The 72,089-nt window shown below is 43.5% G+C and overlaps 1 protein-coding gene across 4 annotated transcripts; it reads left to right on the forward strand.

The window, feature by feature from the left end:
* Positions 1-13,709: 13,709 nt before the first annotated feature.
* Positions 13,710-36,551, forward strand: BTNL9 (butyrophilin like 9). 4 transcript variants are annotated; one of them, XM_024993795.2, is made up of 12 exons: positions 13,710-13,900; positions 15,487-15,598; positions 19,323-19,457; positions 21,987-22,334; positions 23,858-24,139; positions 29,572-29,700; positions 29,899-29,931; positions 30,223-30,243; positions 31,363-31,383; positions 31,619-31,645; positions 34,494-34,520; positions 35,624-36,551. In XM_024993795.2, the coding sequence occupies exons 3-12, from the start codon at positions 19,349-19,351 to the stop codon at positions 36,238-36,240; spliced, it is 1,614 nt and encodes a 537-aa protein (XP_024849563.1). In that variant the 5' UTR covers positions 13,710-13,900; positions 15,487-15,598; positions 19,323-19,348; the 3' UTR covers positions 36,241-36,551. The 4 variants fall into 4 exon arrangements, with proteins under 4 accessions (XP_024849563.1, XP_024849564.1, XP_024849565.1 ...); NM_001103345.1 differs by lacking the exon at positions 15,487-15,598 and having other exon boundaries at positions 13,761-13,900; XM_024993796.2 differs by lacking the exons at positions 15,487-15,598; positions 31,619-31,645.
* The last annotated feature ends 35,538 nt before the right edge of the window (positions 36,552-72,089 follow it).

A 72,089-nucleotide genomic window follows, 5' to 3' on the forward strand; every position in this document is an offset into this window, starting at 1 on the left:
TCATGCGAAGAGTTGACTCATTGGAAAAGACTCTGCTGCTGGGAGGGATTGGGGGCAGGAGGAGAAGGGGATGACAGAGGATGAGATGGCTGGATGGCATCACTGACTCGATGGACGTGAGTCTGGGTGAACTCTGGGAGTTGGTGATGGACAGGGAGGCCTGGCATGCTGCAATTCATGGGGTCGCAAAGAGTCGGACACGACTGAGCAACTGAACTGAACTGATGCTTAATAATGAATGTCAATATTTTATCTTATAAATAATCTATTTAATGAATATCTGTTAATTTAATTTGGCATAAGTCTAAGGTTGCAAGTTACAATAGAGATTTTGGAAACTACTTTTAAGTAAGCATTTTATAAAATGTAATTATAGTTGAAATAAAACTTGTCAGAATAATAACTCAACTGGTTAAAATAACATTTATAGTTTATATAATCTTCTACATCTAATAAGTAGGTCTTCTACATCTAATAAGCTTATTTGATTAGTCAACTCAAGTATAATAAAAATGTATGATTATTACATTTAAATCTAACAATTAAGAAGACATACTTTTAAGAAATTAAACTTATTGTATAATATCAAACTAGTCTTATTTATCAAAGATTTACCTAAATCAAGTGAACTTGATAAATATTTCTAAATTTCTGGGAGTTTTAGAAGTATTTAATTTCTGTAAGCACTCATTTTTATCTAAGCCAATTCAAATAGACTTTCTTTAAAGGATCTTATAATATTAAGTTGGTAATACCATCTGTTAATACAATCTGTAGAGGCCAGGGGAGGCGGCCGGGAGGAGCAACCCCATGTCCAAGGAGCGGTGGCTGAGCAGGCGCAGGAGGGCCTAGAGGAGCTATTCCACGATCAAGGTCAGGAGGGGCAGCAGTGAGGAGATACCCCTCGTCCAAGGTAAGGAACAGCGGCTGTGCTTTGCTGGAGCAGCTGTGAAGAGATACCCCACGTCCAAGGTAAGAGAAACCCAAGTAAGACGGTAGGTGTTGCAAGAGGGCATCAGAGGGCACACACTGAAACCATAATCACAGAAAACTAGTCAATCTAATCACACTAGGACCACAGCCTTGTCTAACTCAATGAAACTAAGCCATGCCCTTGGGGCCACCCAAGATGGGCGGGTCATGGTGGAGAGGTCTGACAGAATGTGGTCCACTGGAGAAGGGAATGGCAAACCACTTTGGTATTCTTGCCTCGAGAACCCCATGAACAGTATGAAAAGGCAAAATGATAGGATACTGAAAGAGGAACTCCCCAGGTCAGTAGGTGCCCAATATGCTACTGGAGATCAGTGGAGAAATAACTCCAGAAAGAATGAAGGGATGAAGCCAAAGCAAAAACAATACCCAGCTGTGGATGTGACTGGTGATAGAAGCAAGGTCCAATGCTGTAAAGAGCAATATTGCATAGGAACCTGGAATGTCAGGTCCATGAATCAAGGCAAATTGGAAGTGGTCAAACAGGAGATGGCAAGAGTGAACGTTGACATTCTAGGAATCAGCAAACTAAAGTGGACTGGAATGGGTGCATTTAACTCAGATGACCATTATATCTACTACTGCAGGCAGGAATCCCTTAGAAGAAATGGAGTAGCCATCATGGTCAACAAAAGAGTCCGAAATGCAGTACTTGGATGCAATCTCAAAAACGACAGAATGATCTCTGTTCGTTTCCAAGGCAAACCATTCAATATCACAGTAATCCAAGTCTATGCCCCAACCAGTAACGCTGAAGAAGCTGAAGTTAAACAGTTCTATGAAGACCTACAAGACCTTTTAACAACTAACACCCAAAAAAGATGTCCTTTTCATTATAGGGGACTGGAATGCAAAAGTAGGAAGTCAAGAAACACCTGGAGTAACAGGCAAATTTGGCCTTGGAATACGGAATGAAGCAGGGCAAAGACTAATAGAGTTTTGCCAAGAAAATACACTGGTCATAGCAAAGACCCTCTTCCAACAACACAAGAGAAGACTGTACACATGGACATCACCAGATGGTCAACACCAAAATCAGATTGATTATATACTTTGCAGCCAAAGATGGAGAAGCTCTATACAGTCAGCAAAAACAAGACCAGGAGCTGACTGTGGCTCAGATCATGAACTCCTTATTGCCAAATTCAGACTGAAATTGAAGAAAGTAGAGAAAACCACTAGACCATTCAGGTATGACCTAAATCAAATCCCTTATGATTGTACAGTGGAAGTGAGAAATAGATTTAAGGGACTAGATCTGATAGAGAGTGCTTGATGAACTATGGATGGAGGTTTGTGACATTGTACAGGAGACAGGGATCAAGACCATCCCCATGGAAAAGAAATGCAAAAAAGCAAAATGGCTGTCTGAGGAGGCCTTAAAAATAGCTGTGAAAAGAAGAGAAGCGAAAGGCAAAGGAGAAAAGGAAAGATATAAGCATCTGAATGCAGAGTTCCAAAAAATAGCAAGAAGAGATAAGAAAGCCTTCCTCAGTGATCAATGCAAAGAAATAGAGGAAAACAACAGAATGGGAAAGACTAGAGATCTCTTCAAGAAAATTAGAGATACCAAGGGAACATTTCATGCAAAGATGGGCTCTATAAAGGACAGAAATGGGATGGACCTAACAGAAGCAGAAGATATTAAGAAAAGGTGGCAGGAATACACAGAAGAACTATACAAAAAAGCTCTTCATGACCAAGATAATCACAATGGTGTGATCACTGACCTAGAGCCAGACATCCTGGAATGTGAAGTCAAGTGGGCCTTAGCCAGCTTCACTACAAACAAAGCTAGTGGAGGTGATGGAATTCCAGTTGAGCTATTTCAAATCCTGAACGATGATGCTGTGAAAGTGCTGCACTCAATATGCCAGCAAATTTGGAAAACTCAGCAGTGGCCACAGGACTGGAAAAGGTCAGTTTTCATGCCAATCCCAAAGAAAGGCAATGCCAAAGAATGCTCAAACTACCGCACAACTGCACTCATCTCACGCGCTAGTAAATAATGCTCAAAATTCTCCAAGCCAGGCTTCAGCTATATGTGAACTGTGAACTTCCAGATGTTCAAACTGGTTTTAGAAAAGGGAGAGGAACCAGAGATCAAATTGCGAACATCTGCTGGATCATTGAAAAAGCAAGCGAGTTCCAGAAAAACATCTATTTCTGCTTTATCGACTCTGCCAAGCCTTTGACTGTGTGGATCACAGTAAACTGTGGAAAATTCTGAAAGAGATCAGAATATCAGACCACCTGACCTGCCTCTTGAGAAACCTGTATGCAGATCAGGAAGCAACAGTTAGAACTGGACATGGAACCACAGACTGGTTCCAAATAGGAAAAGGAGTATGTCAAGGCTGTATACTGTCACCCTGCTTATTTAACTTGTATGCAGAGTGCATCATGAGAAACGCTGGGCTGGAAGAAGCACAAGCTGGAATCAAGATTGCTGGGAGAAATATCAATAACCTCAGATATGCAGATGACACCACCCTTATGGCAGAAAGGGAAGAGGAATTAAAAAGCCTCTTGATTAAAGTGAAAGTGGAGAGTGAAAAAGTTGGCGTAAAGCTCAACATTCAGAAAACGAAGATCATGGCATCTGGTCCCATCACTTCATGGGAAATAGATGGGGAAACAGTGGAAACAGTGTCAGACTTTATTTTTTTGGGCTCCAAAATCGCTGCAGATGGTGATTGCAGCCATGAAGTTAAAAGACGCTTACTCCTTAGAAGGAAAGTTATGACCAACTTAAGATAGCATATTGAAAAGCAGAGACATTACTTTGCCACCAAAGTCTGTCTAGTCAAGGCTATGGTTTTTCCAGTGGTCATGTATGGATGTGAGAGTTGGACTGTGAAGAAAGCTGAGCACCGAAGAATTGATACTTTTGAACTGTGGTGTTGGAGCAGACTCCTGAGAGTCCCTTGGACTGCAAGGAGATCCAACCAGTCCATTCTGAAGGAGGTCAGCCCTGGGATTTCTTTGGAAGGAATGATGCTAAAGCTGAAACTCCAGTACTTTGGCCACCTCATGCAAAGTGTTGACTCATTGGAAAAGACTCTGCTGCTGGGAGGGATTGGGGGCAGGAGGAGAAGGGGACGACAGAGGATGAGATGGCTGGATGGCATCACTGACTCGATGGACGTGAGTCTCAGTGAACTCCGGGGGTTGGTGATGGACAGGGAGGCCTGGTTTCTTGTGATTCATGGGATCGCAAAGAGTCGGACACGACTGAGAGACTGAACTGAACTGAACTGAACTGAATACCATCTGCAGGGAGGAAAATACCACGTATACACAACATTCATGCATAAATATACAGACAGATGCAAATAGGAATCTTATGGCTTCCATTCTAAAATTTTAGCTGTGAGTCAGGCATGACAATGATATAAAATTCAGAATTTTATGTTAGAGTTGGTGCTGCTCACTTTATATTTTTATCAGAACTGTGTTCATGGCAGATGGAACACGTTAAAGTTACCTGCTCAATATGGGGACTAAAACGTTTTGCCATATTTCTCAAGGGAGACTTTTAAGATTTTATTTTGCCCTGATATATAATCTTGCAGAGGCTGTGGGCTAAATTTGGAGTGAGGGACTGAGGAGACAGTAAATAGCAATCTGGCTATGTTCAAATCCTGTATAAATGGATAAAATATTTGGTTTGTTCCAATTAGTTCTTTTTACTTTTTCAGCCTCAGGTAGCTTTTTGGGTCCGTGGTCTCTTGAGAACCTCTGGTAGGGGAGCAGGGCCTAAAGTTTGACACACCACAGGAAAGTGAGAGGCTGGAGTGGGAAGGAAAGGTCTAGTGGGTGAAGGGAGGAATACAGGAGGTAGGAGTTTGAATGGAAACCAATCAAAAGATTTAAAGGAGCCAAAAGGAAAACTTAAGGTGATAGAAGGATGGAGGAGTAAAGGGGAAAGGAAAGGATACATCTCAGATGAGATGGTTTGGGGGGGATATTAAGTTTCCCAAAGAAGCCACTGAATTTCAAATTGTCTTTAGTAAAGTCAGTCCACAGGAAAGGACATGAACAGAATGAATGTCACTGTGGTGAAGCATATAGGCTGCGAGAGCTTGAAAAGATGGAATTTCAGCTGGCTGAAAATCTCCCAAGTTCTTAACTGGTGGTTCATTTCAGTTCAGTTCAGTCGCTCAGTCGTGTCCGACTCTTTGCGACCCCATGAATTGCAGCATGCCAGGCCTCCCTGTCCATCACCAACTCCCAGAGTTTACTCAAACTCATGTTCATCGAGTCAGTGATGCCATCCAGCCATCTCATCCTCTGTCGTCCCCTTCTCCTCCTGCCCCCAATCCCTCCCAGCATCAGAGTCTTTTCCAATGAGTCAACTCTTTGCATGAGGTGGCCAAAGTACTGGAGTTTCAGCTTTAGCATCAGTCCTTCCAAAGAACACCCAGGGCTGATCTCCTTTAGAATGGACTGGTTGGATCTCCTTGCAGTCCAAGGGACTCTCAAGAGTCTGCTCCAACACCACAGTTCAAAAGCATCAATTCTTCAGCACTCAGCTTTCTTTACAGTCCAACTCTCACATCCATGCATGACCACTGGAAAAAACAAGCCTTGACTAGACGAATCTTTGTTGACAAAGTAATGTCTCTGCTTTTGAATATGCTATGTAGGTTGGTCATAACTTTCCTTCCAAGGAGTAAGCGTCTTTTAATTTCATGGCTGCAATCACCATCTGCAGTGATTTTGGAGCCCCTCAAAATAAAGTCTGACACTGTTTCTACTGTTTCCCCATCTATTCCCCAAGAAGTGATGGGACCAGATGCCATAATCTTCATTTTCTGAATGTTGAGCTTTAGGCCAACTTTTTCACTCTCCTCTTTAGTTTTCAAACAAAGAAACCTGCTTTAACCCAGGCTTCCCGTCTTATAAACAGAGAAGTCTGGGACTCTAACCTGATCTCTTTTGACTGGGATTCTGACTCAGCTTGTAAAGTATATTCAGAATCTTAAGTCAAAATTTATCATTATCAGCTTCGACAGACTTCTTTTTTTTTTTGAGCACTGGATCAGGAGTTGGACTCACCAATGGATTCCCAATCAGTAAGTCAGGAGTGAAGACAAAGACTTCAAAACTGTGCACCTGGGGTCCTGAGTGAGTGGTCCAGTAGTCAAATGATGTACCTGATTCTTTCCAAGTTGTGACACCAGATAATTGTCAAAGATAAAACTGGGTCCTAGCTAAGATGATAAACAGGTTTTATTGATTAATACATTATTGAAATAGGGAAGAGTCCAGGGTAAACTGAGTTCAACTATGACTTGAGCAGAGGTGACTGGGTGTTTGAAAGGGAGGATGAGGGAGTAGGCAGTGAGGTAAGCAGGGGATTAAGCAGAGTCAGTGTACCCAAGACATGGAAGCAACCTAAATGTCTATTGACAGATGAATGGATAAAGAAGATGTGGTACATGTATATAATAGAATACTACTCAGCCATTAAAAAGAATGAAATGATGACATCTGTAGCAGCGTGGATGGACCTAGAGATTATCAACTAAGTGAAGTAAGCCAGACAAAGAAAGGCAAATATCATGATATCACTTACATGTGGAATCTAAAAAAAAGATACAAATGAGCCTATTTACAAATAAAAACAGACTCACAGACTTAGAGAATGAGCTTTTGGTTACCAGTGAGGAAAGATGAGGGTGGGGATAGATTGGGAGTTTGGGACTGAAATATATACACTGCTATATTTAAAATATATAACCAACAAGGACCTACTGAATAGCACTGGGAATTCAGTTCAACATTCTATAGTAACCTAAATATGAAAAGAATTTGAAAAAGAATAGATATGTGTATGTTGTTGTTGTTTAGTTACTGAGTTGTGTCTCATTCTTGGGACCTCATGGACTGTAGCCCACCAGGCTCCTTTGTCCATGGGATTTCCCAGGCAAGAATACTGGAGTGGGTTGCCATTTCCTTTTCTAGGGGATCTTCCCGACCCAGGGATTAAACCTGCTTCTCCTGCATTGGCAGGCAGTTCTTTACCACTGGGCCACCAGGGAAGCCCAGATACATGTATATGCAAAATGGAATCACTGCTGTATACTTGAAATGAACACAACATTGTTAATCAACTATACTCCAATATAAAATAAAAATGTAAATAAAGAAAAATGGAAATTTACAAGAATTTACACTTGTGGAAACTGGCTTCTACCCTTCTGTACAGACTAGGAGACCAGGATACTATCTTCAAGTGTTGACTGGCAGTAAACTGTTTTTTTAGCCTTGAGTTTTTTCAGGCAGGAGCTGTAACAGGGGCTAGGTCATCCCAGGGACACAGCCTTGAGTTGTTAGAAATGATGCTCAAGTTTGTTCAAGGCTCTTAGGTTGGGTGTTAGATGGAATCATTTGTGCTGGGAGACTACAAGGTTGAAGACTAGTTAAGAATAGGGCTCAGCAGAACCTGAGTTTGGTCAAGGAGTCTGTCAGAATTTCATATGAATAAGAGAAAAGTTAATGCTCACGTAGTGTGGTAGTCAGATTTGAAATATGAGTGCTAATGAACATCTTGCCCCCCTAAATCCTAATTGCTTTTCTTAATAGATATGGAAAGCAAAACAGCCAAACACCGAGGTCATAGATATAACTGCAGGCCACAGGAGCTGTTAGTCAAGCCCAGGATGGTGTCAGAGTCAAACCACTGCAGACCTAGGCAAGTGGAAGCTTAGGGACCTTGTCTCCTGGAGGCATCCTTCTGAACTTTCTCACCTTAGGACGGTGATTAGGATCAGGTCGTAGGGCTTAAATCAAGCCAGACTGATGCACTGTGCCTAGCAATACAGACATGGTTCTTGAAGAACTTCAAGAAGAGGAGGCAGGACTTGTTTTGAAATATGGACTGAGTTCAGGGGACCAGAGGAATCAGAGGATCTAGGAACACTTTGGTGAGTGGCAGAGGTGAGGGTTGGTTCTCTATGGGTTCCAAAGGGAGTAGGAAATATAAAGCCAAGAACTGAGAAGGCTATGGGGGTGGGTTGGGTTAAGAGATTGTTATCTAGAAACAAAATGGTCAGCTCAGGGGACAGTGTTGAAGGAGAGGTCAAAAATGCATCCCTTAGGAGGAAAGGAGAGAGAGAGAGAGAGCCAGAGAGAAGCCTGTTACACACACGCACACCCCCACACTCTTCACACATAAAGGTATTTTTGTGTGTGTGTGTGTGTGTGTGTGTGTGTGTGTGTAGTAAAAAAAGTGATGGGGTTGGAGAGACATTGATTTTGTAAACTTCTATGTGGTTTATTCTCTATTTATTTGGCCAATAAACTGAGTCGCTCACAGGTAAAACCTAACTTCATACCCCAGATTTGGTTGGAACTAAGAAGTTCCTTTGTATATTGAAGTAATTCAGGCTCATGTTTAAAGATTAAAATTGAACAAACAAACAAAAAAACAATACTTTAACCTCCCTCCCTTCTTCATCCTTTCCCTTGTCATCCCAGTCTTGTTGCCAGAAGGAGAACTCAGTGACTTTGGGGTTTGGTTTGCCTGTAGTTACTTCCTTATGTGTAAATTTTATCACCAGTCCCTGTCTGTTGCCCCTCTGGTCAGAGGGCTCATGATTAAGTCATTTATACTACGCTCTACCTCCTCACCACTCTTCCCCCATGACTGTTACAGGCTCATTTTCTCCCATATATATATGTACATCTACATTTTTGAACAATCATTTTTCAACTAAGGAAGTGAAAGAAGATCTTCAGGAATGAAGGAGATCAGAGAAATTATTCTATCAAAGGACATTTATGGAAATAAAATACTGGAGGGTATTTCAAGCAAAATGAACCCAAGGAAAGATAAAGTAGATGAGATATGTAACATAAGGAAGAGTGGTGTGCAGCAAAATTGCCAAAAGTAATGAGTGTTATTTTAACTGTGGCTAATGTAGTGATTTTTAATGTAATTTTTAGAAAATAGTTCTTAACATAGAAGAAGGACAAAATGTATTTAAAAACATCTGAAACGAAACTTCCAGATTATTTCAATTAACCTTGGGAGTTTGGAGGGGGATGAGTAGAAAGAAAGGGAAGAGAAGTAAAAACATGTTCAATATTTTGTCTCATTGAGAAGTGACCAGCACTTCTAGACACACTGAGGAAAAAAAAATACTCTCTTACATTTTTAAGAGTAATTACAAATAGAAATAGGTTACAGAACTTTAAAACCACTAGAGGGAGCACAAAGAAAGAAAATTGTACAACCCGACTGTTAGGAAACAAATATGCAAGAAGAAATTGTTTCATGGGAACATAAAATAACAAGACAAGAGTAAAAATCAAAGCAAATCAGTAAGCACAATAAATGTGACAAATTAAGTTCTCCTATTAAAATAAAGAGATTTTGTCATGTGGGAAATATTTTACCCATTGTTTGTGTTCTAACTTTATTTATAGTATCATTCATCTTCAGTTCAGTTCAGTTCAGTTGCTCAGTCGTGTCCGACTCTTTGCGACCCCATGAATCGCAGCACGCCAGGCCTCCCTGTCCATCACCAGCTCCCGGAGTTCACCCAGACTCACGTCCATCAAGTCAGTGATGCCATCCAGCCATCTCATCCTCTGTCATCCCCTTCTCCTCCTGCCCCCAATCCCTCCCAGCAGCAGAGTCTTTTCCAATGAGTCAACTCTTCGCATGAGGTGGCCAGAGTACTGGAGTTTTCAGCTTTAGCATCATTCCTTCCAAAGAAATCCCAGGGCTGACCTCCTTCAGAATGAACTGGTTGGACCTCCTTGCAGTCCAAGAGACTCTCAAGAGTCTTCTCCAACACCACAGTTCAAAAGCATCAATTCTTTGGTGCTCAGCCTTCTTCACAGTCCAACTCTCACATCCATACATGACCACAGGAAAAACCATAGCCTTGACTAGATGAACCTTTGTTGGCAAAGTAATGTCTCTGCTTTTGAACATGCTATCTAGGTTGGTCATAACTTTCCTTCCAAGGAGTAAGCGTTTTTTAATTTCATGGCTGAAGTCACCATCTGCAGTGATTTTGGAGCCCCCCCAAATAAATCTGACACTGTTTCCACAGTTTCCCCATCTATTTCCCATGAAGTGATGGGACCGGATGCCATGATCTTCATTTTCTGAATGTTGAGCTTTAAGCCAACTTTTTCACTCTTCTCTTTCACTTTCATCAACAGTAGTGAAATAAAGTATATATGCTCCAATCAATAATGAATCCTTGGTTGCACAAGTGTTTCCATATGACCCTGAAAGGATATGTTGCCACATTTTATGCCTTATTTAGAAATTTTAAATATTTTAAAAAATGGTTTCCATCTAACATAACAAACAGATACTATTTGTATGTCCAAGGAGCCAGGAGAGAGTGTAGATGACACAGTGGAATCCACCTTATGCCGGGGAAGGAAGCACTGGTTTGACGCCCATGAGCGTGGAGCATCCTTAAATAACAGCCTAATCACTTTTTTCTATTAAAATCTCTTCATGTAACTCAATCTCTGTCAAATCCTATTTAAAAAAGGATTTGACAGGCTGCTTAAAAAAAAAACATAATCGAAGCACACTGGTCAAAGCGTGCCCTCTTTTCCCTTTATGTGAACCCTTTATGTGTTCTCAACAGGGCCCGCATTAGCTGATGGCTTCTTTACAACCAATTCTTACTCTCCATGATTCTGCTCATTATAAGAGGATATTGGCTAATTCTTTACTAGACAGGGATTCCTTTAAGGCTGGAGTGTCCAATGAGGATGCCTTTGGGCCACACTCCTAAAGTCACTCCAGAAATGCCTGTTGACCTTGGAGAATTCAGGGTGGTTGAGTAGTGGAAGGGTGTGTGAGGCCCTTGTAGCCCTTTATGTCCCCCAGGACCTAGCTTAAAATGAATGCCTGAGCTGGTAGTGTGTTTCTCCTTCTCTCTCAACACAAGTGTGCACGTCACCATTTGTGTGACAAAAGCACAATGGTAGGCGCCCTGCCAGCTGACAAGCACAGGACTTTCAATCTAAGTTTCTTGGAAAACAACAAAAGAAGGTATGTAATAGGAGAGTTCAGGGAGCCATGCTATGGGCTGGGGGAAGGTTGCTGAGAAATTAGCAAATCTTTCTGCCTCTGAGCAGTGCAGAGCAAAACCCATCTCCTTTAATAACTGTCTTCTCTTCTGTGGATCAGGTCATGTGATTGGCTAGCATCTTTTGTGAGGAAGAATTACTGCTGGTACCCAAGGGTCAAGGAGACCTGGCTGCTGAAAAGCAGGAGCCAGAATTGTAGAGGGAAAAAAAAAAAAAAATAGTTACATAAAGACATTTGTAAATGTGGCCCCATGAGACATTTATACAAGTTTAAACTATATGAGGCAACTTAAAAAATGAGAAGAAAGTATGTATACAGAGGTAAGAGGAAATTCATTCATGAAGGCATTGGAAGAAGAAATTTTGAGCAGAAACTTGGGGAAAGAGATTAGCAGAGAGAAGAGGTGGGTGGGATGCTGGGAGAAAATGCATGGGGGCGGAGGTAACCACCATGGGTGCTTGGCTGGTAGAGATTAGGGGCCAAGAATAAACAGAAAGAAGACTGGAAAAGCTAGAATGAACAGTGAGAGGTAGGGAGAAAGAGGACACAAGTTCCTCCATGGACTCTGAAGATGAGGGAAAGCTGTATATATTTTCAAACTCAGTATAGAAGGGGACTTCCCCTCTCCCCTACATTTACATCTGTTCTCACAAGTTTATCTTAAGCTGTTCTTATTGCCATTTCTTCTGCTGTCTTTCCTTTTTTTTTTTTTTTTTGCAGAAGAATTAACCGATCTACTTGTGAATTTGGCATGACTTTTTGTTCCATCTTCCCATGTTGTATGTGAGAATGGCCTTTATGCTGGGGGTGTTCTCAGGCTCCCCCACCCATGAATCCTCTCAGACAACCTCATGGCGAGGTTGGTATACACCAAGGAGAATTGGCCAAAGTGACCCAATGGAATAGCTGTAAAGATGAGTTCCTCACTGACCAAAGGCAGCTGAGTTCAGTTCAGTCACTCAGTCGTGTCTGACTCTTTGCAACCCCATGGACTGCAGCATGCCAGGCTTCCCTGTCCATCACCTGGAGCTTGCTCAGACAAATGCAGCTGAGGCTCCTTCCCTTTTCACTTGCAGCTCCCCAGGAGTCCAGAGCTCATCCTCTTTTTAAACACAGGCATGTATGCATTTCTTGAGGCTTTGGAATGAGATGCTCAGGTGCAGCTGGTAGGAGGGGGCACAGGGTCCTGTCCCTGCTGGAGGACGCACCCGGAAGTGCAGGAAGTGGCAGCTGGGGGTCTCCATCCCACTGTGTCCAGCTGTGCTGTGTCCAGAAGTCACAGAAGTGAACTCTGTATGCTGCCTTTGGATTCCTGCTGTGACATTCTCACCTCTCCCCAGGTGGTGTGTAGGACCTCAGGGAAAGACCAATAAAAATCTCAGGATTAACCTTTCCAAATAGTCCCTCAAACAATCACCATTTTTCTTCCCATCCTGAATCACTTCAGGTCCTTTGAATGTCCGATTGACTCTTGGCTGCCAACTAGGACAATATTCCACTTCCTTCTGTAGAATAAAAGGTCCTTTGCAATTTGGTCCCATCTATTTTTCTTTCCAGGACTGCCTTCAACTGGTGATTTTTGTAAACTCTCATGGCAAGCCCATAACCTATTCCTGCCCCATACATGCTAACAGCCTCCCTCCACTCAGTGCTTTTACCCTTCCCTTTGTCTCCATCATTTCCCTGATCCTGTTCTTTATTCAATGTCAATTTTAGGTTAAATCTGTCCCTGGGCCCTCCTCTGTCTCCCCAACCCTCCGGGACTGGGACCCACCATTTGAGCTCACTATTCAGCTCCCTTTGCTGTCCTGGGATGTCTCTATGGGGTGCATGCACCAGCCTGCCTCAATATGGAGCATCACCATCAGGTTGGGGCTCTGAAGTTCATTGTTTTCATTTCCATCCACTAACCCAGAACCCCAGCATCTACACAGGCCCCTCCCTAAACATCAGGCATTTCTTTCTGGGAGTCCTCCATGTGCTTGAATTCCCCTGTACCACAGCTCTGACTTGTCCCCTAGGAATGATGTCAGGGTGGGGGTAATAGCTGGTTAGGCTGGCACCTTGGTCCATTGTGCTTCATTCCCACTAACACCAAAGTGGCACAGTGGCATATGGAAAAATGGGGTAAGGGTGGGATAGTCATTGTTTCTCCTCTTTCTGAGCTTTGCTCCATTAGAGGAGTCCCAGCACAACACCCTGCTGCATTTCCAAGTTGTATGTGAACAGCTATTGCAGGTTTTACTCATGGCTAAGTTCCAAGATTATTTTTCTTACTGTCCTTAACCCTGTGGAGGTAAGAGTTGAGCACCAGAGTTAAGAGTTGAGCACCAGACCTTTCCTAATCCTCAGTGGATATTCCTGTCCAGTCTCTATATGTTTTGCTATGATGGTGAAGAGAAAGGGGCAGGCATGGCCATCCTGCCTCCCTGGAACCCCAGAGATCCTGGGCAGCCAGCTGGAGCGTCTTCTCCCTGCTCTGAGCTTCTGTAGTTTGCAGTCCCTACAAAACTCCCAGATACCTTTACCCTACTTCTAAGACCTTAGTGGGGGCACTTTCCATGGAAATTCAATTCAGGCAGGATGTGACAGAGACTTCCTCGTTTTGTTCTATCTATCTTGGTTTTTATAACAAGGGGCTGAGCAAGCAGCATGTATCTTAATGTGGAAGGTGAGTGAATAATTCTGTCACAGAAGAGCTGGTCCCCTTCTATTGTGTCAGCTCGTGTCTACAGGACCTTAGCATCTGGAGCCAGAATACTTCGTGATTGTCTGCCTTGCAGGGAACTTGAGATCACCTGTCATTTTGGACCCTTTGCTGCTATCTGCCAGGTATGTGACTCAATCCTGTCTAAACCTCCACCTTTCAGAAATGGGACACAGAAGATGAGGGCTGAGGAGATAGCACAGCATGGGTTGGTACCATCTTATCAGCTGAACCTGGCTGCAGGATAAGGATGTCAGTGTGACTGAGGGGAGATGCCTGTTCTGGCAGTTCCACCTGAATAGGAAGGATTCAGACACATCCCATTTCACCCTCAAGCCATATGAAACCTCATTGAAGATCTCTCCTTGGGGCAATTCATCTCCCTTAGAGACCAGGGGTGTAAATACTCTTGTGGACCTATTGAAATAAAACCAAAGCAAGCCAGGGAGCATTAACTAACAGTTTGCGGAGGGCAAAGCATTGCCGTGGGTGCTGAAAGAGGACAGGGTGCAAATGTGCCAAAGTCCTACCCCTGGGGGCTTAAGGCTTAGGACACAGGGAATGAGAGAGGGGCAAAGCACACACACCCCAAGCCTACAAAACAGCAAAAGCAAAGTAAAATAATATTCAAAGAGAAACTCAAGAGTTGAAGGACTGGAAATCAAGAAAACATAAATGTTGTTCAGGAGTTGGACATGCAGGAGGAGAAAACTGGAGTGAAGTTGGAGTGTGGCCAGGGAAAAAATGAGAAGGAACACAGAAAGAAGAGGAAAGATAAACTTGGGTGGAGGGTAGCAGCATTTCTTTGGCATTGGTGTGCACGACCCTTATATCTCCCTGTGTCTTCAAAGGCTCCCTGGAGAGCAGGGAGCATGTTCCCCACCAGCAGAGCTTAACTCTAACCTGGGACCCCCTTTTGGGCCATCCTTCCCCTCCCTGGGTCTTCCATCTTCCTCAAATCTGCAACGTGTCCAGTCTCTCACCTTTCCCCAGCAAAACCTCACCATCAGAAAAGGAAGCTAAAATCCATTTCCACTGTGATGTGAATAGCTGAGATCAGAAGGGGTTTCCTCTCAGAGGGGTAAGGATCAGAGTGTTTCAACTGCTGAGGGAGGTTGGAAAAGGCAAACTTCTGGCAGCAAATGGGGAGGAATATGCTCTTTAGAACAGGAAGGGAGCATTCAGTTCAGTTCAGTTCAGTCGCTCAGTTGTATCCAACTCTTTGAGACCCCATGAATCGCAGCACGCCAGGCCTCCCTGTCCATCACCAACTCCTGGAGTTCACCCAGACTCACGTCCATAGAGTCAGTGATGCCGTCCAACCATCTCATCCTCTGTCGTCCCCTTCTCCTCTTGCCCCCAATCCCTCCCAGCATCAGAGTCTTTTCCAATGAGTCAACTCTTTGCATGAGGTGGCCAAAGTACTGGAGTTTCAGCTTTAGCATCATTCCCTCCAAAGAAATCCCAGGGCTGATCTCCTTCAGAATGGACTGGTTGGATCTCCTTGCAGTCCAAGGGACTCTCAAGAGTCTTCTCCAACACCACAGTTCAAAAGCATCAATTCTTCGGCACTCAGCTTTCTTCACAGTCCAACTCACATCCATACATGACCACTGGAAAAGCTATAGCCTTGACTAGATGAACCTTTGTTGGCAAAGTAATGTCTCTGCTTTTCAATATGCTATCTCAGCCCCTCTATTTTCCCTTCAAGAATTCACCAGACGGCTTCCCTCCAATTAAAGGCTTTAAAATCAGCTCCTTCGTGTTGGAAGCAAAAGTACTATGGAGCATGACCTCCTGCTGGAGAAGACGCTGTTGACAAGGTCTGAGGGAAACACTCATTTTAAGCTGTTTTATCACAAGTGGATTTGTTTATATGCATTTATTGGTTGGTTAGTCTTGCGGCTGACATCTGGGGACTCAAGCCACTTCTTCAATTGCCGTGACATGCTGTCAGGGCGAGTGCTGCAGTCTGTGACGAGGTGGTCCCTAACAGGGGTCGTGAATTGGGGGACAGGAGAACTGAGGTGCCCTTGACACGACACTGCTGGTGAGGAAGCTGTGTCCAGAGAAGTGCAGAGCTTGGGAGGAACTCCCCCAACTCTACCACCTTCCAGCCATGTGTGCAGGGCAAGTCACTTAGCCTCTCTTTGCTTCAGTTTCCTTGTCTGTACCTTGGTCCTATAATAATAGTAATAATACTTCTGATATAGGAAAGTTCTGGGTAGATAGTAAGCACTCAATTCATATTAGTTTTTATTATTGTGGACATATGCATGTATGTATGTGTGTTTATGACCTCTTCCACCTGCAGCCTCAGTGACTGAAATCGCAAGAGTGTATCACAACAGAGAACTGCAGTCCTGATAGTAATTCCAGGGTCTTGAACACACAGACTGACTGATAGATGGCAGCTTCCTCCTTCCCCAGGAATATGGGACCTTGAATACTGATCCTGCTGTGAGGTGCCCCTTCCCCCAGCTGCAGGCCCATCTAATGCCCTGTTGCTGCCTTGGGAACACTTAAGTTGTTCCTAGCACAAGTCTTGACTAATTCCTCACAGTCTGGCCAGTCCATATGGATCCATAAACACCCTCTGAGCTCCTCTTGTTTTGGAAGGCCTTAGCTGGTGCTGATGTATCCTTAGAGCTTCACACTCATAGGGCTCTGTGTCCTTTGCTCCCAGTTGGTGGGCCTGTCGCAGACACATTCCTGCTGTCAGCCAAAAGGGTGAAAGGCTAGACTGCCCAGCCTGAGCCTGGGCTCTGGCCCAGGGCCTCTGTTCTGCTGGTTATTGTGTGATCATATTCTAATAGCTGCTGGCTATCAAAACAGCCAGGCCCCCTTGAAAGGGGACTCCAGTCTCCTTCCTTAGGGGCCCCTTTTGATGCATGAATGAAGCCTCCCCAACTTAGCCTCTGCTTTCCATGAGGCAAGGCCCCTGACCCACTGACTCAAAGGCCATTGCCCCTCCCTCTGACAGTGGTCCTGTCAGCCCAGGTCCTTCCAGCACAGAGGTCATTCATGTTGCCTGCCTTCCATCAACTTACCTCCACACTTCCTCAGACCATCTTTTGCTACATGACCAACAGTTTTAAAGTCTTTCACATACTGTTAGCTTTTTTTTTCATTGTCAACTATTTTATTCTAAGGATTTTGACAGTTTAGGTAAATTAATCAAGTGAAAGAGAAGGAAAAAAAAATATGACTACCTGAATAGTTGCAGAAAAATAATTTACTAAAAGCTAATACGTTTTTCTCTCAGCTTTATGAAGTATGATTGACAAATAAAAATGGTATGTATTATTTATTTTTTTAAACATATTTATTTACTTGGCTGTGTTGGGTCTTAGTTGCGGCATACAGGATCTCTAGTTGTGGCACGTGAACTCTTAGTGGCAGCGTGTGGGCTCTAGTCCCCTGACCAGGGATTGAACCTGGGCCCCCTGCATTGGCAGTGGGAAATCCTATATATAGGATCACCAGGGAAGCCCCCCAAATTGTATATATTTGTACCATATGATATCTTGATAAACACATTCATTGTGAAATAATAATCACAACCAAACTAATTAACATATCTACCATCTCACATAGTTATCTTTTTTGTTTGTTGTGAGAACACTAAAACTTTAATCTTAGCAAAATTTAAGTATACAATACAGTATTATTAACTATGATCCCATTCTATACGTTAGATCTTCAGAACTTATGCATCTTGTAACTGAAAGCTTGTACCGTTTGACCAACGTGTACCACATTCCCCCATCCTCTTCCCCTGCTAACCGTCATTCAACTCTTGCAATTCAACTTTTTTTACTGTAAGCTTTCATATGTAGGATGGATACACAAAGTCTTACTGTATAGCATAGAGAACTATATTCAATATCCTATGATAAACCATAATGAAAATATTTTTAAAAAAGAAAGTGGATCGAACTTGGGTCTCCTGCATTTCAGGCAGATTCTTTACCGTCTGAGCCACCAGGGAAGTCTCTATAACCCAAACTGTGTGTGTGTTAGTCACTCATTTGTGTCCGACTCTGTGATCTCAGGGACTGTAGCCCACGAGGCTTCTCTGTCCTTGGAATTCTCCAGGCAAGAATACTGGTGTGGGTAGCCATTCCTTTCTCCAGGGGATCTTCCCAACCCAGGGATCAAACCCAGGTCTCCTACATTGCAGGCAGATTCTTTACCATTTGAACAACCAGGGAAGCCCAACACAAACCATAATGGAAATAAATATTAAAAAAAAGAATAAATCACTTTACTGTACAGCAGTAATTAAGACATTGTAAATCAACCACACAATAAAAAAAGAACTAAAGTCCTTCATGTAAACCCTGCTGGTGATATTACCGATGGTGTGGCTGGGGCTCTGTAGCCACAGGACCCCAGGAACGGGTGCCATCTCACAGGTCTGTGGGAAAAGGCAAACCAAATAGTAGAGTGGGGTGGCAGACAGAGGGAGAGGGGAGACTGGGGAAGCTGGAGAGTAGAAACTGCCATGGGCCTTTCTGCTCTGGGATGCTATGATGGAGTGAAAGGAGAGGGATGTAGCCTCTAGAAGAAGATGGGGAGAAGAAAGCAGTTGGAGGCAGAGGGAGGAGCTTATTTTTCTTTAAAGAGCATCCATCTCACTTTGAAGGCTTAACAACCCTCTGAGCTGGATTGGTTTCTTCTATTGTTCAAGTGAAAAAATTAACGTTCAACAAGTTACATAGTCTGCATAAAGTCCCACAACTAAATAGAGGAGAAATGTGGGGAGGCTTGTATATTTCCCAAGATGAATTGGCTGCCCAGGCTCACTGATTCTCATATTACATTACCACAGCTCCTCAAGGGGCATCAGGAGTGAAGAGGGAACAGCCCTTGCTTGCACTGGGGCTGGGTCTCTGGGGCCACAGATGGGTTTGGGGAGGGATCGATGAGACAGCCCCATCACTGTGGTCTTAAAGATGTTATTAACTCAGTGACAGTCATCAACTGACCTCCTGGGAACTCCACCTGAGGTCTCAGGGCTGGAAAAAGGTGTCCTAGGTGTGGCTGGAGTTAAAAGGCAGCCAGGCGTGCATGCCACTTAGGAAAGTGCGCTGTGTTTGTTCCTCTGTTTTGTGGACCTGATGTTCCAGGTCAAAGGGAATCAGGAACAGGTTTGGGCAGAGAAAAGGAAAACGCATCTGGGAGTTCTTATAGATTTCCCTTTGTTTGGGCCAAGTCACTGAAACCTAACTCAGCTCCCACACAATGCCTGGCTCTATTCCTGGCCCTAAACAATGTGAAGCTCAGAAGCTGCTTCCTCTGGGACCCTTTGGCCCTGTCCTGTTAAAGGACTGTGAGTCCAAGCAAGGGTCAACCCCACCACAAGCAATGCTGCCTGTTAAAATTAGAAGCAACTCTCACATCTGGCTATGACTGAAAGAAGCCAGGCCCTGGAGCTTGCAAGTCCCCCCCAAAAAAAGACTTGAGGCAATAACAGATGTCAGGCTTGATACATGGAGTTCTAACTCTACTGCATCACTCCAGGATGTCTTTATCCCTCTGCAGATGGCCCCCACTTCTGTGGAAAAGTGATGGATTTCTCAGTCTTCCTGAACTCCTACCAGCGAGGACGTCTGCCCAGCAGTCTCTTCTTCCTCACTCACCTGCTCCTTCTCCTCCAGCCCAGGGTGCTGTGCTCAGGTAACATGTCTAAACTATATCCCAGACAGCCAGGACCTCAGCGAGCACATCAGCTTCTGCCCACCCCTTCTGCAGGTTATTCCAGGACTGAGATTTTGCAGCCTTTTACTAGGCTGTCTCAGGGGCTACAAAATAAGCCCTCCATCCCAGTTATTAAAGAGTCACTGACCCTGAGCACTATCTAGCCCCACAGTGCTTCTCCACCATCCCTTCAGGGCCCCCCTATCCCCAACAACTCCACAGCTCACAAACATGGCAGAAGGCATAGTGGGAGGGTGCCAGGAAAGTCTTATTGATCTATACTTAGGCTGAACCAGTTGGAAAATATTTTTAACTCCTCTGCTGCGATATAAGCCATAGCTTTTGAAGAACACAAAGGATCCTGGTCATACCATCTCTCATGAAAGAAGCAACTAACAGAGAATGTAAACTGATTATGCAAATAGAATTCCCCAACTCCCTGAGCTGAAAACCAGGGATGCTGAAGTGATTGACAAAGAACAGCCCAAATCCTTAGTCTGTTCAAGGACGGTGAACAGACATGATATACATGACTGTCCAGCTGTGTGACCAGAGCTGCAAGAGAAATGTACCCAAAGATCTGGGATCACAGCTAAGAGACCAATTTGTTTTTTCCAGAAAGCCAAGAAGGGCCATGACAAGAGGTACTGTATGAGTAGAACCTTGCAAGAGACAGTCTGAGGCAGGGTACGCCCAGGAAAAGAGCCAGGCATCAGGCATGGGAGCAGTGACAGCTGGAGAGAACCTGAAGAGGGAAGCTGGTAGGAGCGGTGTCAAGGCTATACCCAATAGGCAACAAGGGGTCTCATATGGAGAGAAGAAAGGTGCTCCCATGCTATATGGGCCAAGTGAAGGATGGGAGGAATTCATAAAGGAAGAATTGGGGGTGGGATTAAGCCGAGATTTGAAAGAAGGAAAGGAGGAACACAGAAGCCAGAAAAAAATGAATGAAGGCATGCAGGGTGGAAAGGCACTGCAGAAGGAACAGCGACTCTCATGGAAATTGCAGAAAACAGGGAGTAAAGCAGCCAGTGGAGACATCACTGCAGAGGACAATCAAATGAAAGATCCAGATGAATAAAAATCTCGACAGCAGGATTTGATTTTAGATAGGAAAACCCATGAGGCAAGAAGCACCCCTCCCAGATTATTTTAATATTCTTTGTTATTATAGAAGCTGTGCGTGTACATTATAAAATATTAGAAAATCAAAAAAGCAAAATAGGAAAACAAAAGCAAAAATAAGAAAACATCTATTCACACCATGCAGAAATGATCACCATCAGTAATTTGGTCTTTCTTCTTTCAGATCTTTTATTCTGCACATTTATGCAAATATGTCAATTTTTATTCACGTAAGAGGATAGTGTACTTTTTTTTTTTTTTTGCCAAAGATTCCATTTAATTTAATGCCCTGGCCATATTGACACAACCATCCCCTGAATAATATTGGCAACTGATTGGTTCAAACCAGCTACCAGTACCCCACCACACATTTGTATCTGGTGGAGAGTAAAAAAGTTGGCTTAAAGCTCAACATTCAGAAAACGAAGATCATGGCATCTGGTCCCATCACTTCATAGGAAATAGATGGGGAAACAGTGTCAGACTTTATTTTTGGGGGCTCCAAAATCACTGCAGATGGTGACTGCGGCCATGAAATTAAAAGACGCTTATTCCTTGGAAAGAAGGTTATGACCAACCTAGATAGCATATTCAAAAGCAGAGACATTACTTTGCCAACAAAGGTTCTTCTAGTCAAGGCTATGGTTTTTCCTGTGGTTATGTATGGATGTGAGAGTTGGACTGTGAAGAAGGCTGAGCGCCGAAGAATTGATGCTTTTGAACTGTGGTGTTGGAGAAGACTCTTGAGAGTCTCTTGGACTGCAAGGAGATCCAACCAGTTCATTCTGAAAGAGGTCAGCCCTGGGATTTTTTTGGAAGGAATGATGCTAAAGCTGAAACTCCAGTACTTTGGCCACCTCATGCGAAGAGTTGACTCATTGGAAAAGACTGATGCTGGGAGGGATTGGGGGCAGGAGGAGAAGGGGAGGACAGAGGATGAGATGGCTGGATGGCATCACTGACTCGATGGACGTGAGTCTGGGTGAACTCCGGGAGTTGGTGATGGACAGGGAGGCCTGGTGTGCTGCGATTCATGGAGTCTCAAAGAGTCGGACACGACTGAGTGACTGAACTGAACTGAACTGAACTGTAATGTGTCTTGTGTAGTTTTTAACATGGCACATCCAGCGATTTCATGACAATTACTTGTTCAAGAAACAGGATTGGTTGTACTGTAGAGTGTTTCACCTTTGTCATTTGAATAGTTCACTGTGGATTTCTGAGCTGTAAAAAACAAACAAACAAACAAATAAACATTTTTGAGGCATTAAATTACATGGAATCTTTGGCAAAAAAAAAAAAAAAAAACAACCCACAAAACATATGTACACTATCTTATTTGAGGAAAGTTAATCTGGGCCATTGTCTGGGATCTTGTCCTAGAGGAGATCAGGGTGGTAGGCCATGAGGAACCCATTCTGGCACATGTCGGGGATGAAGTGGAATTCTCCTGCCACCTGTCACCATACCGGGACGCCCAGCACATGGAGATCCTCTGGTTCTGGAGCCAGGCCTCGAACGTGGTGCACCTGTACCGGGAGCAGCAGGAGTTCTATGGCTGGCAGATGAAGCAGTTCCAGAACAGGACCCAACTCATCAGGGACGATATCATAGATGGCAGTGTGACTCTGCGGCTCCACCTCGTGGTCCCCGCCGATCAGGGTCTGTATGGGTGCCGCTTCCTCTCCAGCGACTTCACTGGGGAGGCGACCTGGGAGCTGGAGGTAGCAGGTGAGTGATCTGGTCAATCCCCAACACGGAGGGAAGAAGGATCCATTTGGAAAGAGCTCAGGAGAAGATAGATTGAAAAGCACAGAGAAAGGGAAAATTCCTCTAATTTAAAAAAAAAAAGAATATTAAAAAAATTCATTAGGAAATGAACCCCCAAAATGCACACAAAATGGCCCTTGAACAAAGGAAAAGACAATTATTTTACTCACAGTGAGAAAAAGGCAAATTAAAACTACAGAGAGGTAATTTTTTCCTATCAGACTGACAAACATTCAATAGTTGGACTACACACTCTTGTTGGAGGAAGCAGGACCCTTCTTACTGTGCAGGTGGAATTCAAAGTCCTGAGCTTCAGGGTAGGGGGATTTGGCAATAGCTAACTGGACTTCCTTTGTATCTGCCTTTGAACAGCAATTCCACCTCTGGGAGTTGACCCTGGATATATACCTACCACAACTCCAACTGAAAGAAAGGCGTTTGTATAAATTTACATTGTTCAGCAGTGTTGCTGCTGTTCAGTCCCTAAAGTCATGTCTAACTCTTTGCGAACACATGGCCTACAGCACATCAGGCTCCTCTGTCCTCAAATTCATGTCCATTGATTCACTGATGCCATCTAACCATCTCATCCTGTACCACCCCTTTCTCCTCCTGCCTTCAATCTTTCCTGGCATCAGGGTCTTTTCCAATAAGTCGGCTCCTTGCATCAGGTGGCCAAAGTATTGGAGCTTTAGCTTCAGCTTCAGTCCTTCCAATGAGTACTTAGGGTTGATGGAAACTCCCTAAATGTCCAAGCATAGGTGCTGAGTAAGGTCTATATCAAACTATGTAGCTTTAAAAAAAAAAAAAAGAGGAAGAAATTGAGGACAAGTGCTAAGCTGATGTGGAGTGATTTCTAGGGTGTTTTTAAGAGAAAAAAGCAAGATGCAAAAGAAGCTCTATAGCATATTAATTTTTGTGTAAGAAAGAAGAAACATGGCACAAAAGAAGCACAGGAAGCTAATGAAATTGGTTACTTAAAGGAGAGGGAGCAATGAGATGCAAAGGATGGAGAAAAGCCTGGGGCTTTTTTGATCTACCTTTTTTTATAGTATTGATGTTTAAACCATATTAATGTTTTGCATATTCAAAATATAAAGCTAGTTTACTTGGGTAGAGAGATTTTAAAAAGTATGCATAACAAAGATACTTTAGTTCTGGTGGGATTCAAGAGATAGAGAAGACAATCTATTGAAATTTTGGATGGGATTACTCTTCAACCAAGGGGACGGTCCCTTGCATTATATGGCTAAATACCAGCAGCCTTTCCCTATTTAAAAATGCCCTTCAGAGGTAGTGCTGTCCCCACATGCCATCTACAGTTTAGCCTGTCATTTATAATCCATGGTGGGCTGCAAGCCCACATATGTTGAGTAGTCACAGTCACCATGCCTTATGGTGACTGCAAATGGTGAATGGTGATATGAACTTCATGTACATCTGGGAAGGAGCCTGATCTTTCCTACTCTTCCTGCCTCTCCCAGGACTGGGCTCAGACCCTCATATCTCCATTGAGGGCTTCAAGGAGGGAGGCATTCAGCTAAGGTGCCACTCCAATGGTTGGTACCCCAAGCCACAGGCTCAGTGGAGAGACCGTCACGGACGATGCCTGCCCCCGGAGACTGAAAACATCACTGAGGATGTCCAAGGCCTGTTCAGTCTGGAAACGTCTGTGGTCGTCCAAGAGGGGGCCCACAGCAACGTGTCCTGCTCCATCCAGAACCACCTCCTAGGCCAAAAGAAAGAGTTTGTGGTCCACATAGCAGGTCAGTGGGTGCCAGCTCACCCTCATCTTCTTAGCCTTTAAGTTCTCCATGTCCATTATCCCTATGTGTGTGTGTGCTCAGTCACTTCAATCGCGTTTGACTCTTTACAACCCCATGGACTATAGCCTGCCAGGCTCTTCTGTCCCTGGGATTCTCCAGCAAGAATACTGGAGTGGGTTGCCATGTCCTCCTCCAGGCCATTATCCCCAAAACCATCTATTAGGACACAAGGGCTCTGGAGCTTGGTTGTGTACAGGGCAGTCTGAACTTGACACCTGAAGCCATAATATTTAAAACCTACTAAGAGTACAGTAATTGGGGGAGGTTCCAGGAAGCCAATATTATTAGAGAGCATCATAAGAACCCACGTGTTCCTAATTTCATCCCTCAAACAATATTTATTGAGCACTCACAATGTTCCCCAAACCCCTGCCCTCAGGAGCACATTCCATGGGGGAAACAGATACACAAAGAGTAAATTATAGCACATGTTTGAAGGTATTAGGTGATACAGAGAAACATGAAGCAGGGAAGAGTGCTAAGTATGGTGGGTTGTATATATACATACATGGATTTTAAAGTGGTGAATCAGGAAAGAAGACTGTTAGGCAATGAGTTGAAAGTGAGGCCATTATCTAGCATCAAAGTTTTGTTATGAGGCCCCCACTGATGGGTTTAATGTTCATAGGGATATATATGTGTGTGATACATAGTTCACCCAAAATTCACCTGGTAATTGGGTAACTTGTAACATCTGTGTTAGCTAATTGCTTTTATGCAAAGGAGAAAGATATCTCTTATCTCAATGACAAGCATGTAGCTACAACTTGGAGCCAGGTGCCTAAGGGAACCTCCCAGGAGGCCTGGAGATAGGAGTGCTTTCTTCTTGATGTTTCCATTTCAAAGGCTCTGAGCTCCTTAAGAAAATCATTCCTGGATTGTAAAGCTGGAAGGTCCTTATATAACTTTCAGAAACATTTATATACATCTTGAAGGAATGTGCATGCTAAGTCACTTCAGTCGTGTCCAATTCCTTTTGACCCCATGAACTGTAGTCTGCTGGGCTTCTCTGTCCATGGATTTTCCAAGCGAGAATACTGGAATGGGTTGCCATTTCCTCCTCCAGGAGATCTTCTCGACCCAGGGACTGAAGCCAGGTCTCTTGCATCTCCCGCACTGGCAGTCAGGTTCTTTTTTTTTTTTAACCAGTTGTTTTTTTTTTTTTCCTTTTTAAAAATTATTTATTTATTTTAATTGGGGGATAATCACTTTACAATATTGTGATGTTTTTGCCACACATCAACATGAATCAGCCACAGGTATACGTGTCCGCCCCATCCTGAACCCCCCTCCCACCTCCCTCCCACCCTATCCCTCTGGTTGTCCCAGAGCACCAGCATTGGATGCCCTGCTTCATGCATGGAACTTGTACTGGTCATCTATTTTACATATGGTAATGTGCATGTTTCGGTGCTATTCTCTCAAATTCCGCCCTTGCCTTTTCCCACTGAGTCCAAAAGTTTGTTCTTTACATCTGTGTCTCCTGCATGTAGGATCACCAGTACCATCTTTGTAAATTTCATATGTATGCATTGATATACAGTATTTGTTTTTTGACTTAACTTCACTCTGTATAATAGGCTCCAGGTTCATCCACCTCATTAGAACCAACTCAAATGCATTCCTTTTTATAGCTGAGTAATGTGCGTTTGAGTGAACTCCGGGAGTTGGTGATGGACAGGGAGGCCTGGTGTGCTGCAATTCATGGGGTCGCAAAGAGTCAGACACGATTGAGCGACTGAACTGAACTGAACTAAACTGAATATTCCATTGTGTACATGTACCACAACTTCTATATGCATTCATTTACTGATGGACATCTAGGTTGCTTCCATGTCCTAGCTATTGTAAACAATGCTGCAGTGAACGTGTGCAGGGTACGTGTGTCTTATTCAATTCTGGTTTCCTCAGGGTGTATGCCCAGTAGTGGGATTGCTGGGTCATATGGCAGTTCTATTCCCATTTTTTTTTTAAGGAATCTTCACACTGTTCTCCATAGTGACGGTACCAGTTTGCATTCCCACCAACAGTGCAAGAGGGTTCCCTTTTCTCCACACCCTCTCCAGCATATATTGCTTGCAGACTTTTTGATGATGGCCATTCTGACTGGTGTGAGATGATACCTCATCGTGGTTTTGATTTGGGTTTCTCTAACAATGAGTGATGTTGAGCATCTTTTCATGTGTTTATTAGTTATTGGTATGTCTTTGGAGAAATGTCTGTTTAGGTCTTTTGCCCACTTTTTGATTGGGTTGTTCGTTTTTCTGGTATTGAGATGCATGAGCTGCTTGTATAGTTTGGAGATTAATTATTTGTCAGTTATTTCATTTGTTATTATTTTCTCCCATTCTGAGGGTTATCTTTTCACCTTGCTTATAGTTTCCTTCTTTGTGCAAAAGCTTTTAGGTTTAATTAGGTCCCGTTTGTTTATTTTTGTTTTTATTTCCATTACTCTGGGAGATGGGTCATAGAGGATCTTGCTGTGATTTATGTCAGAGAGCATTAGCAGTTGAGTTCTTTGCCACTAGTGCCACCTGGGAAGCACTTGAAGGGACAGAGAAAGAATTTATAAATTTTCTAAAGGAAACAGTCTAAGAGAAGGGGAAGGGGAATCTCGCTCGCTTTTTTGCACAAACCTTTAAATTTGTGTTTAACCTTGACAAAGGGTGTTGGTCACATGGATTTCTGCAAGGAGACCATTTAGGTAGAGGGAACAGCAAGTGCAAAGGTCCTGAGGTGGAAATGTGCATAGCTACTGGAGGAGCTGGAAAGATGCAGGAAAGGCTGGAACAGAGAGCCAGATGGAGATCACAGATCATCAAAGCATAGGACTCTGAGCTCTCAAAAACCATCTGTGGAGAAGGACCGGTCCTTTGTGGCTCAATACTTTTACCAAATAATAAAAACACACTGCTAAAAAAAGAAAATTAAAAACCAACCAAAACTACACATTATGTTAAGTGAAATAAAGGCAAACACAAAAGGACAAATATTGTATGATTCTATTTATATGAGGTACCCAGCATCATCAATTCATAGAGAGGAAAAGCAGAATAGAAGTTACCAGAGGCTGGGGTGGGAAGATTGGGGAGTTAGTGTTTAATGGGTACAGACTCTCAGTTTGGGACAATTAAAAAAAGTTCTGCTGGTGTTGGTTGCACAATCATGTTGGTGTACTTTTTTTTTTTTTTTTTTAATCTTTTTGGCCATGCCACAATGGCTTGCAGGATCTTGGTTCCTCAACCAGGGATTGAACTCAGTGGACTGCCAGGGAATTTCCAGTGTTAATGTACTTATGCCACTGAACTATAAACTTAAAATGGTTAAGATAGTAAATTTTGTGTTGTTTATTTTACTACAATAAAAAAGAAAAAATTAAAGACCATTGAGATAAAAGCACCAATTTCATTATCTTCAACAGACATAAAATTATTCTATCAAATTTCCGCAAGAGTTTCTAGAGGATTGCTCTGTTTTGCATGTATTTCTTTACTGTCTGGCCACTGTCTCTATAAGCTCTGCACCACACTCTGCTTCTGGGCAGATCCTCCTTAGGATGTCTGGAGTGGGAAGAGGGGAACTGTCAGTCAGCCCTACATGGCTTTGCTAACGATTCTTGCAAAGGTGTGATGAGAAGTAGAAGCCAGGTGTTTGCACGAAGGGCAATATGACACATGGATTCATCAGAGCAATCAGTTCAGTTCAGTTTAGTCACTCAGTCGTGTCCAACTTTTTTTGACCCCATGGACTGCAGTATGCTGGGCTTCCCTGTCCATCACCAACTCCCAGAGCTTACTCAGACTCATGTCCACCAAGTCAGGGATGCCTTCCAACCATATCATCCTCTGTTATCCCCTTCTGCTCCCTTCAATCTTTCCCAGCATCAGGGTCTTTTCCAATGAGTCAGTTCTTTGCATCAGATGGCCAAAGTATTGGAGTTTCAACTTCAGCATCAGTCCTTCCAATGAATATTCAGGTCTGATTTCCCTTAGGATGGACTGGTTGGATCTCCTTGCAGTCCAAGGGACTCTCAAGAGTCTTCTTCAACACAACAGTTGAAGCATCAATTCTTCAGTGCTCAGCTTTCTTTATAGTCCAACTCTCACATTCATAATGACTACTGGAAAAACCATAGCCTTGACTAGATGGACCTTTGTTAGCAAAGTAATGTCTCTGCTTTTTAATATGCTGTCTAGGTTGGTCATAACTTTTCTTCCAAGGAGCAAGCGTCTTTTAATTTCATGGCTGCAGTCACCATCTGCAGTGACTTTGGAGTCCAAAATGATAAAGTCTTTCACTGTTTCCATTGTTTCCCCATCCATTTGCCATGAAATGATGGGACTAGATGCCATGATCTTCGTTTTCTGAATGTTGAGTTTTAAGCCACCTGTTTCACTCTCCTCTTTCACTTTCATCAAGAGGTTCTTCAGTTCCTCTTCGCTTTCTGCCATAAGGGTGATGTCATCTGCATATCTGAGGTTATTGATATTTCTCCCGGCAATCTTGATTCCAGCCTGTGCTTCTTCCAGCCCGGCGTTTCTCATGATGTACTCTGCATGTAAGTTAAATAAGCAGGGTGACAATATACAGCTTTGACATACTCCTTTCCCAATTTGGAACCAGTCTGTTCCATGTCCAGTTCTAACTGTTGCTTCTTGACCTGCATACAGATATCTGAAGAGGCAGGTCAGGTGGTCTGGTATTCCCATCTCTTGAAGAATTTTCCATAGTTTGTCAGAGCAATAGGTAGCAATTATTCACTGGGTTTCAGATATAAACACCTTGATTTCTAATTTTCTTAGATGTAAAGCAAGAGTGAGAAGAAGTAGAGGGAGGTCAGGGCTGTGGTCACATAAGTTCTAAGATGAAGGACTGGGCAGAGCCCATCAGCTCTTCCTTTTACATCCTTCAGTTTGCAGTATTTTCCCCTCTGTGCTGAGCAAGTTCAAGTTTCTGCTCTTCCTCAGATGCTACTTCTCCTAAGCACCATGCAATAGCTTTCATGCCCATTTTACAGATGGCTGTTGTGGGGCCTGGGCTTCCCAGGTGGCTCAGTGGGAAAAGAATCTGCCTGCAATGCAGGAGACACATGAAATGTGGGTTCAATCGCTAGATACAAAGATCCCCTGGAGGAGGGCATGGCAACCCACTCCAATATTCTTGCCTGGAGAATCCCATGGACAGAAGAGCCTGGTGGGCTACAGGTGATGGGGTTGCAAAGAGTTGAACACATGACTGAAGCAACTAAGCATGCACACACACACACGGTAGGGCCCAGAAAGGGCCAACCAGTTGCTAGAAAGATTTTCTGGCATACAGTGTCTGGACCAGTCTTCTCACTTAGTGTTTAGTGATGAGTGGTTGTTTTCCAGATGTGTTTTTACCTGGAACCTCTCCCTGGAAGAGAGCTTTCCTTGGGACTCTGGTGGGTCTGCCGCTCCTTCTGGCTCTCCTCATGATGCTGGTGCTGTACTTCTTTCGGAAGCAACGGAAGTCCCAAGGTACCAGGCAGTCAGGGGGCTGCCCTCCTGGAATTGGCTTTGCCAAGGAGAAAAGTGGTGGAGGCGGCCATGGTGGTGGGGTGGGGAAGGCCATTGCTGAAGGGCTATCTTGCCGGGCGGCAAGGCGGGAATGGGACCTGGAAAACAGGCAGAGGAGTGCACGCACTGACCTCTGCTCCCCTTTATTCTTCCTTTCAGAAAAGCTGAAGAAGCAGGCAGAGAGAGACAAAGGTAAGCGGGAGGAAAGATGGGCTTTTCACTCACATCTCTGAGTAACAGAAGTCTGGGCACTGGGTCAAGAAGACAAGTAGGGCACATGGGGTTAGGGGAGTTTGGGAGGGGGCAGAGAGGGATTGCGGCAGAGGTTTACTTTCACTTCTCTCGCCTTGGAGCCTGTTCCTCCCCCATGTCCAGCTCAAACTGGCTCTCCAGAGCATGTGGGTTCCAAGTCTGTGCACTTTGGAGAAGCAAGCCCTCAGTGATGGATGGAAATGTTTCTCTATTCTTTGTTTTTTTCTCCAGGGAAACTCACAGTGGAGCTGGGTAAGTTCTGGGTGCCATGCTCATTGTGCTGGCTGTGGGCTAGGGGGGTAACCCATGGCAGAAGCAAGGGTTCAGTGATTTTAGGCCCCCTTTGGAGAGCACTGAATCACAGTGATCTAATTCTATATCCAGCCTGCTGCACATCCTGCCTTTCCCCTCCCAAATGGACGTGTGCACACCTGCCAAGGAAGTATGACTTAAGATTTTCTGGATAGATTTTGCCAGGCCCTCTCCTGCAAATTATATGATTCAGTTACAGTTCCATGGTTAAAGGTCTCCTCCTTCTGGTTCATCTTCCTAGGATAGCCTTCTTTTTTTAAAGCAAATGTCACTGAGAAAGAAGGTATCTGTAATTTGCACCAAAGTGAAAGTAATTTATCAAATCCACTTTTCTCCCCAGGGAGATTCAGCACCTTGAAACCATGTTGGGGGAGGAGGAAAGAGTGAATTCAAAGGATGAGGGGATGGAGGAGAAGGCCACAATGGGTAGGGGAAGACCTTGAGAACCACTTTGTCTGCTCCAGAAAAACACCAGACAAAATAGTGAAGTAGAAGCTTGTCTTGCAGTCTACCTAGTCATGCAGGGAAAATAAACAAAAGGCAATTGACCAAACAACAACAAAACAGCACGATAAATCATTAACACCATAGTCTGAACTAGTGTATATTATTGCCTTTCCTACTCTTAACTTTTAAAAGATGGCATAGAGAACTCAGAAGAATGCATTTCTAGTGGCAAAATATCAGAGTCTTGGTATCTGGCCAGGGGAAATAATTGAGTGTGATATCCACCCGGTTTTTAAAATAATGTAACCAGTAAGTGACCTTGAGGTTCGTGCAGGATGTGCCCAGTGCCTGGACTTACCCAGGACTTCCTCCCTAGGAAGAGCTTGCAGTTTCAGGGCAAAGGTTTTCCCTTCCCAGCCCTGTGCAGATTTCTGCCGTAGAGCAAAGAATAGGATGAGGAGTAAGAAGCTTGCAGATGGGTGATGCAGCACCTAAAACAGGAGTGGAATGAGTAATAGTTTAAGACTATGAAACGTCTCAGAGACCTAACTGCCTTGCAAAGGTGGTTTCACTCATCCAAAGGCTGATATTTTCTCTGGGTTCTGCTTACAGGGAAGCTTCAAGTAGAGCTGGGTAAGTGACTCTCCCCCACCCAGAACTATCTCTTCTTGTCTACCTTGTAGCACCTGGTTATCTGTAAATGTTCTTCTGATCTCCCAAGCAGGTATGATAGCCAGATTGGAACCCTGCTGGCTGTGTGGGTGGCAGGAGAAAGGGGAGTGGAGCAGGGGTGGGTGCAAAATTTGATGTGTGAACAAGAAGGCTGAAGGGACTTTGTTCTAATTCTGCTTTTCCTTGGCTACTTCAGACTGGAGAAGGGCCGAAGGCCAGGCTGGTGAGTGAATCCCATGTTTCTCCCACTGTCCACTTTATGCCTCAGCATCCTAGTCACCTGCTCTAACCAACTATGCTTCATTCTGATTTATTCCATTGCTGCACACATGTATTAATCTACATCACTCAGTATAGGTTATATTTGACTTTGACTTTTATATTTATGTTTACATTGTCTTGAGGTGGAGAAGGCAATGGCACCCCACTCCAGTACTCTTGCCTGGAAAATCCCATGGATGGAGGAGCCTGGCGGGCTGCAGTCTATGGGGTTGCCAGGAGTCGGATATGACTGAGCAACTTCACTTTCACTTTTCACTTTCATGCATTGGAAAAAGAAATGGCAACCCACTCCAGTGTTCTTGCCTGGAAATCCCAGGGATGGGGGAGCCTGGTGGGCTGCTGTCTATGGGGTCACACAGAGTCGGACACGACTGAAGTGACTTAGCAGCAGCAGCAGAGGTGTAAGCATACAGTAAATCATTGGTGCCAATCCTGGTTGCACATCAGAATCACCTAGATTCCTGGTGCCTGCCCTCAAAAACTCTCATCTGTGGTTCTGGAATGGGCATGTTACCTTACATGTAAATATTTGTCCCTGTACCTTCTTCGATTTCCCCAGTAATGTGTATCTTTATTTTGTATGTATTCTTGAAAGAGGTGAAATTTCTGTTTTGTGCACATACACTGTAGTTACTGTAAAGATATTTACAGTCTCATGCTGTTCCTTGCTTTTCTCACTCATCACTGTGCTTTAACATCCATCCCTGCTGCCACATGTAAATCTAGTCTGTATCCTCTTGCTGCAGAGCCCTCCATTTGAGTCAGCCATCCTCCTGGAGTAGACATCCAGCCTTCTAACTCCATATCACTACAGACCACTAGTGCTGAATAAATTGTTTTCTAGCCCTGTGTGGAGATTTCTCTAAGAGGAGAAGTGCTGGCCCACTAGGGATAAAGGGATTCCTGAAAGTAGCACCATCATCCCATGCCAGCAGTGCATGGAAGCTCCATGAGCCCACATCCCGTGTGAGCCAGCTTTCTAAGCTTGCCAGTCAATGGAGATGAGTAATTATTCTTTGGGTTTGCACTCATCTGAGCATCTCTTTACATGCTAGCTGGCTTTTGGGCTTCCCTCTTCTGAAAATTGCCAGTTCATGTCCTTTGCCTATTTTCCATATGTTGTTGCTATCTTTTTCTTGTTGATTCACAGGACAGGGCTGGTGTCAGTGCTGGGGAATGGAGCCTTTGGGCTTGAAGGCATCCTTCATGCAATATTATTATTATATAATATATATGATAGTAATCTCTCATTGTTATTACACATTGTGAATTCCTTCTTCTCTTCTGTCATCTGCTATTAGCTTTGTCCAATGGTGCCCCTTATTGAAAAGAATTAGTTCTGATAAAATATAATCTATCACACTTTTACTTTATGGTTTGTGTCTTTTAACTTTTGTTGAAGATCTTCACATTTAGGTCACAAATCTAGTCTCCTACATTTTCTTCTATTCACTTTATATGTTATGTGTAAGTCTTTTTATCCATCTAAAATTCACCTTTTTATGTGGTGTTAGACAAGAATGCAGTGATTTTTCTCATATAAAGAGTTAGCTTTCCCAGTGCCACTTACTACACACGATCTGTGACTTACCCATCAATGTGGACATCACCTTTAGTGCATACTCAGTTGCCATGTCTTGATGGGTCTGCCTCTTGGTCACCTATCACCTTGGCTTTTAAAGTACCTGAAAGTACAAGTTCTCCTCCATTTCCCCTTCCTTTTTAAAGTTTGTGGACCTTTTTAAAATATAAATTTTAGGATAAATTTATGAAGTTCCCCCAAAACATCCAAAAGTAGTTTTAGCTGGGATTGGTTTGAATTTACAGCTAAATTTAGGGAGGATTGACCCAACCAGTCCATTCTGAAGGAGATCAGCCCTGAGATTTCTTTGGAAGGAATGATGCTAAAGCTGAAACTCCAGTACTTTGGCCACCTCATGCGAAGAGTTGACTCATTGGAAAAGACTCTGATGCTGGGAGGGATTGGGGGCAAGAGGAGAAGGGGACAACAGAGGATGAGATGGCTGGATGGCATCACTGACTCGATGGACGTGAGTCTCAGTGAACTCCGGGAGTTGGTGATGGACAGGGAGGCCTGGCGTGCTGCGATTCATGGGGTCACAAAGAGTCGGACACGACTGAGTGACTGATCTGATCTGATCTGACATCTGTATAGATTTGAGTTATTCTATGCAACAGCTCTAGATTTGTGAAGTTCTACTGGTTATTCTGATGCAAAATCAGGGTTGAAAGGCCCTGCTATAAATTTATGGAGCTCTGAAGACGTCTTCTACTGCTTCTGCATTTTGTGACTTTGGTGCTCTCTTCTGTAATATAGGAAGAGATAAAACAAAACAGAAATCCACACAGTAAGAAAGAGAGCAAGTCAGGGTGTCCAGAGGATGTCTTAGGCAGGAGCCAAGCTCAGCTGGGCCTCCTGGGGACTAAGCCAGTCAGAAATAGAGGCTTTGTTTCCATCCTTCAAGGCACCCAACTGCCTATATTGGTTCTCTTTGCTCACATACTCTAGCATCCCACTATCCAGCACCACCTCAGCCTGTACAAGCTTTGGCATAAGCCAGCACTGGTACCAGCCTCCCTGCCCAATCCCAAATTCCTGGGAAGATGCCATGGTGGACCCAGGCTAGTCTGGGTCCAAATAAGTTATCATGGTGGAAATGAGATTATTCAGTTTACAGGCATCCTTCATGCATCTTGAGGCTCCCTCAAGGTTCTGGAGTTACTGACTCAGATCTCTGAGTCCCTTTTTCTTCTCTGTTTGGTTTCAGAGTGGAGAGCAGCTCAACGACATGCAGGTAACTGAAGCCAAGGAACTGTATCTTGTGAATTAAGTTGGCTGGATCTTAATCAGAAGGGAGGTATCCAGAACTGAGATTAGAAGAAGGATCTGTCCAGCAGCCATGGATGGAGCCTGCATACAAACTCATAAGCTCACTTGCACACACATGCAGTATGACACATATGCCTGCACACATACATGCTCATATGCACAAATGTGATTGCACTTACACATGCACACATTTGTGTGCACTCTGACGCTCCCACATGCATATAACTTTCTGGGTTTTACTAGATTTGTATCCATCTGGCAGAACTTCCCACATTATCTGACAGAGGGATCCTTGGGGTCCCTGTCCATCAAATGAGTGTGATTTGGGGGGTGGGGGGAATGGCTTGCTGGAGTGCAGGATACTGGACTAGATGATCTCTGGGGTCCCCTTCAGTTTTAAAATCCTAACATTGCTGTACAACAGAGGCCCAGAGCTCACTGGTGATCTCAAGGTCACACTGAGTGATGAGAGCAGCCAGGAAGAACCAGTCCTAAGCTCCTTCCTATTGACTGTGTGTGTGTGCTAAGTCACTTCGTGTAGGACTCTTTGCCACCCTATAGGCTGTAGCTGGTCAGACTCCTCTGTCCATGGGATTCTCCAGGCAAGAATACTGGAGTGGATTGCCATGCCCTCCTCCAGGGGATCTTCCTGACCCAGGGATCAACCCCTCTCGCTTATGCCCCCTCGGGCATTGGCAGACGGGTTCTTTACCACCATCGTTACCTGGGGAGCCCTCTTGCAGCCCAGGTCTTGGGGAAAGTGAGCCCGCCTCCATCCCCACAAACCTCCCTCATTTGCTATCTGTGCTCTGTATGGCATCATGGAATTCAAGAGTCTTCCGGTTAAGGAAGGAAATGAATTCCTCTTATCACTTTCAAAAGCTAGGGAGTGACTTCCATGCCTCTTCAGTCCCAGGGTGGTGGTAGGAGGGGCTTCAGGAGAGGGGTAACTATTCCACCGATTGCTCCATCTGGAGAACTAGAGGTTTGCCTATCAGGGGAGGGGACAGGGATGTGGGTGGGGGCAGAACCGTCCCTGGCGGGCACTGACCCTGTGCCTTTGCGCAGTGGATGTGACCCTGGATCCTGGCTCCGCTCACCCCAGCCTGGAGGTTTCCGAGGATGGCAAAAGCGTGTCCTCACTCAGGACTGCGCCGGGGTCAGAGAACCCTCAGTGGTTGTCTGAGCAGACGTGCGTCCTGAGCCGGGAGCTCTTCTCCACTGGCCGCCACTACTGGGAGGTGCACGTGGGCCGCCGCAGCCGCTGGTTCCTCGGTGTGTGTCTGGCAGCGGTGCCTAGGGCAGGGCATGCTCGCATGAGCCCGGCGACTGGCTACTGGGTGATGGGGTTGTGGAACAGCTGTGAGTACTTCGTCCTAGACCAGCACCGCGTCCCGCTCAGCGTGCGCGTGCCACCGCGCTGCGTGGGCATCTTTCTGGATATTGAGGCTGGAAAGCTGTCCTTCTTCAACGTATCCGACGGCTCCCACATTTTCACCTTCACCGACACCTTCCCGGGGATGCTCTGCGCATATTTCAGGCCTAGAGCCCACGATGGCAGCGAACACCCAGATCCGCTCACCATCTGCCCATTACCAGTTGGTGAGAAACACGTCCTCGAAGAGGAGGACAGTGACGCCTGGTTACAACCCTATGAGTCCTCAAACACTGACCTGGGCCTGTAGTGAAGTGCTTTCGTGGCCACTGGACTGGGTCCTGGGCGGCTTCCTGAATACCCAGCTGGCGCTATGCTCTCCTGCTTCCTGTAAAGCCAACAGATACACTAACCCCACTGTCTGCCACAGAATGCCGGCAAAGGCTAAAAGGCTCAGTGTAGCAGAAAGGGGGCAAAGAGAGACCTTTGCCTATGTAGATGTGAACGTGTACATGTATGAATATGATTTTTCCTTCTTTTTTTTTTTTAAAGAAAGACAATTCCAAAGCTTATCTGTGTGTGTTGTAGGATTGAGCAGATGAATAAACATATGTTCATGTTGCTAGGAGTCACAGTGTTCACTGTGAAGACATGAAAGAAACTGGAATGGGGGAAAAACGAGGAGAAAATTTATCAGATAAGATTAGGAGTATCAGTTAATTTCTGTATTTTAATATTTTTGCATGTATTTTCTAGCTCTACAAAGGTCTGGAAACAATGACACTTCATAAGCAATAAGTTCACCTAAGGCTCAGATGCTAGTTTTCACTGCCAATTAGTACCAAAATGAACTTGGAGAAGTGGTGAAAGTAGAGAACATCTTTTGCTTTTATGTACAAGAATGCTCAAAAACGGATGGGAACATAGCAAAAAGACACTGGAACTAGGTGAAAGGGGCTCCATTGAGTCCAATTATAGGACAATTTGAACATTAAAATGAATAATGACAAGAATTGCCCAACAAGAGGTCAATTCACTAAGTGTGCTGAGAGGTTTCTTTAGCCAGAAACAAGAGATACAAAAAGAAAAAGAAAAGCTCACAAAACAAACGAAATATAAAAACATAAAACAAGACATAAGGGAAAGGAGAGAATGAAAGAATAATTGTGAACTCAAGGTTTTTACTATGAAATAGATGCATATTGTTGATAAATAGACAGATGTGATATAGCTCCTAGCTCTGTCTACACTGAGGGCTTAGAAACAACAAAACCCCTGTACCAATGAGCACATCTAGCACTGAGATCTTAGTTTTTAGTTACTATTTACTACCGAAAGGAACCGAGGCTCCTTGGAGAAATGATGCACTTCAGGGCTGGGGCAGGGAAAATACATGGTGAGATTCTGATCTACACTAGGAAATATTTATTTGGTTTCTGACATAGATTTTAGAACAAAGCTCTTAAACCCTTGAAATTTTCTAAAATATAAGAGTCGTAAGGATGTCTTTGGATATTCATAACAAGCCCTTTTAACCACACCTGAGTTTATATTACTGAGGTAATTTTTAGAAAGCCAATAAGGATGGGGCTGGTTGCCATGGGAACCAACTGTGTGACCAGAGGGTAGGGTTAGCCCTACCCTACCCACCTACCTCAAAGAGGGAAAAGGGGCTGGAGATTGAGTTCAACCACCAAGGGCCAATGATTTAACCAGTCATGCCTATGTGATGAAACCTTTCCATAAAACCCCAAAAGGACTCGGTTCAGAGAGCTTTCAGGTTGGTGAACACTGGAGATGAAGGGAGAGGTGCTCAGAGAGATCAAGGAAGAAGCTCTGTATCCCTCCCACATACCTTCGTCTATGCATCTATTCTACTTGGTTCCTGAGCTATATCACTTTATAATAAATCTGTAATCTAGTTAGTAAACTCTTCCTGACTTCTGTGAGCTGCTCTGGTAAATTAATGGAACTCAAGGTAGGGGTCTTGGGAATCTCCAATTTATAGTGAGTGGGTCAGAAGCACAGGCAACCTGGATTTGTAATTGGTATTGAAAGAGAGAGGGAAGTCTTGCAGGACTGAGCCCTTAACCTGTGGGATCTGACCCTATCTCTCGGGCTTCCCAGGTGCTGCTAGTGATAAAGAACCAGTCTGCCAATGCAGGAGATGTTAGAGATGAGGATTCAATCCCTGGGTCAGAAAGATTCCCTGGAGGAGGGCATGGCAGTCCACTCCAATATTCTTGCCTGGAGAATCCCATGGACAGAGGAGCCTGGTGGGCTACAGTCTATAGGGTCACAAAGAGTTGGACATGACTGAAGCGACTTAGCACGCACACTCTAGGTGGATAGTGCCAGAATTGAGTTAATAGATTGGGAGTGTTGAAATAAACATGTAGCAGAATGTGGAGAAGGCGATGGCACCCCACTCCAGTACTCTTGCCTGGCAAATCCCATGGACGGAGGAGCCTGATAGGCTGCAGTCCATGGGGTCGCTAGGAGTCGGACACGACTGAGCGACTTCACGTTCACTTTTCACTTTCATGCATTGGAGAAGGAAATGGCAACCCACTCCAGTGTTCTTGCCTGGAGAATCCCAGGGATGGGGGAGCCTGGTGGGCTGCCGTCTATGGGGTCACGCAGAGTCAGACACGACTGAAGCGACTTAGCAGCAGCAGCAGCAGCAGCAGAATGAGTCTATCTTTTACCAGAATGCAAGAAGTCCTCAAACAATAGAGGTGGAAATGTCAACTGGGCAGAAAAGCTAGTTTGGAGGGACTCCCATTAGCCAAATTTGAACATCAAAGTAATTAATAGGAGTTATAGATTGAGAAAAAAGGAATCCAAGAATATGTGTATCTTTACTGATATACATAAATAAATGAACAAATAAATGGGGGAGAAGGGAAAGTTTTACCAATCACCCCCACCTCCTTCCAGTCTATGCCCAGTGACCCTCTGTCAAGTTTCTAAAACTAGGACCTGGTACATTCAGTTCTCCCCGCTGTTCACATTTTCCATGCAGCTATTCCTCAAACCTGGGAAAGGATGAAAACAACATCTATGTATGGGTCCCAATCCAGTGTGTAAAGCACACCTGTGATGTGAGGCTTACCCTACCTGAGGTGGCCTCTGTGGTTAACTCACAGAGACTGGCAGAGCTGAGCGCACCTAGACTTTGATGGCAACACGCAAGTCATCCTTGTCTCCACAGGAATCTTTCATGGAAAGACAAAGATTCCCATGGATTGGGCACATTTTTGGTGGGCTTATATATTGGTACAGCTACTTTGAGGTCAACTTTGGTAACATCAACCCATGTGGAAGACACCACATCTCTGTCCCCCACACCACTCACATCTCCTCTGAGCCAGGCCACAGTGATGCAGGAGGCAGGACCAGGAGCTCTGTGTGGCTTTGGGCAAGCAGTGAATCTGCCTGGAACTCAGTTTTCCCAACTGTAAAATGGGGCCAGTCATCATGCTCTGCTGTCCCCATAGGACTGCTGAGAGGCTCTGAGGGGGCCAGTGTAAATCCCTGTAGAGGAGAGAGGTGCTGGGAGGTAGTGTCACAGTTTACCTCCCGCACAAGACTCAGCAGCCCTCGCTGAGCCCCCTTGCTTGAGCTGGCCCCACCTGAACTTCCATATTCATTAAACATGGTCTCATTACATGAAAAAAATTTTTTCTAAACATGAACATCCTCTGACAAGCAATTCCACATCCAGGAATCTGTTCTACAGAAATATTTACACCTAATGATGCAAGAGGATGCTCACTGCAGCAGTGAAAACAGAGGTTTGGAGCCATGTACTTGCTACTAGGAGAACAGATAAATATGGCTTATTCATACTGTGGGGTACCACGGTGCTATAAATTTTTATGGTGCACATATATCTTTACAGGGAACATATATTGCTTCTGTAATTTAAAAAAAAGCTAATGAGTCTTTTCCTTCTGCCTCATCTCAATCAGAAAAAAGTCACAAGAAAATATTTTTTTGTTTTGTTTTGTTTTTTGAAAATATTTTTTAAATGTATAATTGAATCCATCTGGTTGAAGAGTCAACACCATGGGGTAGTAACGTGACATGTTGTCATGTCTGTTACAGTTTTCAAATCACTGCCTTTGACTTCCTCTATGAAATCCTTCCTTATTGTTCCTCAGTAGCATCTTGAACAGAGCCCATCCTATTCATACAGCTTTAATTATACTGTTTAGTTTGCAAACTCTGACCTTGTATCCAATTCTGACCCCAGCAGGTTGGGGGCCTAATGTGGGGAGGGGGTCATTCTGCCTCTGAAAACTTCCTGTTGCTCCACTCTCACAGGCTCTTGCCTCAGTGCTGAGGCAAGAAGAGGAGACAAGAGAAATGGTGCAGCCACAACCTCTCTGAATCCTCCCTATTCCTCAGTTCCCCCAGCTTTGGCTGAGTCCTAATCTCTGCTCCATCCTGTTTATGCCAGGACAGCCCAATACTCCTTTGATTCTGGATCCCTTCACTTGGCAGACAGCATGCTTAGGAAGGATCCAGTAAAGTGATTTAATTTTGGGTAGCTTCCCAGATGTTCTTTTGACCCATAGTAAATTCATATGTGTGTGCATATTGAGTGCAGACTGGGCATGCTGTCTTCAGGGACCACATCTCCCTGTTTCCTCTTCCTCTGGGTGGATCAAACAAGATGCTATCCTCTCAAACAAGATGTTAAGCTCTTCCTGCAGTCATCACCGAAAATTGCATGATTCTTTGAGGGTTGGATTAGGGGAGTGGCAAGTATTCCACCAGAGAGGGTTATTGCCTCTCACTATATGCATTCAAACACCCAAAACCTTGGTGACTCCCTCCCCCGTTTCCTTCCCATCCTCTATCCCCCAAAGGAAATGATCCTTTTTAAGCTATAAATAAATAAATACCTTATTTCATACATTTCTTTTATTTACAGTTTATTGTCAACATGCATTTGTTACATGAAGTGAGAACTTATGAATAATCAAAGTATAATTATGCAGATTCAAAATAGATATTCAACACAAAAAATACAACCGTAAAAACAGGTTAACTCATGCACACATAGCAGCATAGATGCAGCAGGTATTTCAAAGGACAGCAAGTGCTTGCTTTCTCATTTGAAGATGGCGGCCATATCATACACTCAGATGCCTCAGTTTATCAGTGCCTGAGAGCCAAAATTCACGTGTAAAAATGTTTTTCACATTGACACTGTTGTAAAAGATATGTTTTCCAGAATTAAGCCTCCTCTCAGGCTTCTTGCCAGTTTCTAACACCTAAAAACTGATACAGAAAGTATTATAAACGTAACTACACTGATTCTTAAAGGTTAAAAAAGTATCTCTCAAAATAATTTAAAAGAATTGCAAACAGTAATGTCGGTGCTCTCCCAGATTTACTCCAGCATGAGCGTCTCTCTCTGGTTCTACTTCTGCAGCCTTCACCACGCTGCCATCGCTCTGCTTGCTTCCTTCCCTTGTTCTTCTACTGGTAGCTCCACCCTGGCTCCAGGCAGCTTTGTATCTTCTAACCATGCCTGCTTCCAAAGTCTTGGTCTGAAGCTCAGTCCCACATGGGCCAAGACTCAGGACACTCCCAACACTGATGAGGCTTGGGGGGCTCCTCCTCCAGCCAACAGACCCCTCTATACTGGTTGCCACAGTTCACATCAGGGTGAGCAACTCTTACCATCACCTTCTTTCCCAGGAACAATTTGGAGAAGATTTTGTAGACAAAGTTCCAAAACCACATTATTGCTGGCATTCCTGTGTATGTCACTGCTGCTGTGTCCCTGGATGTTCTCTAGACGTTCCCTGGAGGGGGCCTTTGGAAAAGAGCAGTCAGCAAGAGACCTGGGAGAACCCTAGGACTGAGAAACAGAGATGCAGCTGGTGAGCTGGGCAGCACGGGGTACTGGCTGGAGTCTTTGTGGGTCCTGAATCTGGATGTAGGACATAAACCCCACACAAGATGGGGCCCGCCTGTAATCTGTCTTCTACTAATCTGGAAGTCCACAACCTTATTGGAAGGCCAGGTACAGACCACCATTCTAGCTGTCACCTGTTGCTCTCAGTAGGTCAAAAGTAAGTGTAAGTAAGTGTTAGTCGCTCAGTCGTGCCTGACTCTTTGAGACCCCATGGAATGTAACCCACCAGGATACTCTGTCCATGGAATTCTCCAGGCAAGAATGCCTGGAATGGGTTGCCATGTCCTTCTCCAAGGGATCTTTCCAACCCAGGGATCGAACCCGGGTCTCCTGCACTGCAGGCAGATTCTTTACTGACTGAGCTACACGGGCAAAGAAGCATTAAAAAAACAAACAAACAAAAAAAAACAATCAGTGAAAGGAAATGAGTCATTTAAATGGAATTAGGTCCCTCTGTTGGCAGCCAGGGTAGGGAACCTCAGACACAGTAACCTAGACTTCAGATTTCTTCTCTGCAATATAAAAAGCTTAGAAGCATGATTCTCATTCTTACAATAAGAATAACTGAAAACACTGAAAAAATATCTCAGATCTGTCAGAGTATTGAAGTCACAAGGCAAACTGTTACCCTGAAAACTAGAGAGATAGGCAGATACAGAAAATCACAGCTTCTAGGTAAAACTGCACAACTCAGAGGAGATTCACACCTAACCAAAACTGTTTTTTAGATAAGACCGCTCATCTGGTATCAGTTTACTCAAGCTCAGGTTCTTTACATCTCAATGCAGAAGTAATTCAGTGAGATAAAATGATAGGTAAGTAGATTTATTTAGAGACACACACATTACATAGACAGAATGCAGTCCATCTCAAAAGATGAGAGTGGCCCAGAAAAAAGAGGTGGTTAGTTTTTATGAATTGGGTAATTTCATAGGCTAATAAATGGGAGGATTATTCCAACTGTCTTGGAGAAGGGGTGGAGATTTCCAGAAATTGGGCCTTTCTGACCTTTTATGGTCTGCCTCAGAATTGTCATGGTTCCTATAAGTGTATCTTTTAGCATACGCTAATGTACTACAATAAGTGTATAATGAGGCTTGAGGTCTACTGGAAGTCTAAGCTTCTACCATCTTAGATCTAGTTAGTTCTAACCAGTTAATGTATCCTCAACAGTTCTGTCATTCTTTAAGGTCTGTGCCCTGATCCCTTCCCTCTTGTTTCACAGGGAGTCCAAGTGGAGAGTATAGGAACACAAACTGTAATTAACCAACTGCTAAAGACAGAGGAGGAGGGCATGGTAACCCACTCCAGTAGATAGAGACAGAAGTGGAATAGTTTGAGAGTTTAAAACTCAAGGGGACAGCAGTTTTAGTTACCCCATCCACTTTCTTGGGGCTTCCCTGTGGCTCAGAGGTTAAAGCGTCTGCCTTCAATGTGGGAGACCCAGGTTCGATCTCTGGGTCGGGAAGATCCCCTGGAGAAGGAAATGGTAACCCACTCCAGTATTCTTGCCTGGAGAATCCCATGGACGGAGAAGCGTGGTAGGCTACAGTCCACGGGGTCGCTAAGAGTCGGACACGACTGAGCGACTTCACCTTCACCTTCATCCACTTTCTTGAGTTTTACCTTCAGGATCCCCACTAAGTTCTCACTGTGAGGACTGGAGGAAAATTCTCTCACGCTTCCAGCAGGAACAGTGTAAAAGCAACCATTTTGAAATCTTCCAGGGCACTCAGTTCTTCCAATTCTATGTAACAAAGGCCAGGTTTTAAGGAAAACTACTTTTTCTGACCTGGGGAAGGGCAATTAGCCACTCCAGCCCCCTCTAGCCTTCCTATCATATAGAAATAAGGAAGGGGGAAGCTGAGAAGTACTTGTGAAGATTATATTCCTGGGGCCCAGACCCATAGGAATACTGAGACATAATCATAACACTACAGAATGTTCTGTCTTCCCAACACCTTCTTCCAACACAGCCACAGAATCCCTGCATAATGACAGAGATTAAAGTTGGAAAGAAAATGAAAGGCTCATACTCTTAATAAAGGACTTTGCTAGGAGAAAACAAAAACAAGGACACTAGAGGAAACTGATATCTTGGACAGCTACAGCTAAACCAAACAGCAAACCCAGTGTAACTCCCAGCCTGGTCAACATACACCATCACACTAAAGCCAGTTTACCTAGTTCCTGTTACCTAATATATCATGTTGAGTTTAAGAAAATTTACAAAGCTAAAAGCAAGAAAAAAATAGTCTGAAGAGAAATAGAAAACAACAGAACCAAATTCAGATATGGAAATTATTTTGGAATGATTGGACTAGGAATTTAAAATAACTATGATTGCTATGCTAAAGATTCTAATGGAAAATGTGGACCACATTGCAAATACAATTGATAATGCATATAGGAGACTGAAACTCTGAGAAGGAATCAAAAAGAATTGCTAGCAATCTAAGACAGTATTACAGAATTCAGAATGCCGCCTATTGAATACGAGAAATATTTGCAAATCATGTATCTGGTAAGGAGTTTTAATCCAAAAAAATAGAAAGAATCCATACAACTCAGTAACAAAAAACTAAACAATACAATTTTAAAGTGCAAAAAGGATCTGAATATACATTTTCCAAAGAATACATGCAAATAGGTAACAGATATATGAAAAGATGTTTGACATCACTAATAAGGAAATGCCAATCAAAACCACAATGAGATATCACCTCATACCTGTCAGAATGGCTATAATCAAAAATATAAAAAATAACAAATATTGGTAAAGATGTGAAGAAAAGGGAGTCCCTGTGCCTTGTTAGTGGAAATGTAAATTGGTGCAACCACTATGGAAAACAATCTGGTGGGTCCTCAAAAAATTAAAAATAGAGCTACCATATGATTCAGCAATTCCACTTCTGGTGTATTTATCCAAAGAAAATGAGAAGACTAACTCAAAAATATCTTTACAATCCCATCCCTATTCACTGCACTATTATTTACAATAGCCAAGATATGAAAACAACCTGTCCATTGATGAATGAATGAATAAAAAAAGTGCTGTATCTACACAATAGAATATTATCCAGTCATAAAAAAATAAGGTAATCCTGCCATTTGTGACACCATGTATGGACTTTGAGTGCATTAAGCTAAGTAAAATAAGTCAGAGAGAGGAATACTGTATGATCTCACTTATATGTGAAATATATTTTTTTAAAAGGTAAAGGAAAGGAAAAGGTAGCCTAGATTTGGGGAAAGTAGGTTTCCAGAAAGGAGAGCTAGGACCTGTGGCCCCACACTCATGAAGTTATTAGCTCCAGAACCATGAAGGGAGAGAGTCACAGTAGAATTCCTAGAGAAATATGTCAGTGATCCTAATTGACAAGAGAAGGAATGAAGAACACTAGAGACCCATGTGGCAGGCCAAAGACCTCTGCAAAATCATGTAGGATAAACAGGCATGGAGTGCCACTGGCCATGCACAAGACCTCAGAGACAGGCACAGATGGACCAGGACTCAGGCCACTGTCGTCCTACTTTCAGAAAACTGGAAGCTTCACCTGCAGCAGGTGCCTGGTGAATCTATCCATCGGTAGATCTGACTGTGGAGCTCAAAGCTCAGAGGATGTCAGGCCCTATGCTGAAGGGTTGAGGATCCAATGTGGGTCTTGTGGCCTAGCAGGAAGTGAAGGCATTGACCACTTATATGCAGCAGAACCATGTGCACTAGGAACTGGGAAACTGAGAAGCCAAGTGAGTGCATGATGGATTCTACCTGAGCAGGGGTAGGGGTGGGGACAAGGATGATCTCTGAAAGGAAGAGAGGCCTGAAAGATGTCTCATCAAGGCCTAGGAGAAAAGGCTAGGGTGGGTTGTCATTTCCTTCTCCAGGGGATCTTCCTGACCCCAGGGATCAAACCCGCGTCTCCTGAGTCTCCTGCATTAACAGATAGATTCTTTTACCACTGCACCACCTGGGAAGCCCAGGAGAAAAGGCTAGAGAGAAGGAAATGTCCAGTCCATGCCACTGAACCAAGGGAGCCCCCAAGAACCTGAAGATTACAGCAGAGTTGGAGTAAGATAAGTGACTGGAAGAGATGTAGGGGCAGGATGGAGAGGCCTTCAGTTCAGTTCAGTTCACTCAGTCATGTCCGAGTCTTTGCAACCCCATGAACCACAGCATGCCATGCCTCCCTGTCCTCACCAACTCCCGAAGTCCACCCAAACCCATGTCCACTGTTTCGGTGACACCATCCAACCATCTCAGCCTCTGTCGTCCCCTTCTCCTGCCCTCAATCTTTCCCAGCATCGGGGTCTTTTCAAATGAGTCAGCTCTCTGCATCAGGTGGCCAAAGTATTAGATTTCAGCTTCAACATCAGTCCCTCCAATGATCACCCAAGGATTGATTTCCTTTAGGATGGACTGGTTGTGTCTCCTTGCAGTCCAAGGGACTCTCAAGTGTCTTCCCCAACACCACAGTTCAAAAGCATCAATTCTTTGGCACTCAGCTTTCTTTATAGTACAACTCTCACATCCAGACATGACTACTGGAAAAACCATAGCCTTGACTAGACAAACCTTTGTTGGCAAAGTAATGTCTCTGCTTTTTAATATGCTGTCTAGGTTGGTCATAACTTTCCTTCCAAGGAGTAAGCGTCTTTTAATTTCATGGCTGCAACCACCATCTGCAGTGATTTTGGAGCTCAGAAAAATAAAGTCAGCCACTGTTTTCCCATATATTTGCCATGAAGTGATGGGACCGGATACTGTGATCTTAGTTTTCTGAATGTTGAGTTTTAAGCCAATTTTTTCACTCTCCCCTCTTTCACTTTCATCAAGAAGCTCTTTAGTTCTTCTTCACTTTCTGCCATAAGAGTTGTATCATCTGCATATCTGAGGTTATTGATATTTCTCCTTGATTCCAGCTTGTGCTTCATCCAGCCCAGCATTTCTCATGATATACTCTGTATATAAGTTAAACAAGCAGGATGACAATATACAGCCTTGACGTACTCCTTTTCCTATTTGGAACCAGTCTGTTGTTCCATGTCCACTTCTAACTGTTGCTTCCTGATCTGCATACAGGTTTCTCAAGAGGCAGGTCAGGTGGTCTGGTATTCCCATCTCTTTCAGAATTTCCCACAGTTTATTGTGATCTACACAAAGGCTTTGGCATAGTCAATAAAGCAAAAGTAGATGTTTTTCTGGAACGCTCTTGCTTTTTCAATGATCCAGTGGATGTTGGCAATTTGATCTCCGGTTCCTCTGCCTTTTCTGAATCCAGGTTGAACATCTGGAAGTTCACAGTTCACATATAGCTGAAGCCTGGCTTGGAGAATTTTGAGCATTACTTTACTAGCATGTGAGATGAGTGCAATTGTGCAGTAGTTTGAGTATTCTTTGGCATTGCCTTTCTTTGGGATTGGCATGAAAACTGACCTTTTCCAGTCCTGTGGCCACTGCTGAGTTTTCCAAATTTGCTGGCATATTGAGTGCAGCACTTTCACAACATTATCTTTTAGGATTTGAAATAGCTCCACTGGAATTCCATCACCTCCACTAGCTTTGTTCATAGTGATGCTTCTTAAGGCCCACTTGACTTCACATTCCAGGATGTCTGGCTCTAGGTGAGAGTGAGTGATCACACTTTTGTGATTATCTGGGTCATGAAGATCTTTTTTGTACAGTTCTTCTGTGTATTCTTGCCACCACTTCTTAATATCTTCTGCTCCTGTTAGGTCCATCCCATTTCTGTCCTTTATTGAGCCCATCTTTGTATGAAATGTTCCCTTGGCATCTCTAATTTCCTTGAAGAGATTTCTAGTCTTTCCCATTCTATTGTTTTCCTCTATTTCTTTGCACTGATCGCTGAGGAAGGCTTTCTTATCTCTCCTTGCTATTCTTTGGGACTCTGCATTCAAATGGCTATATCTTTCCTTTTCTCCTTTGCCTTTCGACTCTCTTCTTTTCACAGCTATGGATGGAGGTTGTGACATTGTACAGGAGAGGCCTTGGGGACACAAGAAGATAGCTAGGTGTTCCCCAAGAGGTAATAGAAGACCATGGCAGATAGGTCACACCCACAATGAAAATCAGATTGTCACTTTTAAGTATTCTTTCCAGGTTCAGAAGCTAGAAAATGAAAAGTGAGAGTAGGTCACAGAGATAAAAAATAAACATGGTTATCAAAGGGGAAAGGTGGGAGGGATAAATTAAAAGTTTGGGATTAACATATACATACTACTATATATAACACAGGTAACTAATAAGGACCTACTGTATAGCACAAGGAACTATATCCAAAATTTTGTAATAACCTATAAGGGAAAGGAATCTGAAAAAGAATATCAATACATGTGTATAACTGAATCACTGTGTTGCATAACTGAAAATAACACAACATTGTAAATTAACTATACCTCAGTAAAAATTTTTTAAAGTCAGGGTAGGCTCTTGCACTGTTGGAGGGAATATAAATGATAGAGCCATCATGGAAGACAGTATGGAGTTTCCCTTAAAGACTAGGAATAAAACTACCATGTGTGTGTGCTAAGTTGCTTCAGTCCTATCTGGTTCTTTATGACCCTTTGGACTGTAGCCCACCAGGCTCCTCTGTCCATGAGATTCTGGGAAGAATTCTGGAGTGGGTTGCCATGCCCTCCTCTAGGGATCTTCCCAACCCAGGAATAAAACCCATTTCTCTTATATCTCCTTAACTGGCAGGTGGGTTCTTCACCACCAGCATCAGTTCTAATGAGGTGGATGAACCTAGAGCCTATTAAACAGAGGGAAGTAAGTCAGAAAGAGAAATATAAATATTGTATATTAACACATATATATGGAATCTAGAAAGATGGTACTTATGAATTAATTTTCAGGGCAGCAATGGAGAAACTGTGGAAAATTCTTAAAGAGATGGGAATACCAGACCACCTGACCTACCTCCTGAGAAATCTGTATGCAGGTGAAGAAGCAACAGTTAGAACTGGACATGGAACAATAGACTGGTTCCAAATAGGAAAAGGAGTACGTCAAGGCTGTATATTGTCACCCTGCTTATTTAACTTCTATGCAGAGTACATCATGAGAAATGCTGGCCTGGATGAAGCACAAGCTGGAATCAAGATTGCCGGGAGAAATATCAATAACCTCAGATATGCAGATGATACCACCCTTATGGCAGAAAGTGAAGAACTAAAGAGCTTCTTGATGAAAGTGAAAGAGGAGAGTGAAAAAGTTGGCTTAAAGCTCTACATTCAGAAAACGAAGATCATGGCATCCAGTCCCATCACTTCATGGCAAATAGATGGGGAAACAATGGAAACAGTGACAAACTTTATCTTTTGGGGCTCCAAAATCACTGCAGATGGTGACTGCAGCCATGAAATTAAAAGATGCTTGCTCCTTGGGAGAAGAGTTATGACCAACCTAGACAGCATATTAAAAAGCAGAGACATCAATTTGCCAACAAAGATCTGTCTAGTCAAAGCTATGGTTTTCCAGTAGTCATGTATGGATGTGAGAGTTGGACTACAAAGAAAGCTGAGCACTGAAGAACTGATGCTTTTGAACTGTGGTGTTGGAGAAGACTCTTGAGTCTCTTGGACTGCAAGGAGATCCAGCCAGTCCATCCCAAAGGAAATCAGTCCTGAATATTCATTGGAAGGACTGATGCTGAAGCTGAAGCTCCAATACTTTGGCTACTTGATGCAAAGAGTTGACTCATTGGAAAAGACCCTGATGCTGGGAAAGATTGAAGGCGGGAGGAGAAGGGGTAGACAGAGGATGAGCTGGTTGGATGGCATCACCGACTAAATGGACATGAATTTGAGTAAACTCCGGGAATTTGGTGGTCGACAGGGAGACCTGGTGGGCTGCAGTCCATGGGGTCACAAAGAGTCAGACACGACTGAGCGACTGAGTGACTGGACTGAACTGCATGGAGAAACAGACACAGAGAACAGAATTATGGACATGGGGAAGGGAGAAGGGAAAGGGTGAGGTGTGTGGAGAGAGTAACATGGAAACTTATGTTACCATGTGTAAACTAGATAGCCAATGGGAATTTGCTGTATGACTCAGGGAACTCAAACAGGGGCTCTTTGACAATCTAGAGTGGTGGGATGGGGAGGGAGATTTGGGAGAGAGGGGACATGGGTGTACCTGTGGCTGATTCTTGTTGATATATGACAGAAAACAATAAAACTATGTAAAGCATAATCCTTCAGTTAAAAAATAAACAAAATTTTAAAATATATATTAATAAGTTAAAAACAAGTGATGCATTTGAGTCAGTTCTAATGAGGTGGATAAACCTAGAGTCTATATTATAGAGTGAAGTCAGTCAGAAAGAGAAAAACAAATATCGTATATTAACACATATATATGGGATCTAGAAAGATGGTACTGATGAGCCTATCTGCAGGGAAGCAATGGGGACACAGACATAGAGAGCAGACTTATGGACATAGGCAGTGGGGAGGAAGGCTCTAGGGTGGGATGAATGGAGAGAGTAGCATGGAAACACATACACTACCATATGTAAAATAGAGAGCCAAAGGGAATTTGTTATATGACTCAGGGAATCCTGATGGCTCGGATGGTAAAGAATCTGCCTGCAACATAAGTGGCCCAGGTTCCATCCCTGGGTTTGGAAGATCCCCTGGAGAAGGACATGGCAACCCACTCCAGCATTCTTGCCTGGAGAATTCCATGGACAGAGTATCCTGGTGGGTTACATTCCATGGAGTCACAAAGAGTTGGACATGACTGAGCAACTAACACATTTCACTTTTCAGAAAACTCAAACTGGAGCTCTGTAACAACCTATAAGGGTGGGATGGGGTGGGAAGTGAGAGGGAGATTCAAGAAGGAAAGGGCATAAGTATACCTATGGCTGATTCATGTTGATGTATGGCAGAAACAAACACAGTGTGTGCTTAGTCACTCAGTCATGTCTGACTCTTTGCGACCCCATGGACTGTAGCCTGCCAGGCTCCTCTGTCCATAGGGATTCTCCAGGCAAGAATACTGGAGTGGGTTGCCATGCCCTCCTCCAGGGGATCTTCCCAACCCAGGGCTTGAACCCAGGTCTTCTGCATTGCAGGTGTATTCTTTATAATCTGAGCCACCAGGGAGGCCCAACAAAGTATTGTAAAACAATTATCATTCAATTAAGAATAAATAAACTAAAAAAATGAAGGTAGGGGGACAGGGCAGGAGATGAATTCTCAGGTATAGGCAAAAGGGAGTGGTGGCTTGGAAGAATGGTGAGACTAACCAGGACATCTAAGAAGCACTTCAAACAGAACCTGAGGACAAATGAGCTTTTGATGTCCCACCCTCTCCCAACCAGCTTGCTCCTTGCCCTTGCATCTCATGCATGCTCATTCACTCAGTGGTGTCTGACTCTTTTCAACTCCATGGACTGTAACCCACCAGGCTCCTCTGTCCATGGAATTTTCCAGGCAAGAATGCTGGAGTGAGTTACCACTTCCAACTCCAGGGGATCCTCCCTACCCAAGGATCGAATCTGCATCTCTTGCATCCCCTGCATTAGCAGGTGGATTCTTTATCACTGCACTATCTGGGAAGCCCTCCCTGCCCTTGCTAACTCACTTCACTTCTTCCCGTTGCTCAAGATCTTGGTGCCATCTATAACTCTTATTTGTCATATTTCAGCCTAGCCTGCCCACAAATTCAATCAGCTTTACTGGCCCAATAACCCCAGAATTGCACCACTTCTTATCATGTGGTCTGAGACATCTTCATTGGCACCTGGAATGTGGCAGTAGCTCCCCTTAGCCTCCCGGTTTGCCTTAGGACTTATCTGTTTTGACAAGCTATCCCCTCTCAGGCTGCTGAAATACAGTGCTGAGCCCACTGTCTGACCCTCCCCTGCAGCCTCTAGAATAAAGTAGGATCACCATCACTTCCTTCCAAAACCATCTAGAATGTGCTCTGGCTAGAGCAGCCAGACTTACATTGAGGAGCTTTCTGTTTTGTTTGGGGAACAGTGAGGCCTGTCACCTAGCTCAAGTAGAGACTGTATATCAAAGCTTACCCTGGCCACTGTTTTGCCATCTTCCCACCACCCTGGAGATTTCAGGTGCTTTTTGGCTGTGTGGACCCTTGGACTGAATCCTATCACATCCTATCTCCAACTTGAACCATTTTCACAAGGAATTCTGCTTCTGCTCTTGAGAGAAGCATCCTGCCCCATCCTAGTTGTGGCCACTCACATTTTACTTGAGGCTCAGCAGCTCCTCCAGACTGTGGAAGTGGATGGGGCTTCTGGAAATTTTGATCCAGAGGGACCCTGAGCCACTGTGGATCAACCAGTTACAAATATAGCAGCCTGTGCTTCTCCAGCAGTCCTCTCTCCCTGCATCTTCTACAAGACTCCATGAGAGACTATGTAGGGAGACAGCAATTGGCCAGGTGGTGGTGGTAAAACTCTTTTGCCCCACTCCACTCGTGTTCTACAGCTGGGATCATTTGTAGTGCTGAGCATGCACATCGTGGTGTGATATATATAAGCAGCACCTGAAACACTCTTGGAGAGGTGAGTCAAGGTGGTGGCATTGTTTGTGTCAGCCGTTAGAGTAAAGCATGTCTGCCTTGCTGCTGTGAGTAATGTTTGCAGTTCCTACTGCTCCTCGCACCTTCTTTCAGCTTCCCAGCTGGAGTCTTGCCTACCCTGGGTTCAGCAAACAATGAGATACAGCAAGATAAACCATTATCAGGTGTTTGCTGTTGGTGTGGGTGTAAAGAGGAGCCCAGATCAGAGCTCACTAAGGGCCAGGCACTGCAGACCAAAGATTAATATTGCTCTCAAGAAGGCCAGGCTACAAAGAGACAGCTGGAAAGTCACAAATCAGTAGGCAAGGCCCCAAGACAGATGAAATGAGGAACAGTCAGGATGGGCAAATCCTCAGAAGCCCCATTAGCATGCAGTGCTGGAACTAGTCTTTACCATTTAGGGTGCTTCAAAACTTCCCTGGGGCTTTCATAAATACAGATCCATGAGTCCCAGCCCGAAATACTCTTATTCAGGAGTCAGGAGAACTCACAGGTTTAATGGGTTCAGGGTGATTCTGACTTAGGTGGATCTATTTTAGAAGCCTGGAGACTCAGACTGCTGTGGGGAGGGGAGCAATGGGCTGATGGTCATCAGCCAGGGAAGGTTACCAGGGAAGGTTTGGAGCCCCAGTATATTTCCTAGCAGTTCTGGTGGGTCTGGATATGCAGTGTACAAGTAGTATAGATGGGGAAGGAAAAGTGAGGCTAAAAGGCAGTTGTGCTCAACAGATGTCCCAAGATGCATGTAAAAGGAAAACACTATCCTAAGTGTTCTCTAGGAGTGAAGGTCCTGGTACCTTCCAGAGGAGACTCAGTGACACCTGATCTTTCAATCACTTCTCTAGAACAGATTAATTCTTCCTTCATGCCCCTCCTTCTTGGAATCTAACAGTCCAGTGCTCAGCTTTCATCAACTCCACATTGGCACCATCTTCCCAACTGCAGCACAAACATGAGGCTCGCTGTCTTCCAAATTCAATCCTGCCTCACCCTTAGAACCACCAGCTGCTGCTCTTTGAGCTACAAGAAAGACTCACACAGGATATGAATCTTGGAGATATTAATTTTTTTTAAACTGCATGGAGAGTTTCAGAACAAGGAATAGAAAAATCTCACCCAGACCAGGTGAGGTCAAAACATGCTGGTGGTTAAGACCCCACATTTCCATTGCAGGGGCCACAGGTTCAATGCCTGCTCTGGGAACTAAGATCCCACATGCCCCATGGTGCAGCCAAAATAAAACAATAACTTGCTGGACGTCAAACTCCAAGGATGGTACCTTACTCCTCTCATTCCCACCTCCACTACTCTATTGATGATTTTTCTTCTAGATGGGGACAAAGTGGAAACAGTGACAGATTTTATTTTCTTGGGCTCCAAAATCACCACAGACCATGACTGTGGCTGTGAAATTAAAAGATGCTTGCTTCTTGGAAGAAAAGCTATGACAAACCTAGACAGCATGTTAAAACTCAGAGATATTACTTTGCCAACAAAGGTCTGTATAGTCAAAGCTATGGTTTTTCCAGCAGTCATGTATAGACATGAGAGCTGGACCATAAATAAGGCTGAGCACTGAAGAACTGATGCTTTTGAATTGTGGTGTTGGAGAAGACTCAAGAGTTCCTTGGACAGCAAGTTGATCAAATCAGTTAATCCTAAAGGAAATCAACCCTGAATATTTATTGGAGGGATTGATGCGGAAGCTGAAGCTCCAGTACCTTGGCCACCTGATGTGAAGAGCCATTTCATTGGAAAAGACCCTGATGCTGGGAAAGATTAAGGGCAGGAGGAGAAGGGGGCAGCAGAAGATGAGATAGTTGGATGGATTCACTGACTCATGTTCATTGAGCATGAGTCTGAGCAAGCCCCGGAAGATAGTGAAGGACGGGGAAGCCTGGCATGCTGTTGTCCATGGGGTCACAAAGAGTTGGACATGACTTAGCAACTGAACAAAAACAAAGAAACAGTTGGGAAGGATGTCCACTGCTTCTGCTAGATTGCAGGCAGAACATGGAGCCACAAAGTAGAAAGTAAGATTAAAGGGTGGAGGAAACTGAGGTCACTGACAGTCCAAATTGCTAATGGACTGGAAATGCAAGATGAAAGACAAGTGCTAGTTACATGGATGCCAGGAGAGAGCAGAACACAGGTACTTACTTAGGGAAGAAAGTAGGATGGCGGGCACTGAGTGCAGGGCTGGAGGAGATGGGAGGAGCTGGAGGCAAAGACTGGTCCGGAGAGCTAGGGAGAGGACAGAAGGTGGATGAACTTAGTCTTGTACCTTCCTTAGCATTTACTAGAAGTAAGGGGACTTCCCTGGTAATGCATTGGTTAAGACTCTGTGCACCCAATGCAGAGGATGTGGGTTTGATTCCTGGTCAGGGAACTAAGATCCCACATGCTGTACAGCAACTAACCTTGCAAGTTCTGAAGCCTGGGTGCCACAACTAGAGAATCCATGCACCACAATAAAAGATCCCGCTTGACGCAATGAAGATCTCATGTGCTGCAACTAAGACCTGAGGAAGCAGAGTAAATAAAAAAAAAAAAAAAGAATGAAAGTTAAGCTTACTCTGCCAGCTAAAGAACAGTGACCAGCTGAGGTGCTTGCTGAAGCAAAGGGAATACAGGATGGGTAGTAGAAAGTAGTGATAAATGCCAGCTACAACCACACAATTGGTCACAGAAATGAGGACTAAAATTGTTACAAGTATTTCCTTATTTTGTTATACATGTTTGTGTTATATATACATAAATTAGCAAATATCTTTTATTTCCTTTCTTCTTTCCTTCTTCTCTTATCTTAACCCTCTTAAGATAAGCCATATTGACTTTGTGTCAGTACTTCAGTATTTCTAGGGCTTCCCAGGTGGCACTAGTAATAAAGAACCTGCCTGCCAATGCAGGAAAGATTTAAGAGATGTGGGTTCAATCCCTGGGTCGGGAAGATCCCCTGGAGGAGGGCATGGCAACCCACTGCAGTATTCTTGCCTGCAGAATCCCATGGACCGAGGATCCTGGAGGGCAATGGTTCATAATGTGGCAAAGAGTTGGACATGATTGAAGCAACTTCAGTTCAGTTCAGTCGCTCAGTCGTGTCCGACTCTTTGCGACCCCATGAATTGCAGCACGCCAGGCCTCCCTGTCCATCACCATCTCCCGGAGTTCACTCGAACTCGCATCCATCGGGTCAGTGATGCCATCCAGCCATCTCATCCTCTGTCGTCCCCTTTTCCTCCTGCCCCCAATCCCTCCCAGCATCAGAGTCTTTTCCAATGAGTCAACTCTTCGCATCCTGCTGGGTCCTTCAAGGATTTCCAATAACATTTCTGTCATTTGGAGCCTCCCTAAAATCCAAAATGCATTTGCTTCTTTAAGAATTTAGCAATGATTAATTAAACCATTTAAAACTTTAAGGGCCATATCATCTGACCAACTTTCATTCCCATGAAATTCTGTATTTAAGGTTTGTTTCCTAAGACTACCCTTTGTTCCTTCTCATAAGTTTTAGTAACCAACTGGTTTTGCTTTGATAGTTTATAGTCTAAACTTATTTGACCAGTGTAAAAGGAAGGATACGCAGATTATAGCTATAACTCACACACAGATTTCAATCTATAAAAAGTTTAAAAATGTAACCAGACTTTTAAAAATTTTAGTACAAGATATTCAATGGCTATTATATCTCCCAAATAATGATCTGGCTCAGTCAAGAAATGACATTCTTGAGGGAAAAAAAATAGTGTACTTAGTTTATGTGTACTCTTTTTTTTTCTTTAGGGAGAGTACTCATGTTTTCCTAGGCTTTTTTATTTGTTTGCTTGTTTTGAATGTTATTCAGTCTCTAAGCTCTTGTTTTCTCAGTCAACAATCTGATTAGAGCCAGACAATGTCTGTCCCAGAAAGATAAGAAATCTGCCTAGCAGAAAATTAAGGAATCTTAGTTCCAAGTGAGGCTGTTTTACTCACTGATGTAGTGAATTAGAGGAAATAAATTGGAAGTGAGAGGACAAATGGAGATTTCTAAATGTGTTTTCCCATCATTATGGCTATTAATAGAATGCTTGCTTTTTCCAAAAAATTACTGGGTAATATTTGTGCTGTGATACATATCCATAATGACTAAAGGCATTGTAGAGGTAGAAAAACAGAAGCTTATAATAATCGGAAAAAATCATAATAAAAACATTTATCAAAGAAGTCATTGAAAGATATCTTTCTTCAATGTTCTAAACAAAGAAAAACATTTTGCAGATAAAAGAAAGTGAAGTCACTCAGTCGTGTCTGACTGTTTGCGACCCCATGGACCGTAACTTACCAGGCTCCTCTCTCAATGGGATTTTCCAGGCAAGAGTACTGGAGCTGGTTGCCATTTCCTTCTCCAGGGGATCTTCCCAACCCAGCGAACGAACTGGGTCTCCCGCATTTCAGGCAGACGTTTCACCATCTGAGCCACAAGGGAAGCCAAAATAAGTATGCTAGAATAAGTATTCTAGAAGCTAGAATAAGTATGCTAAACATCCTCTACTGCTTCTCCTAGCTAAAAATACTAGTGAGACCAGAAGTTACACTATTTTGATGGAATAAATAGCATAGTTGTTCTATAATCTCTTCCCTAATTTCTTTGGGAATGAAAGCCTATGGAGAGAACAGAGCTGGTACTACCTAGTCATTGGTAAACTTTTCTAAAGAAAGGGTAAGCCTTTTGTAAGCTCCTTTGTCTTCCCTGGTGGCTCAGATGGTGAAGAGTCTGTCTGCAATGCAGGAGACCCGGGTTTGATTCCTGGGTTGGGAAGATCCCCTGGAGAAGGAAATGGCAGCCCACTCCAGTATTCTTGCCTGGAAAATCCCATGGACGGCGGAGCCTGGTAGGCTACTGTCCATGGGGTCTCAAAAGTAAACTTTTGAAGCAACTTAGCACAAGCAAAAAAATGTAAGGGGTGGTGAATGGGGTTTTTCCCTTGGGATTTAGTACTTTTCCTTTCTCCAGACATCCCACACCCTAAGGCAGCAGAAAGCTAGTGAGAGACAACTGAGACAGCATGGCCATGGGAGGCACTCAACTTCTAAGTGAAGAGTGAAAGGGGCTTACTGAGTAGAAGGCACTGGGGCAGGCTTTGCATGGGGGCTGAACCAAGCACTCCTGAAGCAGTGCTTCCCTAAATATGAGTGTCTCACCTGCACTACCACCTCCCTGCAGGTTTTTGGACACATGACTTCCTGATCCTACACTTGATGTACTCAGAATCTCTGAAGGTAGACCTCCAAATCTGCTCCATCAGCAAGCAACCTGGGTGACTTTTAAACAATCAACTTGAAAAGATCCATTGATTGAGATTTCCCTGGCAGTCCAGTGGTTAAGAATCTGTGCTTCCACTGCAGGTTCTATCCCTGGTGGGGAAACTAAGATCCCACATGCTGTGCAGTGTGGCCAAACCACCCCCCACCAAAACAAAAAACCAATTAAACAAAAAAATTAAAAAATTAAACCCCCAAAAACAAAAAGATTTCTCTAGTCTGTTTACAGTGTGTTCTGGGAAGAGAGCTTCCCTGGTGGCTCAGATGGTAAAGTGTCTGCCTGCAATGCGGGAGACCAGGGTTCGATTCCTGGTCAGGAAAATCCCCCTGGAGAAGGAAATGGCAACCCACTCCAGTACCCTTGTCTGGAAAATCCCATGGACGGAGGAGCCTCATAGGCTACAGTCCATGGGGTTGCAAAGAGTCTGACACGACTGAGCGACTTCACTTCACTTCTGGGAAGAGAGGTCTACACTGTACTCTGCTGCTATCTTAGTTGATTTAGTGAGTCATTTCAGTTTGCTCACCCTGCTGTGGGATTTGAAGGGGATGGGGAAGAGGTCATTGCAAGCAATGGTTCCAAACTTTAGCTATGTGTCAGAATCACATGGATATCTTTTATTTATTTTGTATTGAACTGAAGATTTACAATACTGGATCAGTTTGAGGTGTGCAGCTTTGGACTCTTCTGCATTTAGGTTATTACAAGATACTGACTTATGATATATAGTTCTGTGTGCTATACAGTAAACCCTTGTTATTTATTTTATATATAGTAGTGTGTATCTATTAATCCCATAATCCTAATTTATCCCTCCCCTTTCCCTTTTGGAAACTATGAGTTTGCTTTCTATTTCTGTGAGTCTGCTGTTTTGTAAAATAAGTTGACTTGTATTATATTTTTTAGCTTCCACATATAAGTGATGTGATATATATTTGTCTTTCTCTTCCTGACTTACTTCACTAAGTATGATAATTTCTAGGCCCATCCCTATTGCTGCAAATGGCAATATTTTCATTCTGTTTTATGACTGAGTAATATCCCATTGTATGTATATATACCACATCTTCTTTATCCATCAAATGAATGACATAAATATCTTTTACAAGTTGCTTTGGCCATAACGCAGAGCAATTAAAGTCAAAAGTTCCCATTTGAGATCCAGATATCCCTGATAGCTCAGTTGGTGAGGAATCCACCTGCAATGCAAAAGATTTCAGTTCAATTCCTGAGTCAGGAAGATCCCCTGGAGAAAGGAAAGGCTACCTTCTCCAGTATTCTGGCCAGAGAATTCCATGGACTGTATAATCCATGGGGTCACAAAGAGTCAGACACAACTGAAAGACTTCACTAAAAGCATTGAGAAGGAAATGGCAACCCACTCCAATGTTTTTGCCTGGAGAATCCCAGGGACGGGGGAGCCTGGTGGGCTGGTGGGCTGCTGTCTATGGGGTTGCACAGAGTCAGACACAACTGAATCGACTTAGCAGCAGCAGCAGTGACTGTAATGGGCAACCAAATAGGAGCACCATTGCACAGAAAGAAGGGACCTTAACCCTTTTTCTACCACGTATGCCCTCTCAAAATGTTTGAGATACATTGAAAATACATAGTATTGGGACTTCCCTGGTAGTTCAATAGTTAAGACTCTGTGCTCCCAATGCAATGGGCATAAGACTGATCCCTGATTAAGGAACTAAGATCCTGCATGCCACATGATACACCCTCCATATACAAAGGAAAGCTATTATACTAATGCATGGTTATCAAAAATTAAAACAGATTTTATTTAGGTGGGCCATTTTTGAATGTCAAAATGGTCTTAAACCCGTTAGTAATTCCATGTGATTCAGCCAAATAGTAACACATACTTGTTGTTTAGTTGCTAAGCCATGTCTGATTCTTTTGCGACCCCATGGACTGTAGCCCTCCAAGCTCCTCTGTCAATGGGATTTCCCAGGCAGGCAAGAATACTGGAGTGGGTTTCCATTTCTTCTCCAGGAGATTTTCCCAACCAAGGGATTAAGCCCACATCTCTTGCATTGGCAGGCAGATTCTTTACCATTGAGTCACCAGGGAAGCCCAATATGCACTTACTAGATAGTAAATTAAAAAGATATAATAGTAAGCATAATAAATGACATAATTTCAAAGAAGTAACAAACACTATTTCAAGGTGTCTGCAACAATTGCAAGTAATCTGTAAATGGCTGTGATTTCTGTTGGTGATTTGAATACTACTATGATTCATAATTTCCAGAGAGCAGAGGCATCTGCTGGGAGCTTATTATGAACACAAACCCCGGATGGGCTGTATCTCTGGGGTCCATCAGAGCAGCAGCCAGCTCCATTCCCTCTTCATCTCCAGGTAAAAGAATTAGTTCTTCAACCAGAAATAATTTGATAAGTGGAAAGATATCTCAAATTAAAAATAATAATCAATAAAGATTCTAGTTTTTCATCTTTTGGGGCCATTTCTATTTCTCCCATGAATTTCTGTCCACATTCCTGTCAAAATGTTATGTCTCTCTTTAGTAGCTCTTTATATATTAGAGATGTTAATTGATCTCTCTTTTGGTCAAAAATTAACAAAATTTACCAATTTGTCATTTATCTGTTTGCTTTATACATGGGTGTCTTTGATAAACAGATATTATATTCAAAGATCAATCTTTGCAATTCTTTAGAAAGATCTTTACCTTTCAGTTCAAGGTGAACATATACCTTGGTTTACATGCTTACTTTCAACTCCTTACTCTTTATTTTGAAATAGAAGTAAAGAGGTTTGTTTATTTTCTAAATAGTAAACAAATTATTTTAATATTCACTATGGTGAGAAGAAATGCAAAAAAAAGCAAAATGGCTGTCTGGGGAGGCCTTACAAATAGCTGTGAAAAGAGAAGCGAAAGGCAAAGGAGAAAAGGAAAGATGTAAGCATCTGAATGCAGAGTTCCAAAGAATAGCAAGAAGAGATAAGAAAGGCTTCCTCAGCGATCAATGCAAAGAAATAGAGGAAAACAACAGAATGGGAAAGACTAGAGATCTCTTCAAGAAAATTAGAGATACCAAGGGAACATTTCATGCAAAGATGGGCACAATACAGGACAGAAGTGGTATGGACCTAACAGAAGCAGAAGATATTAAGAAGAGGTGGCAAGAATACACAGAAGAACTGTACAAAAAAGATCTTCATGACCCAGATAATTACGATGGTGTGATCATTCACCTAGAGCCAGACATCCTGGAATGTGAAGTCAAGTGGGCCTTAGCAAGCATCACTACGAACAAAGCTAGTGGAGGTGATGGAATTCCAGTTGAGCTATTTCAAATCCTGAAAGATGATGCTGTGAAAGTGCTGCACTTAATATGTCAGCAAATTTGGAGAACTCAGTAGTGGCCACAGGACTGGAAAAGGTCAGTTTTTATTCCAATCCCAGAGAATGGCAATGCCAAAGAATGCTCAAACTACCACACAATTGCACTCATCTTACATGCTAGTAAAGTAGTGCTCAAAATTCTCCAAGCCAGGCTTCAGCAGTACGTGAACCGTGAACTTCCAGATGCTCAAGCTGGTTTTAGAAAAAGAAGAGGAACCAGAGACCAAATTGCCAACATCTGCTGGATCACTGAAAAAGCAAGAGACTTCTAGAAAAACATCTATTTCTGCTTTATTGACTATGCCAAAGCCTTTGACTGTGTGGATCACAATGAACTGTGGAAAATTCTGAAAGAGATGGGAATACCAGACCACCTGACCTGCCTCTTGAGAAATTTGTATGCAGGTCAGGAAGCAACAGTTAGAACTGGACATGGAACAACAGAGTGGTTCCAAATAGGAAAAGGAGTTCGTCAAGGCTGTATATTGTCACCCTGCTTATTTAACATCTATGCAGAGTACATCATGTGAAACACTGGGCTGGAAGAAGCACAAGCTGGAATCCAGATTGTGGGAAGAAATATCTATAACCTCAGATATGACCACCCTTATGGCAGAAAGTAAAGAGGAATTAAAAAGCCTCTTGATGAAGGTGAAAGAGGAGAGTGAAAAAATTGGCTTAAAACTCAACATTCAGAAAATGAAGATCATGGCATCTGGTCCCATCACTTCATGGGAAACAGATGGGGAAACAGTGGAAACAGTGTCAGACTTTATTTTGGGGGGCTCCAAAATCACTGCAGATGGTGACTGCAGCCATGAAATTAAAAGACGCTTACTTCTTGGAAGAAAAGTTATGACCAACTTAGACAGCATTTTGAAAAGCAGAGACATTACTTTGCCAACAAAGGTCTGTCTAGTCAAGGCTATGGTTTTTCCAGTGGTCATGTATGGATGTGAGAGTTGGACTGTGAAGAAAGCTGAGCACCCAAGAATTGATGCTTTTGAACTGTGGTGTTGGAGAAGACTCTTGAGAGTCCTTTGGACTGCAAGGAGATCCAACCAGTCCATTCTGAAGGAGATCAGCCCTGGGATTTCTTTGGAAGGAATGATGCTAAAGCTGAAACTCCAGTACTTTGGCCACCTCATGCGAAGAGTTGACTCATTGGAAAAGACTCTGATGCTGGGAGGGATTGGGGGCAGGAGAAGAAGGGGATGACAGAGGATGAGATGGCTGGATGGCATCACTGACTCAATGGACGTGAGTCTGGGTGAACTCCGGGAGTTGGTGATGGACAGGGAGGCCTGGCGTGCTGCGATTCATGGGGTTGCAAAGAGTCGGACACGACTGAGCAACTGAACTGAACTGAACTGATGGTGAGAAATACCAGGAAAGATAAAAGCAGCCTCTGACAACTTGAAACTGACCTGACACCATCAGTCAACTTAGGACTAGACCTTGATGTTCTTCTGTTGAACATAAACACAGAACATATAAACACAGAACATCAACATCAGACAAAGCCATCTGATACTGAAATAAAGGAAGAAAAAAGCAAGATACTTATACCGACCTTCTAGGACACCCATCCCTCCAACCTCCCACCCCAACCCAAACACACACACACACACACACACACACTTCAACACTTGTGCTGACAAAACCTGTTACAGCAAGCCTAGAGGAAGCAGGGTCCACTTGTTGTTCTGTCTGTCCCAGGACCCTGCTCACCTTACTCTCAGGGCCTCTGGAAGTTCAACCTTTGGTACTGATGTCTTACCTTGACAAGAGAGAATGGGGCTGTACTTCAAGCTTCCAATCCAGCATGTAAGGGTCTTAGAAGTCATCACTCCATCCCAACAAATGAAAAAGCAGAACAAACTGAAAAATCAACAATTCTTCTTAGATCTATCAGAGAAGTGAGGTTGTTGCTGAAAGCTCAGCATCTCTGTACTCTGGTGATGAATCAAATCCCAGGGAAAGAGTTTTGGGTGAAGCAGAAAAGGATAGCTTTATTGCTTTGCCAGGCTTAGAGAGACACACTGAGCTTCTGCATTGAAAAACTACATGTCTCAACTCCAGAGAACTTGATGAAGATTTTATAATAGTAGGTCAGAGGTGGGGTCTCTGACAAGATTAGGGCGTGAGCAGGGCTTTCACTACTTAGTCTCATCTCAGGTCTCCTAATCTTGATGAGTTTCTCTAGTCCCTTTAATCTTGCTTCAGGTGATTTCTTGACTCAGTCACTCAGTCTGACTCTTTGCGACCCCATGAACTGCAGCCAGGCTTCCCTGTCCATCACCAACACCCAGAGCCTACCCAAACTCATGTCCATTGAGTCGGTGAGGCCATCCAACCGCCTCATCCTCTGTCATCCCCTTCTCCTCCTGCCCTCAATCTTACCCAGCATCAGAGTCTTTTCAAATGAGTGAGCTCTTCGCATCAGGTGGCCAAAGAACTGGAGTTTCAGCTTCAACATCAGTCCTTCCAAAGATCACCCAGAGTCTTCTCCAACACCACAATTCAAAAGCATCAATTCTTTGGTGCTCAGCTTTCTTTATAGTTCAACTCTCACATCCATACATGACTACTGGAAAAACTGTAGCCTTGATTAGATGGATATTTGTTGGCAAAGTAATGTCTTCGTTTTTCAATATGCTGTCTGGGTTGGTCATAACTTTCCTTTCAAAAAGTAAGCGTCTTTTAATTTCATGGCTGCAATCACCATCTGCAGTGATTTTGGAGCCCAGAAAAATAAAGTCAGCCACTGTTTTCACTGTTTCCCCATCTATTTCCCATGAAGGGATGGGACCAGATGCCATGATCTTAGTTTTCTGAATGTATAGCTTTAAGCCAACTTTTTCACTCTCCTCTTTCACTTTCATCAACAAGCTCTTTAGTTCTTCTTCCTTTCTGCCATAAGGGTGGTATCATCTGCATATCTGAGGTTATCGATATTTCTCCCAGTAATCTTGATTCCAGCTTGTGCTTCCTCCAGCCCAGCATTTCTCATGATGTACTCTGCATAGAAGTTAAATAAGCAGGGTGACAATATACAGCCTTTATGTACTCCTTTTCCTATTTGGAACTAGTCTGTTGTTCCATGTCCAATTCTAACTGTTGCTTCCATACCTGCATACAGGTTTCTCAAGAGGCAGGTCAGGTGGTCTGGCATTCCCATCTCTTTCAGAATTTTCCACGGTTTATTGTGATCCACACAGTCAAAGGCTTTGGCATAGTCAATAAAGCAGAAACAGATGTTTTTCTGGAACTCTCTTGCTTTTTTGATGATCCAGTGGAAGTTAGCAATTTGATCTCTGGTTCCTCTGCCTTTTCTAAAACCAGCGTGAACATCTGAAAGATAATGGTTCATGTATTGCTAAAGCCTGGCTTGGAGAATTTTGAGCATTACTTTACTGGTGTGTGAGATGAGTGCAATTGTGTGGTAGTTTGAGTATTCTTTGGCATTGCCTTTCTTTGGGATTGGAATGAAAACTGACCTTTTCCAGTCCTGTGTACAGTGCTGAGTTCTCCAAATTTGCTGACATATTGAGTGCAGCACTTTCACAGTATCATCTTTTAGGATTTGAAATAGCTCAACTGGGATTCCATCACCTCCACCAGCTTTGTTCATAGTGATACTTGCTAAGGCCCACTTGACGTCACATTCCAGGATGTCTGGCTCTAGGTCAGTGATCACACCATCGTGATTATCTGGGTCATGAAGATCTTTTTTGTACAGTTCTTCTGTGTATTCTTGCCACCTCTTCTTAATATCTTCTGTTTCTGTCAAGTCCATACCATTTTTGTCCTTTATTGAGCTCATCTTTGCCTGAAATTTTCCCTTGGTATCTCTAATTTTCTTGAAGAGATCTCTAATCTTTCCCATTCTATTGTTTTCCTCTATTTCTTTGCACTGATCGCTGAGGAAGGCTTTCTTATCTCTCCTTGCTATTCTTTGGGACTCTGCATTCAAATGGCTATATCTTTCCTTCTCTTCTTTTCACAGCTATTTGTAAGGCCTCCTCAGACAGCCATTTTTCTTTTTTGCGTTTCTAGAGGGCCTGATGAACTATGGACAGAGGTTCGTGACATTGTACAGGAGACAGGGATCAAGACCATCTCCAAGAAAAAGAAATGCAAAAAAGAAAAATGGCTGTCTGAGGAGGCCTTACAAATAGCTGTGAAAAGAAGAGAAGTGAAAAGCAAAGGAGAAAAAGAAAGATATAGCCATTTGAATGCAGAGTTCCAAAGAATAGCAAGGAGAGATAAGAAAGCCTTCCTCTGTGATCAGTGCAAAGAAATAGAAATCTGAATTTGGCAATAAGGAGTTCATTATCTGAGCCACAGTCAGCTCCTGGTCTAGTTTTTGCTGACTGTATAGAGCTTCTCCATCTTTGGCTGCAAAGAATATAATCAATCTGATTTCTAGAGGGCCTGATGAACTATGGACAGAGGTTCGTGACATTGTACAGGAGACAGGGATCAAGACCTAGAAATCAGATTGATTATATTCAGATTTAAATTGAAGAAAGTGGGGAAAATCACTAAACCATTCAGGTATGACCTAAATCAAATCCCTTATGACTGTACAGTGGAAGTGAGAAATAGATTTAAGGGACTAGATTTCTTTATAGCTCTTCCCTTATTAGCAACAATTTGAATCCCTTTGGAACTCAGGGAAGGTTATAATGGCTGGAGTCTTGCCTACAAGAAATGGAGGACAGAAAGGCTTCCATTTCTGGGAGCCCCATAGGTCCCTGCTCGGCTTCAAAGTCCCAGGGCAAACCACTGCCCCTCCTCCCCCCACAACTGGAGAGACAGGCAGATTCAGAGAATTACAACTTAAGTTGAAAACCTCCTCACAGACAGAAACCTTCTTAGGCACTAGTGGTAGCGCAGGAAATCCTGAGCTGTAATTGACAAATTGCTGGGGGCTCAGTGTCATCAATCAAGTCTGGAAGTTAAAAACTCCAGGGGCTCTAGTCATTGGTGGTCCCCACACTTGTGTGAGTTTTATCCTTAGGAGCTCTACCAGATTCTCACATTGAAAATCCAAGAAAAAGTAGTTAGACTGAAATACACTGTAGCAGTCTGTTGTTCACAAGGCTCCTCTGTGATAGCTTATGGTTAACGATGTTGGATTCAAGATTTCCGAAGAAGATTTAGCTTCTGGACCAGGAATCAGGCTTGATCACTCAAGAGCTTTTGTATAGCAGGGTTTTATTAAAGTAAGGGACAGAGAACGCTTCTGATATAGACATCAAAAGGGGGACAGAGAGTGTACCACTTGCTAATCTTAGCAAGGGAGCTATATACTTTTTAAATTGGCTATTACAATAAATCAAAAGAATGTCTCAAAGTTGTAAAGATCTTACTAGACCCACTCTGCATTTACATTTTAAGATGACAGGATTAGAACTAACAATAGATCTTACCAGACCCACTCCCATAATATACATTTTAAGATGACAGGATTAGTCTGAAGGTTCTCAAGGAGAAACATGTCCTCAAGCAGGATACATTGTTGTTATATACAGAGTTTAAGAAAAAACATATCCTTGAGCAAGATGAGATGTTTTGTTGTGCAATCATCAGCTCTGGGCTTAAAGAAAAAAGTTTGTCCTTTTCTCCCCCTTGAGAACTCCAGACCCTTATCTCCCCTTCGAGAGCCCCAGACCCCTCTCTCCTCCTCGGGGACCCCAGACTTCTTATCAGCCTACTTAGGAATTGACTCTCTCACCTGAAGAAAAACTTTACCACAGCCTCACCAACCTAGGAGAAGGGAACTACCCAATCCTATTCCTCTGGCCATCGAGTTTCATCTAAGTGTGGGAAAAGCACTGAGAAGCACTAGTAAAATACACAGCCCAAGGGCACAGGCTCTCTAAAATACTAGGACTTAATCATAGGATTATAAAATGCTTCTCCTCCCCAACTCTTTAACAGCAGTTCCTTTTACCCAGTATATCATGTGTGACTTTCAACAAAAATTTTCAAGGTGTACCAAAATGTAAAATAGACAGTTTGAAGAGAGACAGCAAGGACCAGAACCAGACTCAGATATGGCAGGGACATTGGAATTTTCAGAGCAATTTGAAGCAGCTATGATTAAGATGCTATGACTTCCCTGGTGGTCTGGTGATTAAGACTCTACAATGCCAATGCAGGGAGCCCAGATTGGATCCCTGATCAGGGAACTATATCCCACAAGCCACAACTAAGACCTGGAGTAGCTAAATAAATATATAAATAAAGTATGCTAAGGACTCTAATGGAAAAAGTAGACATGTGAGAGCAAGCAGATGAGTAATGTGTGAGCAGAGAGATGGAAATTCTAAGAATTAAAAACAAATACCAGAGTTCAAAAATGCTAGCAGAAAGGAAGAATGCCTTTGATCTGCTGCTGCTGCTGCTGCTGCTAAGTTGCTTCAGTTGTGTGCGACTCTGTGCGACCCCATAGACGGCAGCCCACCAGGCTCCCCCATCCCTGGGATTCTCCAGGCTTTGATCAGCAGTCCCCAGCTTTTTGGTACTAGGGATGGTTACATGGAGGACAGTTTTCCCATGCACAATGGGAGAGGGATGGTTTAAAAGCACACATCTAGATTCCTTGCATGCACAGTTCATAGTGTGATCACACTCCTATTGAAGGAGGAAAAAGACAGAGCTGGACTCCATCTTAGGCCAGGCTGTGAACATTAGGCTACATGCATGGTCACCTTCCCAATGGACTCTGAACTTTGTGCCCGGTATCTATAGAAACGGCATACCAATGGAAAACCAGAACCCCTGGAGCCTCAGGACTTGTACTTGGACTCTCCGTCTAAAAGAATATCCTAATTATCTCTGTAACAGAACAAAGTCATAAATTCCATTATGTTTATCGGGATATGACCACAGGCCTATTGATAAATGTCCACTGTTTAACTATCTAGGCTTATGACGCATGAATCATGGGTTAACTTTGATCATATCTCTCTTTTACCTTGTCCAGACTAGTTTCAAGGAATTTGGGGAGGTGGGTTTGAGCAAGTACACTTGGGGTATATAAGGTTGTCACAAAAACTTGTCGGGGTCCTTGGCTAAGAGGGGACCCTACCTTGGGCCCGCTGGTGTAATAAACTGCACTCCACTATCTGCATTGTCCTCCTGAGTGAGTTTGGTTCCTGGAACGCATGGCTACAACACTATGAGAATCTAATACTGCCACTGATCTGACAGGAGGCAGAGCTCAGGTGGTAGTGGGAGAGATAGGGAGTGGCTGCAAATACAGATGAAGCTTTACTTGCTTACCCACTGCTTACCTCCTACTATGCAACCCAGTTCCTAACAGGCTGTGGACCGGTACTGGTACATGGCCCGAGGGGTGGGGACCCCTGACTTTGATGGTCTCATTACTAGACCACATACAGCTGAGGAAAGAATCTCTGCTCTTCAGGATATGACAATATTACTGAGTCCAGGCTCACTCTGCTTGCCACACAAGTCAATAGATCAGAGGTGAGGAGTTGAGGCAAGGAATATGACTTTATTTGGAAAGCTGGATCACCAAGATGGCAGACTAATGTCTCAAAATAGCTATCTTATAAGGGTCTGGATTCCAGTTTCTTTCACAGAACAGAGAGAGAAGGGGTGAGAAGTAAAGTAAAAAGGCCATTTACCTTGCTAAATAGGAGGGGATATATTAATTTCTTCTATTCTGCCGCCTTTCACAGGTTGGCTTGGTCAGATTCTCTCCAACAAAGGCACTTTAGTTGAACAGTCAGGTAGAGGGGCAGGGTTCCCTGAGGCAGGCCATTATGTATGATTATAATAACAAAAAGCAATGAAAAACAAAGATTAAAGCCAAAGAAACAGATCCAACATGGAGCCAGAGTTGGCTCTTCCCTGCAAAAACAATAGAAACAACTGAAAAGTAAACAAAAAAGAGAGATAAAAAGGAAACAGACTATCTAAGAAATGTGAGATATGAAAGAAGGTGTAACATACTCATAATGGAAACACAAAGAGAAGAAACACAAGAAACAATTGAAGCAATTAAGGCCAAGAATTTCCCCAAATTAAAAGCTCTGTATAGTCAAAGCAATGGTTTTTCCAGTAATCATGTATAAATGTGAGAGTTGGACCATAAAAAAGACTGAACACCAAAGAACTGATGCTTTCAAACTGCAGTGTTGGAGAAGACTCTTGAGAGTCATTTGGATTACAAGGAGATCAAACCAGTTAATCCTAAAGGAAATCAACCCTGAATAGTCATTTGAAGGACTATTGCTGAAGCTCTAATACTTTGGTCACCTGATTCAAAGAGTCGACAAAATGGAAAAGACCCTGATGCTGGAAAAGACTGAAGACAAAAGGTGAATGGGGTGGCAAAGGAGGAGATGGTTAGATAGCAACATCAACTCCATGGACATGCATTTGACCAAACTCTAGGAGATAGTGAGGGACAGAGCAGCCTGTTGTGCTGTAGTCCATGGGGTCACAAAGTGTCAGAAATGACTTAGCAACTGAACAACAATCAAAACAGGCAGAGATCAAGGAAGTTAAGGGAATACCAAGCAGGTGTCAACTACAAATTGGTGCTTGTCAAGAGTTTGCCATCTGCCTCTACAGAGATTGAATCCTGTGCTGTTGCAGCTATTGACCTTCGACATGCCCTCAAGGCAGTTCAGGATGGTGAATGAGGCATTCTGTGCTCCAAGGAATGTGTGAAACAGGTCTTTAGATATAAGTTTTCAGGAACTGACTTCAAGATCTCAATCCTTGCATTCCCTAATATCTAGAAAAGCACTAAATCCCTTCATGGTGACATCAGCTCATCCTGACTAGCAGAAAACCTTTTGCAAAATGAGTGCTTGATGGCATTGTACTCACTCTTCACCAAAATCTATTTTTTTTATTGACCTTCCCCTACTACCTGTTTGGAGCAGTCTCTCAGAGCTATCTGAGGTGCTGTCTTCCAGGCTGAAGTCCTCATTTTGGCCCAAATAAAATTTAACTTACAACTCTCACATTGTGCATCTTTTTAGTCAATACAGGGAAAACGCTTCCAAACCCACACATATGGATACCACATTCAACTGCAAAAAGAAATAAATAAACAAACGAATAACTTTTTAAAAATCAAAGAGATAATGGGACCCAGTATTCTACTTGGAAAACATGAAGGAAATAAGATGAGGGACGTGTAGAAACCAAATTCTTACCGCTGTACTGTCTTGTCAGTTCTCTACAGTTAAGACTGAGGTGAAACCAGACAACAAGTATTAAGAAGTTTCCCCCTGATCCCTGGTACCTGGAAACCGCCCGATACTTTAATCTCCACATAATCACCCATAAATAAACACCTAAGACTCTTTGTCCAAAAGAATATCACCCTTCAGTGAAGCTGCAGTCTCAGTTCCAGTAGAGGTCAGCAGAGGTGGAAGAGGTGGAAGCGCCCAGGCACTCACACATGGACAAAGCTCAGGGCCCCAGGGAGGAGGAGGCAGGGACCCCAACCTGGGTCTCCACCCCCATCTCTGCCTTCCAGACTGAGTCAGAGGGCACCTCCTGCTGGAGAATTGCCCAGCCTGCCCTACGCCTGGCCCTGGTAGATGGAGATGTGTTTACTTGCTTTAGTATGGCTGCCTGCCCAGGGAACCAACTGGTCTGCCAGGTACACTGCATCTTTAGCCCCAGACAGGGGTCACAGCCTTGTCATAGCAAAGGCACTTGTATAACTCAATGAAGCTATGAGTCATGCCATGTAAGGCCACCCAAAATGGATGGATCACAGTAAGCAATTCTCTGGCAAATCATGGTCCACTGGAGGAGGGAATGGCAAACTACTCCAATATTCTTGGCTGGATAGCCCCGTGGACAGTATGAAAAGGCAAAAATATATGATGCTGGAAGATGAGCCCCCCAGGTCAGAAGGTGTCCACTATGCTACCGGGGAAGAGCAGAGGGCAATTACTAATAGCTCCAGAGAGAATGAAGCAGCTGGGCCAAAGCAGAAAAGATGCTCAGTTGTGGATGTGTCTGGTGGTGAAAGTAAAGTCTGATGCTGTAAAGAACAATATTACATAGGAAACTGGAATATTAGGTCCATGAATCAAGATAAACTGGATGTGGTGAAATAGCAGATGGCAAGATTGAACATTGACATCTTATAGGAATCAGTGAAATAAAAAGGACAGGAATGGGAGAATTTAATTCAGATGACTGTTAAATCTACTACTGTGGACAAGAATCCCTTAGAAGAAATGGAGTAGCCCTTACAGACAATGAAGTCTAAAATGCAGTGCTTGGGCGCAGTCTGAAAAACAATAGAATGATCTTTGTTTCCAAGGCAAACCCTTCAACATCACAGTAATCGAACTATTCCCCAACCACTGATGCCAAAGAAGCTGAAGTTGACTGGTTCTATGAAGAAAAAGATGTCCTTTTCATCATAGGAGATTGAAAGGTAAAGTAGGAAGTCAAGAGATATCTGGAATAACAGGCAAGTTTGGCCTTGGAGTGAAGAATGAAGCAGGGCAAAGACTAAAAGAGTTCTGTCTAAAGAACACACTGGTTATAGCAAACACTCTTTTTCAACAACTCAAGAGACAACTCTACACATGGACATCAGCAAATGGTCAATATCAAAATCAGATTGATTATATTCTTTACTGCCAGAGATGGAGAAATTCTATACAGTCAGTAAAAACAAAACCTGGAGCTGACTGTGGCTTAGATCACGAGCTCCTTATTGCAAAATTCAGACTCAAATTGAAGAAAGTAGAGAAAACCACCAGGCCATTCAGGTGTGACCTGAATCAGATCTCTTATGATTATACAGTAGAAGTGATGAATAGATTCAAGAGATTAGATCTGGTAGACAGAGTGCCTGAAGAACTATGGGCAGAGATTCATAACATTATACAGTAGGTGGTGACCAAAACTATCTCCAAGAAAAAGAAATGCAAAAAGGTAAAAT

The sequence above is a fragment of the Bos taurus genome, chromosome 7 (assembly GCF_002263795.3).
Source record: "Bos taurus isolate L1 Dominette 01449 registration number 42190680 breed Hereford chromosome 7, ARS-UCD2.0, whole genome shotgun sequence".
Lineage (NCBI taxonomy): Eukaryota > Metazoa > Chordata > Mammalia > Artiodactyla > Bovidae > Bos > Bos taurus.

Bases quoted from the DNA above. Each gene is read 5' to 3' on its own strand.
- BTNL9 (XM_024993795.2), top strand. From the start codon at position 19,349: ATGGATTTCTCAGTCTTCCTGAACTCCTACCAGCGAGGACGTCTGCCC. The intron at 29,932-30,222 runs GTAAGCGGGAGG...TTTTTTCTCCAG, and splicing joins GCAGGCAGAGAGAGACAAAG to GGAAACTCACAGTGGAGCTG. The intron at 34,521-35,623 runs GTAACTGAAGCC...GCCTTTGCGCAG, and splicing joins AGCAGCTCAACGACATGCAG to TGGATGTGACCCTGGATCCT.